The following is a 72,089-nucleotide window of genomic DNA, read 5'->3' as shown; positions in this document are numbered from 1 at the left end:
AACTTCCTGGTTAGGCTCGAGGGTTTCACGATGATAAACCCTTGACTAGGGTCTGCCCTGTCTCGCGGTCGTTGTTTCCTCTATTTACTTTGGCAATGTAACGCTGGACTCTTATATAATAACAATTATATATTTTCTTTGTCTCTGTTTCGTTTAGAAAGGAAAGAAATGGTGTATAACAGTTCGTAATGAATTACCTCTGTTTGGTTTGTTCAATTGATACTCGGACTCTGTTTTCTTCGTTTAATTGTTTCACTGTGTGGACATTCTCCTGGCCGCGAGCTTGTTTACTTGTTTGTTCGTTCTGGTCTTGGAACTTGCATGCGATTTACAATGCTCTGTTGCCTAAGAGAGGAAAAACATAAAAAATGCATGCCTGCACTTTGTTTGTCATTTTTAAATCGTTTAAACAATAGAGAAAATATAGTTGCACTGTATGTAGACAATAGTACAGATGGATGAATGTTAAATTTGTGCTCTGTCTCTTTTTATTGCTTGTATCCGAAAATGCTGAACCTTGTCAATGATTTTCAATGTTACATTTATATGCTCTATCTACAGTTAATTGAACTGTGTAGTTGCCTTTTCAGTTGTAGACCTTATAGTTACATAACTATTTAAGTATTTGGTTCTGCCTATATGGCAAGATTTTACATTAGACACATTTGTCTTTTTCTTTTAAAATGACAGGACAATTATTAATCTACTGGCTATTAAAGACAAACAAATAAATGACCCTAACCGACCAAACTACCCTTGACTAATACTGAGATTAAAATAAAAACGAAGTCCTACCTCCCACTTTGACAAACTGAACTTATTAAACAAATGTTAATTCAATTCTCCACCCTGAAAGAGACCAACACCCGGTCATTGTGCCTTAGTTGGATGCTCCTACATCATTTTCCCATGGACTTAGCCACTTTCAATTCATGAATTATGGGAGAAGGAACCCTTTAGATGAGGAGAAGCTAGACAAATTTTTGTTGAATGAAGGAAAATATTATAGCCTAAATAATCACTCAAGGATAAAATGAGGATAACAAAAATTGTGGAAACATTGAATTTCATTGCGTGTGAACATAAAATCAAGTATTATTCCAAATTCATGGATTACAAAGTATTTCAGATTTAAAACCATTGGGATTGATTGTAGGACCTAATTATTGTCTATTGACCTATTCTTCCAGGGCAAGGTAAGAAGCAGCAATTTGTCCTTTAAGCAAGATAGAAACCTCAAAGCTTAATGGACATTCATGACAAAAGTGATTAAAATGGGCATGATAGAAGCATATGGAAAATAGGGTAGCCATAACTAAGTGGTGAGAAACATTGTAGATGCCCAACATGTTGACATCGCTAACCACAGTTAGACAATGGTGACTACATAGAGCATCTGCAATAATGAATGCTCATTGCAATGCAAATCCTAATTCATTACAATATCGATGCATTCTGAGTGTCTTCCAAAATGCCTACCTATAAATTTGTTTTTTTTTTTTAATAATTCGTTTTTTTAACAATTTGTCAAAAACAAATTTCATATAATGTCAAATCACATGTTATTTAACCAATAGAAAAATAGATCTTTTACCTAAGTTCTCTTCAAAATAATTTGAAGTAAAAAAATATTGACAAAACATTTAGATGTATTTACCAATAAAAATAAATTAATAAGGTTTTGAAATTATAATTTGGGAAAAAATGTACAATTTTAATCATTGAATCCATTAAACTTGTAATTTATGGAAAGGAAACATAATTCTTTTACTATTAAACTTATTCAAATTAAAATATTACTTTTGGAATATGATGAGGATGATGATTAATGTCCACGAGATTAATTGAGACTCTTTAAAATTTTATTTCTATGATAAAAAATAAGGGAAAGAAACGTTCCTAGATCACTATAATTTTGGTGATTTAGCATGTCAAGAAGGTTGGTATTATGACAAGTGTTATGGAAATGAGATTGGATGTGAATAAGATCTAGGTAATCCAAGGGAGTATTTTTCATCTTCTATGTTCTTAGTATCACAAAGTTCACAAATTCTTTCATCCTAAGGTTTTTGGGAATAGACCAACAATTTTGGTGATTTAGCACGTCAAGAAGGTTGGTATTATGACAAGTGTTATGGAAATGAGATTGGATGTGAATAAGATATAGGTAATCCAAGAGAGTATTTTTCATCTTCTACAATCTTAGTATCACAAAGTTCACAAATTCTTTCATCCCAAGGTGTTTTGGGAATAGACCAAGACCGGGTTTCACTTGCAAAGCTATGAGAATTAATTTTTTTTTTTTTAGCATTAGTCAATACAAAAAGATAATTTTAATTAGCAAGAGTGAGGTTGATCTTACTTTGCATCTATCTCTGGTTTTATGCTTGATCACCTATTTATTGTCTACTTTGCATCTATCTCTGCTTTTGGATTTTTGAGTGCTCTTTTTCTTTATTTTCTTTGACGCTTGCATTGTTGAGACGAGAGAAGACGGTCGGACATGAGTTCTATGGAGGTTCGATGAGAAAGAATAGGTTAGCATGCTGAATTTTATCATGGAAGTTGTATGCTAATTTTTTTAATTCAGGTCTTACTCATTTGATTTGAATCCAAGTCTTACTCTGTCTATTTGATTTGAATGAGCCTTGCTCCGTCTTTATTTTTTCTAACAGTAAGAAAAATACCAAGAACGGAACAGAATGAAATAAAAATGCTTTGACTATAAATTTGTGTTTTGTTTTTCATTTCATTTAATCCGAGTCTTGCTTCGGTAAATTCCTTTTATTTATGAGTAAGAAAAATACCTAGAAGGAAACAGGACAAAATAAAAAAAGGAAAATACAAGATTGGGATTGAATGAAATAGCCGCAATTAGGGTTTAATGACTTTTATTTCAGGGCATATTTAGGGTTTAATGACTTTTGTTTCATGGCACCTAGTTTGCGGTTTTATTTTTCCCTTTAATTTAAGCTTTAATAGTTGAGTGCAGATAACAACACTGCTCTGTACAATTAAATTAGAGCTATTTTGATCTTTCCGCACAACATTTTGGATTTATCCTCTAGAAAATTGCATAGCTTAGCAGAGTTGAGAATAACTCCGTGGACATAGTTTAAAAATTTGTATTAAAGCGGCCATTCTTCAACACAATATGATAGATGTATCTCCACAATCCATGGGGCCCACATGGGATAACGGAAGAATTGGTGCATCCTATTTAGCTAAAAGATTGGACAGGTTTTTGATCTCCGACAATCTGTTGGTTCGTATGGGTAGGTCATTATCCCATATTATTAACAGCTTCATATCTGATCATAGACCAATATCCTTACAATGGGGTAAAAGAGGCTATAAGAAAGGTCTTCCATATAAATTCAACAGAGTTTGGCTGGAGGACAAGGAATTCAATGACCTTGTCAAAAAATTTTGGTCTGCTAACTGTTCGAAGGAGCTTATTTCTCCTTCCCAACACCTCCTGGACAATCTGCAGGAATTAAAGGTGAAGGTGCAGAGAAAAAAGCTAAAAACTAATAGAGTTGCTTTGAAAGAGCTTCAAGCGAATTTGGATGTATTAGCTGGAAAACTAAAAGGAGGAAATATCCCATTTTCGATCTGTAATAGCATACATGAATTGGAAAAGAAAAGGCCCAAATTACTTGCAATTGAGGAAGCCACTTGGAGGTTGAAGAGTAGGGTGTTATGGCTGAAAGAGGGTGATAGAAACACAAAGTTTTTCCATAGATTTGCAAATAATAGGAGGGAAATCAACTCTATTTGGGAAATCCAGTCTGATAGCGGAATCAAGCTTTACTCACAAGAGGAAATTTCAAAGGAAGCTGTGTCACATTTTGGAAATTTCTACAAAAGGGATGGTAATGTTAATAATGAGGACATCTTATGGGAAATTTCTCCTTACCCTACTATGTTTGAGGATGAACAAAACAATACCTTTTTCCAACCTGTATCTGAGAATGAACCTTTTGAAGTTATGAAATTCTTCAAAAGAGATAAAAGTCCTGGCCCTAATGGCTGGACTATTGAATTTTATATCCACTTCTTTGATATTCTCAAGAAAGACATCCTGGCAATGGTGGAAGAATCGCAGATGAGGGGGTCTTTCCATCCCCATATCACGTCTACTTATATTGCCCTTGTTCCCAAAAAGATGAAATCCATTTCTTTCTCAGATTTTAGACTGATTTCCCTTTGTAATGCAATCTATAAAATCTCCTCTAAAATAATTGCTAATAGAATCCGAGGCATACTGTCAAATTACATTACTTTAGAACAGCATGGCTTTCTCAAGAATAGGAATATTATTGAGGCAATAGCCAATACACAAGAGTGTTTACATTCCTTACATTCCAAAAAGTTGGATGTGGCCATCCTGCAACTGGATTTGAAGAAAGCATACGTAGCCTAGATTGGGGGTTTCTAGGATGCATTCTTTGTAAGATAGGTCTAAAAAATGCATTGGATGGATCATGGCCTATGTGGAGAATGTCAATTTTGCTGTCCTTATAAATGGTCTACCTACAAATTTTTTCGCAGCTGCTAGGGGTCTTCGATAGGGATGTTCCTTGTCTCCACTTCTTTTTATCCTTGCAATGGATTCACTAAGTCTACATACCAATGGTGCGGTCAAAGAAAATAAATTCAGACCAATTAGGATATGTCGTAGATCCTTTATTTCCCACAACTTATTTGTTGATGATATCATGATTTTTGGTATGATATGTAGACTTTCTTGGCAATGCATTCATGGCATTCTTAGAAATTTTCAAAAAGCTTCAGGTATCTTTATCAATGAAGGAAAATCTTCCTTTTTTTTTCTGATGTTGAAGATAGAGAATCATTGGACTATCCGTTTGCTTTGTTTAATATTGGAATTAAGCCTATAAAGGATGGCTTCAAATACTTGGGTTTTCATCTCAGACCTACAGGATACAAAAATGCTGACTGGATGTGGTTATCAGATCGTTTTTATAAAAGAATTGAAGGTTGGGAGTTCAAGTGCCTCTCCATAGCAGGCAAAGCGGTTCTGGCCCAATCTGTCCTGGCCCAGATTACTGTTTATTGGGCCCACTTATTCTATTTTCCCTTTCGTATCATTGCTATTCTAAATAGGCTTATGGCAAATTTTATATGGGGAGGAGGAAAGCACAAAAGCAAATTTCATCTGACCAGTCTTTCGAAAATTTCCCTTCCTAAGGTTTTGGGAGGATGGGGCATCATGAATATTAGGAACTTTGGTAAGGCCCTTTTATGTAAATCCATTTGGAGGAGCATTAACGGGGACAGTTTTTGGAGTGCCACCATCAGAAAGAAGTACATGAAGAATAAAGACCTAATATAGGCACTATCAGAAAACCACAGGGATCGGCAATTTGGAAAAGCTTTCGTAGAATACAATCCTTCTTCCTTAAGAATTTATTATGGAATGTCCAAACTGGAAAAGATGTGTTTATAGGTTATGATCATATCATTGGACTGGGAGAGGATTTTTTCATTCCACATTCTATCATTATGGTTCTGCATAGATCCGAGATTTTTTCCTGGAGTCAACTAATCGAAGATTGGCAGGGGGACATTCCTATATGGAAGAATTTTCAGTCTATAGGCCTTAGTTATGATTATGCACAACAATGGGCCAGTATTATGATAGCTATGAGGGGCTCTGGCTTATGCAAAATTGAAGGGAGGGATCTTACATGGAGAGGTATAAAGAGATGGGATGTATTAAAAGTCAAAGATATCTATTTAGTTCTGGCAAGGTCTATCCCGCTCCCTTTTCAACACATCTTTCCCATGACATTGTGGAACACTGGGGTGCCAAACAAAATCGTTCATTTCTCATGGCTCGTATTTCACAACAAGATCCTTACCTGGGATAATCTACAAAAAAGGAACTGGTCAGGTCCTAGTATATGCCTATTATGCAAAAATGGGGAAGGTAGCAACAATCATATTTTTCTTACTTGTAGAAACACTTATCAATTATGGAGGGATCTTGCAGATTTCTTTGGTATTTGTCTAGTGGATCACTTAGATGTCCAAGTGGCTTTAAGCTGGTGGAGCTCGCAGAAAGTTTCTCACAGATCAATTCCCCTTTTTCTTTTATGGACAGTTTGGAAGAGAAGGAACAATGCTATATTCCGAGATGGGAAAGATATAAAATTGCCTTTGTTTGTACAAATCACTACAATGTTCTATTCCATTCCCAAAAAGTTGTCTTCAGGAAAATCTAGCATTCCAAGGAACCATACAATGACGTTGATGGGTTTTCCAAGGGCTTTTTTTGACGGAGCTGCACAAAGAGGCACGTGTGCATGTGGTGTTTTTATATCGATGTCCGAAGATCTTCATTTCTCTATCTATTGGAATGGTGGTAGTGGTACAAACAATAAGGCCGAGGCAATGGCTTTGGTGAGCCTTCTTCAGTTAAGCTCTTTCCTGAATATACAAACACTGCAGAAATATGGGGATTCCAAAAACACTATAGCACTGGCCTCAAGGAAGCTAATAAACAAGAATCCCATACTTACTGGATGGATTAATAGGATAAAAATGTTATGGAACAGCAATCCGGTTTACACAATCAGCCATGTGGACAAGTCTATGAATTCTCATGTGGACATCTTGTCAAAGAGGGGCCTTGCAATAGAACCTGGTTCATGGAAAATGGAGGTTCAAATACAAGACTCAATGTATCTGGTAGAAGATTTCTCCCTTCCGGGTACCTAGTTTTCCAACTGGTTTTTGCTTTCCTTTGAATTATTGCCTTCTTTCTTTCACATAAAAGGTATGTTGTTTATCCCCTGACCCTTATGTGTAATGGGACTGGTATATATATATGTTTATGGCTCCTCGCTATCTGTCTATCTTTTCGTTTTTTATCTTGTTCCAGAGAATTTTGTTCCTATGCTTCCATGATGGCCCTTACCGGCTTTTATCTTCAGCAAAACATTCCAGTTGCATATATATGTTATTGCTCTTTACCGAACCTCTCTTATGTAAATATCTTTCATATGAATATAAATCAAACTTTCCGGCTTTTATCTTCAGCAAAACATTCCAATTGCATATATATGTTATTGCTCTTTACCGAACCTCTCTTATGTAAATATCTTTCATATGAATATAAATCAAGCTTTTTTTTCGTACTGGGAAAAAATCTGTGGACACTGGACATAGTTTATTTCGTCGTTGCCAACAAATATTTGGGATTGTTAAAGCCATGTTTTTTTCAATTGCATTCGGTGGGTTGCATGCTGGCTTTGTTTTGAGATCATAGCTTATTTGGTGTTTCTCATTATTTTGGGATTTATTTTTTGTAAATTGCAGGGATCAACATAGCAACGAAAAGCTGTGTACAGGTCACTGATTAATAATTATTTCATAACAATTACGGTAAGTTACACTTGCAATGCATCCATTGAATTTTTAATTGTACTAAGTGGCTTCCTTGTTGGCAGATTTGGATTTAATTTTTCAAAAAATGGCATGTCTAACACAGTTGAGAAAAGCTTCTTGGATATCATTCATTCCTCGAAACAATTAAGTTAAAACTATATTCTTTTTGGGCCTATTGATTTTTCTTTTAATTGCATTTCGTGGGTTTTTGGATCGAGAAGAGCACAGAGTCTAGCTTATTTCTCTTGCTGGAATTTATTTTTGAAAAGGGAATAGTTTAACTATTTCACAATTTTTTTGGACATTTGGTGATGAAAATATTCATGGGTTGAGTATTTTTATTTTTTAAAATAAATATATATATAGATTAGTATTTTAAAAAAATTATCAAGTATTTAAATTTCGTAAATTATAAAATTTAAACTTATTATTTTGAAAATTCTTTATCAAATTTCAAACGAAAATAATTAAAAAAAAATCATAAATTTCTTATAAACCATGCTTTTGGAAAGTTGTAGAGTTTTAACATAGCAGAGAAAAAATTACTGTATCCATTGAATTTTTAATTGCATTTGGTGGGTTGCATTCAGTTTTAAGTTTGTTTTTGGGTTCAAAAATAAAATAATTGCAATTAAGTAAAGCCTTGTTATACTCTCGTTGCAAGTATTAGAGTGCATATAAGTTGTTTAAAAAAGAAAATTATTTTAAGGTCGAAGAGGTTAAAGATAACCTATGGGATAGATTGCTTCTTCATCTGATTGATGTATTCGGGCCCTTTCCTATGAAGCCTCACAATAAACGCTCCCATCTTCTAGATAAACCCTTCGCCAAATAGATTATCCCAAAAGAACTAAATGCCAGAATATCTGCATAACTTTTCCTGTTGTTTTTGAAGGTATCGCATTCTAAAATGAAGTGATTTTCTGTTTACACTTTTCCAGAAGAAGAAAAAATACATACTCTTTCCTCCCGCACTTCTTTTGGCCTTTTCCAGCACCTTGTTTCACAAAAAAATTAATCCTTAATTAAACTTCAATTAATTAGTCTTTCCTTATGAGAAAGAAAATTAGTCTTTAACTAAACTTAAAGGAATTAGTCCTAAAGAAAGGTATCCGAATCCTGTCTCTCTGGCCTGGGAGATGTTGGTGTCTCTCTCTCATTTCGGAGATGTTGGTTTTTGTTGTATATTGATTGATTATTATCTCCATACAGATGTACATAGAGTTTATAGGTTAGAATTCAGTTGGTTTTTGGTTGGTTGTTAAAAGTTGATTATTATCTCCATACAGATGTACATAGAGTTTATAGGTTAGAATTCAGTTTGGTTTTTGGTTGATTGTTAAAAGCCTATAATTTTTAGTGTTTGGAAAATTATGAAAATTTGATTTTAATAAAAATGTGATAATTTTTTTTGGAAATCTAATTTATAGCTATGAAACCGGATTCGTCCTAACCCCTGGACGAATCCCGAATCGGACGAATCGGACACGATTCTGTCCTGACACGTGTCATATTTCCATGACTCGTCGTGTCATATCCGGGTACGTCGTGTCATGAGCGTGTCAGAAAAATTTGGAACGTGTCACGATTTTTGGAACGATTTTTGGTTTCGGATTCGTTTTTAGGGGTTTAAGTTCGCTGTTTTCATTCGCATTTACTGCTTCTGTATAGACCAACAAGACCACTGTTTCCAAATTGGAAGCTAATACTGATATACATCAATGACTCTGAGACTGGGAGTTGTGCAAAAGCTCTCTAGCAATGACTGTTTTGCTTTATCTTCTTCCTTTTCTTTCATATCAGTCACTGTCAGGCTTCAGCAAATGTTTGTTTCTTGAGCTGATCCCTGGTGGGTTTGCAGAAGCATTGAAGTTAGGTTCTCGTGCAAGTGGGTTCTAGACTTCTAGTGGTTGAGCCTCCAGGGTTTGATCTCCTAATGTTTCCTACTTCATCATTTTGCTACAGCTGTCCTATTAGTTTCATAACAGTGAGAAAATCAAACTTAAATCAACATAAAAACCCCTCACATCTGCAATGTGCATAAATCTAATATGACAGTGGCATAACCTTATTATAATTTTCACTGTTTGTTTCAAAGTGCTCCAGTACAGCTCAGAAAGTACTGAAAATTTTCTAATTATTTGGCACACTTGGCACAGGGAAATTTCATTAGTAACTCATTTATGTGACCAGTACCACTGACATTTATTTGAATTTTGTATGTACTATGCATGCTAATAGCTATAGATGAAGATCTATGTTTGAAATCAATAAATTTGTATCATTAATTAAAATTTGTGTAAGAAATATGCTAATAACTAATTTTTAAGATATATATATATATATATTTTAAATATATATATATATATATATATATATATATATATATATATATATATTTTTTTAATAAAATAATATATAACGTGTCCTAACCGTGTCTTGTTCCGGGGTCAGCGTTTCCCGAATCCGACACCACGAATCCCGAATCCTACGTGTCCCGAATCCTCGTGTCAGGTGACTTAGATTTATAGTTATCACATTTCAAGATTTTGAATGTTTCAAATCTTTAATAATATTAAATTTATTTCCACCTAAAAAATTCAAACAATTTTTTATTATAAAAATATTTGAATTCAACTCAATTTTTTTTCCCTGTACCCTCATAAACAACTCATTCTTTTTCCTATCCCCTAATAAACGACGCCATTCCTTTTTCATCATCTCACCATATTTGACTACTGAAATGAAACTATTCTGATGCAATATCCTCCCAGTCCCATAGAAAAAGCGTAGTTAAATAGTGTTGAAATAGTCTTGTTCACCTTTTGCTCCAACTCCAAATTGGCAACAATTAATTCGGGTTCCCCTGTTACTGAAACTTGACTTTGAAAATCCCAATTTTGACTTATCTAGATTTTGGGAGTAATTGATTCGGATTCGCCTGTCGCTGCAGCTTTATTTCGAAAATGCCAATCTTAACTTATCTAGATTGAGATTTGGCGATTCTAGCAGGAGAGTTCTCACAAATAAAAAGTAAAATTCACAGAAGAGTTACCGTAAATAGAAAAATAAAATTCAAGCAATACAGCGAAGCTACTTTGTTCAATGGTGAGTTTAAAAAAAGAAGGAAAAATAAGAATTGGGATATGATAAATATTCCTTTGTGCATATCTCTGCCTTGAAAGAGATTAAAACAGCAAAAAAAAAATTTGAACGTGGAGCGATTATAAGAGCTATTTTATTGATATTATTTTCGATGGTATTTAACAAAATGAAACCAAGAGTTCAGACATCACAGCTGCTGGCTGATTGAAGTTATTTCTTTAGAACTGACAGCATTTCAGATTTCTCAATTAAAATAAACAAAATGTTTTATATGTTGAGTCTTTGAAAACTGTTTTAAAAAGCTGTAATTTGAATCTTATATGATTGGGATAGATCGATCTTGATTCTAAATTATAAAATGACGATAGTTTTGAATAACAGAGTAATCATTTTTATTAAAATAGGACAAAAACTTTAAAACATCCTGTTACAGTAGATAACATTGAGTAAGATGTGATAGCAGTGATGACAACTATATTCCATTCCATATTCATATTCATATGTCTGCGAACAGTCCTGTGAAGGTAGACACATCTATCATCTGAGCCATGCTATTCCTCTCATGTGGGCACTTCTATTGGAGTGCTGGTGCCTTTGCCCACCGAAAATATTTTATCTTCAATGCTGTGTTTCCTCATGTTATGAGCAACATATGTCCAGTGCTCTGTAATGGGTATGTCCATTGCTCAGTAAAACCCATTAGCTTGAAGCTGAACCCAAGATCGAGGCTGAAGAAGAGGAAGCAGCCATCATGGAGTACTGTGAAGAGCCATTAGATCTGGAGATGGAGTACTGTGAAGAGCCATTAGAACTGGAGAAGGAATGTGATGAGAAAAAGGACTTGATGGAGTGGGCAAGGGAAGAGGCCATGGCTGCCTTCACTTGCCCTCTCTTGGGGATATCCCTGGACTCAGAAGGCATACTTATCTTTTGCCTGGAATTGGGTTGGGATGGCATGCTATGAATTCTCTCTCAATAAGTAAATCTACAGAAACCGAAAGAAAAGATTGGTGATTAATGCTGGAGAATGCTGTGAATATATAACAAGTCGATACGAGGTTTAAGATTGCTGTGATTCCGGCAGTCAATTGTCTACAGCGGACTGCTAAACATATTTTACATAATTAAGTGCGGCAGTCAATTGTCTACAGGTGACTTCTAAAGGAATTTACATAATTTTATTTGTTAGGTTGTCTGCCCAGGTTCCTCACGATTCAAAAGCAATTTGCTCACGATACTTTATACAATTCTTATTTAATGGGGCCACATATCGACTTGCTCCTCCATGTGATATAACATTTATATTGTTGCTTTGGGTCCAAGCTCTTTTTATTTGCAGTCAAACCATTGAATTTTCATCTTTATGTAACGAGATAATGACTTCTTGACTGATAGATCGAAAAGTTGTGAGAAAATTCCAGAACAGCAACAATTTTCTTGGAGACCAAGGCATGATAATCACTATGTCATGTGGATTGTTACGAAAATGATCGACATAAAGGTCCCACAGATTAAAAAAAAATTATGTTTGACTTTTAACATTGAGACTGTGCAAGTCAAATAAGATGTCTATAGTTTTTTTTGTCTAGTTAGTCTCTATTGATTTTAACTTTAGAGATCTTAGAAATATTGTAAACCTTGAGCTGATATTGTAAACCTTGAGCTGATATTTTGGATCTTAGACCAAATTAAGGTTTATTCTTTGTTTATATATTATAAATTTCTAACAGATGGAGATCAACATACTAATGTTAAATATGGTCAAGTAAGGGGAAGGGTCGATCATATTGAGTAAAGGATCTAAGTAGTTGAATAAAGATGAATGTATAGGCTATCTCATTTGGGTAAAAAGGAAAAGTGTGTGAGAGATGTAAGTACAAGGAGGAGCAACTAGGGCCAAGAAAATGCCTTGATAAAATGTGTAATTGGGCCAATAGAGTTAACCCTTAGTTACTGAAATCTTGTAAAAAGTTTGGATTAATGAAATTGATGTATTTTATTTCACTTGTTTTGTAAGTTCAATATCTTTGTGTTAATCTACCAATATATAGTGTTAAAACTATATGTATATGTTGGAAAGTTTTTGAACGCATTGAATCAATAGAATGGATATATGATCCATATTAATGAGGTCAATTGTAAAGATTGTTGGTTTAAACAATTTCAAGATTCTTTTTTTCCAATCATAAGGGGAATATCTTGCAAGTTTGTGGTGAGGAGAAGCTCTTGTGTAGAGTTTTGTAAATTAAAGAATAATTCTGTGTGTGATCTAATGACTTGAGATATTCTGAGTTTTGTGAGAATGAAGAATGAAATATTATAGATAAGCAGTTCCTAGTCTTGAGATTGGAGTCCTAGTCAACAGTTTAATTCAAGGTTTATAGTCATTTGGATCTACCATGTAGTTCCAAGACCAGTATCGATCTACTTTTAATCACTTCAATTTTTCTAACAAAAGTCTGATTTTCATTTTGCAAAGAAGATCTGTCCATAAATGGAATTGTGTTAAGTATGTCAAAGATTGTCATGCATCTGGGTTATGAGATATTCGAGTTTTGAAAGCAAGCACAAGTTACATTTGGAACAAATGTTTAATTCCCAGCTTAGAACATTAGCGCATTAATATATTTGGACTCAGGGAACATCTTTGGTCCACAGAGATATTCAAATTAATAAGTGGCAAAGTAATATCACATTTGGTGTGGACTCTACAAAGGATTGAAATACTCTCATATTAGTAAATCGATGAACTTAAGTTGTGCTTTATATTGTTGGATGAAGAAAGAAATGTCTCTGAGGAATTATGATAGTTCTAATGGCACATGAAAGTTTGTGAATTGAACCTTGATTGCATCAATTGTGGTATCAAAGTTGGTTAAACCTACTCATTTGAATGTTAATAGAGAATTGTTGGAGCAACCCTATAGCATAGATGGTGGCAACAATGGTTAAGGATTAGCATAGGAAATCAGAAGAGAGAATATGAGGCAAGGGGTTAGAACAAGAATGTTTTTTATTGGGAGAAATTGTTGGAGTTGAAAAAGATACCTTTAGATTACCAATGTAAGAGATGATTTGTATTTTTGAAGTTTAATAGGTTGAAGACAGAGTGGTCGAGTCACAACAAAGGGACTTTTAATATGAATAATGCTCTTAGAAATCGTAGAATAAATTGTTGATTGTAGATCGATTTTGGACAATAATAGATGATGTAGAGATAGGGAGAGATTAAAAGCCTTCAAAAATGGAGTTTTGAATGAAGAAGCTAAGCACAAAGGGTCTTTCATGGAAGGGGATCAAGGAATAATGAAGCCTTGTAGACTAAAGAAAATTCCAGCTAAGGAGTAGAGCTAGGTAGAATTGTCAATGATAGTTGAAGCATATTTGAGGAGTCTGGTAGCAGTAAGAACCTTGCAGCAGTGGAAGTAGGAAATTCAATTTTTTTTGGAATCATAGATCTAGCGAGATCTCACAAGTAACATGGTCTTTACATTTTCACTTTAACTTGGACAAAGAAATTGTTGATTCAGGGTAGCAACAAGAGGAAGAAAGAAATGTGGCAAAGAATATTGCAATAGTACAAGTTGTAACAACTTTCAACTAAGGTTGGGTAGAAGTTGTAGAGGCAATTCCATAAATTGGTGTTGTGGGTAGAATTGTCAAAAGAATGCAAAATCCATAAAGAGCAGAGGAAGCTAGAGAGGTTCTAGAAGACATAATCAAAAGTACCAAAAGGATATTTTTAGGGGAAAATCTTAGTGAGATATCTTGTAGCAAGGTGAAACAAACTTGTTACTATAAAGGCTTGTTTGCAGCTCAGGGTTGGGCATGGAAAATCTCACAAAAATGGAAGTGAAGATGACTATAAATAGTCATGTAAATGTTCTAGAAGAAGGAAGCCACAATGAGATGAGAAGAGATTCCAAGAATGTTGACGAAAACAAATAGAGTGATGAAGAAGTGGATAGAGAGATAGATGAGATGAATGAACAAATTAGTGTTATGAGAAAGATGCTACAAAATAATATTGTTGAGGATTTGAGGCATGGATGCAAAATGAAGAAGAAAGTCAAATGGCCTATTGCACATTTGTTTGCAAAGAAATTAATGCACCAAATGATTTTTTCATCCAAATAGAGGAAATAATGAAAAATAAGAGGATGAGGCACGAGATGAGTACTTGGTTCAAGGAAGGACTCAAAGCAATTGAGTATGAGGAGGAAGAAGTTCACTATTATGAACCGAAACAAGGATAATTTCTTAGACTGAATGATAATAAAGATGTTGATGAGAGACTTAATGAGAGTCTCATCGATTGTTTGAAAAAATCACTACAGGAGGCTAGAGAGCCTTATGTTTTTAAAACTGATAATTTGTGTGTGAGTGCAAGATTTACAGGTTTTTCAAATGAGGGACATCACTAAAAAATGTCACAAGGAAAGAGGAAGATAAAAGAATTTTTTCGAGATGTATTAAAAAAGGATAGCATAAGAAATTTGTCATATAAATGGAAGGGATAAAATTGCCTCACAAAGTAAGTCAAAAGGGAACCTCTACACACTGAAAGGATGAAAATGTTTTGGGACAATACAAGGAACTTTTGTTATAGTAAATAGGGTAAAATTGTCCAGTGAAGAAAATCAGGAGGAAAAAAAGAACAACATTTAGATATGATGTTGATAACTTTTTATGAATAAGTAAAGTTGTTGGAAGAGTTCCCAAGGAAGCTTGAATATAAAGAAGGAATTACAATAACTTTGAACAATATTCAGGGATACTTAGTGATCCAAAGGTATTTATAGCATCTACAGAGGAATAGGAGTATTGCCAAGTTAATTATATGTGTCTAGGTGCAAAGGCAGTTGAGACAAGGAAACAATGTCTCATGAGATTGAAATTTTATTTCATTCAAAGCACGAGGATGATGACATGAATAAACCCTTCCAACGTGTGGAATAAGGGGTGAAAAACAAAATGTAAACCTTGACAAAGAATTCAAGATTTTAGAAGAATGGCTCAATCATACAAGGATCAGAGAGGACTACATAGAGATTGTAGATAGGAAGCATGTAGATAAAGAGGTGCTCAAAGTATCTAATAGATTGAAAAGCTTTGAAATCAATTTATGTGAATATGCAGAGGAGGGAAAAAAGAACATGACATTCATTTGAATCCAATCAAGTAGTATATGAATTTAATGAATGAGATAATGGGATAGTCATTGGAGGAAGAACTTGAAAGGAGTCCAAGTAGAGAAAATCTCTTAGCACAAACTGCATAACAAAGAATTGTCATGGAAGATAGTAAGGAGGAAAGTATTAAGCATAACCAAGAAGCTGTGAAGATGGATAAAAAATTCAGAGGAAAACCAATACCCATAAAGGGACAACAAGCTACACATTTGGAGTAAATAGTAGTGAAATCAAACATGTTGAATTTGTTGATGATAGTTTCTAAGAGTTTAATGTTTTCTGTAATAAGTTTATGTTGTGTGCAGATGCATATAAAAGAAAAAGTTTTGAAAATGAAACTCAATATTTCATGAAGCATCTATGGAGAAGGAATTCAAATGACTTAAATATATTTGAAGAGATATCTGACAATAAAGAATGGAAGTTGAATAGTGAAATTTCAATTGAGACCATAAATTTTTTAAATTCTAAAGCATAGCTGCAAGTAAGTGATGTAAGGATTTTGTTGCAGCAAAGGGAAAGGTTGGACATTGAATTAGTAGAGTTTTGTATTTTGGTGAAGAAGATGCCTAAGTAAAGGTAAAATGAAGTAAAGAAGGGAGTCATCAAACAGGTAGGGTTGACTACTAAGGATTACATCAATAGAGCAAATAGAAGGAAACAAAACCAAGTTTGGAATCCTGGAAGATTGAGGACACTATCAAAACAATAATGTAGTGATGGCTGTGGATAACAACAACATAAAATTTGGGATCCAAGAGGAAAATGAAACAAATTAAAGGTTCATGATCAGGAGATCATGAAAAATTTTCAACTTTGGGAGTCTGATGCAAAAGCATATTCTACCAAATCAACCTTGTTGACTAGATTTTAGAGGGGTCTTGAGATTTCTGAAAGGAAATTATTTTCGTTGTAAATACTGTATTATTCAACAAGAGTCTAGATAATGTGTTGTTAAGTAATGTAATCAAGTCTATATCAGTTTGTAAGGTTCAAAGAGATCTCATAGAGATCTTAGGAATAGTGTAAACATTAAAGAGAGATTGTGGGGCCAGTTAAGCAAATATTTTGGATTTGAGACCAACTTTAGGTTTATTCTTTGTTTATATATTGTAAATTTTGAGTAGATGGGGATATTCCTACTAATGTTAAATCTAGCTGAGTAAGTAGAAGGGTTGATCATTGAAATATTTAATTGATTAAAGGATTTGAGAAGTTGAATAGAGATGAATATATAAGATGTCTCATTTGGATAAAAAAGAGAAAAGTGTGTGAGATATGTAAGTAGGAGTGGCTAGGGCCAAGAAAATGCCTAGATAAAATATGTAATTAGGCCAACAGAGCGTATGAGATAATCCTTAGTTACAAAAAACATGTAGAGAGTTTGGATTAATGAAACTAATGTATTATATTTCCCTATTTTGTAAGTTCAATATCTTTGAGTTAATGTACCAATATATAGCATTAAAATTGTATGCATATGCTGGAAAGTTCATGAACGGGCCGAATCAATAAAATGGATATGTGATCCATATTAGAGACATCCACCATAAATATTGCTAGTGTAAACAATTTCAAGATTTTTTTCTTCGAAACATAAGGGGAATACCATGCAAGTTTGTGGTGCATTAGAGAAATTTTGAGGTCTAAAATGGGCCTCCTAAGGAATATTATAAAATAATAGTGAAAATAATAAAATAATATTAGATCACATCATCAAATTTTAGAGGGAGAAAAGAAAAAGCTACTTTTTCAACTCGTATTTTCAACTTATCTCCCTATGTCTTTACTCAAATTCCAAGAGAGAGCACTCATTGGATGCATAATTTAATTCCTACCCATGTTGCATACTTTCGATAGACCCTACTACACAAAAAATGGGAAACAAATGAAAAAATGTGATTCCTTGTACCCATGTTGCATACTTTTGATGGACCCTGCTACATGAAAAATGAGAAACACATGAAAAAAACGTAATTGCAATCACACTTTTTCATGTATTTCTCTTTTTTCGTGTAGCAGGGCCCATTGAACGTTTGCAAGATGGGTACTCCTTGGATGAGAAATTAAAATTTTCATTCAATGATTGCTCCCGCTTGAAATTAGAGTAAAACCATAAGGAGTAAGTTGAAAATATGAGTTGAAAAGGTAGTTTTTTTTTGTTTGATGTTTTTACTCAAAAAATGGTGAATCGTCCCCCATGATTGAAATCATCTTCTTGAATACTATTGGTTCTTATAAAGTTGATTTCGGTTGTACATTTTTGTTTTCAGTCCCATTTTAGACCTCAAAATTTCTCTATTAAGGAGAAGATCTTGTGTAGAGTTGCAAAATAAAGAATAATTTTGTGTATGATCTAATGACTCGAGAGAACTTTTAGTTTTGTGAAAATGAATAATCTAATGTTATAGACAAGCACTTCCCGGGTTCAAGATTGTAGTTTGATTCAACAAGTTAATTCAATGTTTACAGTCATCCGCATCTATTGTGTAGTTCAAATAGCAAGTTGAATCTGCTCTTTATCACTTCAACATTTTTGAAAAATGCCCAATTTTCAATGCACAAAGAAGATATGTTAATAGATGCAAACATGTTAATTCTATTAAATATATTTATCAATGAACGTCACGATATATCTGGGTTTTGAAACTGAGTACAAGTTACATTTGGAGTAGATATTAGATTCCCAGATCCAAACATTAGCACATTAATATATCTAGACTGAACAAACATATCCGGTCCACGGAGGTATCCAAATCAATGAGAATATTCGAGTTGAGTCATGGTCTCACTATTAATCTGATGAATCATTGGTTCATCACCATAAGGGAAACAAGATCCGAGACCCCGTCTTTCAATTGATGGAAAAGAATGATGACCAAATCAGTGTTGAAATATATGCTGGCACAAAATTCATATATGGTAAGCCTCCAAGTGTAATTATGTGGTAGTAAAATGTTGCAAGGTATCAAAATTTTGTATCTCAGAAGAGGATGTGTATTGTAATTAAAACATATATTTCGAGATCCAAAAGGTAATATTCATAAGCATTGTCACGTGCAGCTAATGCCAAGGTTATAATGTACTTATTACGCCAATATGCATGGTTTATATTAGAATTGGGGTGCATGAATTTTGAATTTTTATTAAATGGTTGGAGGAGATTTGATCTTAAAGGAATATTCTTCATCTTATATACCATCTAACAAACGACATGAAAAGTTTTTGAATAGTTTTTCCATTTCAAAACCAAGAATTATTTCCATAATATTATTGAATGTGGATTGTGCATTTTTAATTACCAGTCCCTTTGTTTAAGCAATCGACCATTTGAATTCATTTACCAGTCCATCCATTTCAATCCATTACTAGTCCCTTTCAATCCATTTACCAAGGTATCTTTTAGGTTATGATAGATATGGTATAATTTTATCATTATTACTAGATTTACTGAAGTGCCAAGGATCACAACCAAATCAAGCACAACTGACGCCACATCTACCTTTGCAGGGGCTTCCTTATTAGAGCATGGATATAGGTATCATTGTTTGTATTTTTCATTTTGTACAATTTTTTTGTTTGTTATATTGCTCAAGATATCACTTACTATTTTTATTGATAGATATGTGCTATGCGTGGAAGATGAACAAGAGAAACCACATTGTTTCCACCAATATTCCATGTCTATAAATGGGAAGTGGGTCATATATCATACGTGGGAGGGAAGTCATTTAACATTCTTAGTCATTGAGATCATTGAAAGACTTGACAATTGTTAGGGCCAACCTTTTGTCGCAATCTCGGTTCCCCATAACAAGGTAATAAATCAAGGTAACATTTCTAAGATCCAAGAGGGTTTTGATTAAATATTAATGACTTCTAATTGCGCCACTAAATTTTGTTGGAATTATTAACACTTTTCTCTATCTTTTCAAGCTTGGACATTGATTCTAGACTTCGTCATCAATGTGCATACAATCAATGCTTGACGAAACCATTTAGATTTGATCCAAGAGTATCTAGACAAATCTTGATTGAATAAATTAGTGTAGGTGTGTAAGCAACCAATGGTCTTCTTGGTGGAATCCTATTCTGATTTTTTTTTTTTTAAGTATTTGTGAAAGCATGAACACATATTAGTTGATGAGAACAATAGATTACTCAAGTTTTCTTTTGAAAATGCATGCCAAGTGGTGTAATTGGCTTTATATGGTTCCACAGACTGAACGTCTTCAACATTACACATATAGATGATTCATTTTTAAATATTAAATTTAATGTAAAAACATGTTTCTTCGCAATTTAAATACGATATTGACATGTTTATCTTATCATCAATCATCTATCATTTGAAAGATTTATAATAATTTCATTATAAGGATAACGAACAACTATTGGCATTACAAGCATAATTTCATGTTTCCCTTTTAAAGGGAGTATGGTGTACTATGTTTTCATGGTTGCAAACAATAGTGAGCTAGTGTTCATACAATTGCTTTCATGTTTGTTACATTAATGAAACAATGTTCATATGATTTTTTTCATGGTAGTGTTGATGTAGAAGGGTGGTTTCAATCCATTTTCATGTTTTTAACCAATCAACAAAAATTTCATTAGCAAACCTAAGAGAAGAAACTGATTTGAAATTAAAAAGTACAAATCCATTATAAAATCCGAATCAAAAAATAAATACAAAAACCAATATTAAACTAAATATTTAAAAAACTGTAATAGTAAAAATCAAATATTAAATAAACACTAATATGCCCAGTAGAACAAAATACCGTGAATGAAACAAGGAGGAGAAGAGAGGATGGTTGATATGAGCATTAAGGTTTCCTACAAAGCCATCAGCCCACATACCGACACAAATATGGATTTTAGAAAAAATCTTGTGGGGGAATCGTGGTGGGGAAACACAAATTTCAATTCTCTCCTAGACACAAAAAAAAGGATGCACAATAAGTTGCTCACATTGGAAGGGTCATAGAGTCATAATATATCACTCTCTATCGTTGTGCCCAAGAGATGACTAAGAAGAGGCAATTCCACATATGCCTAACCTCGTTCAGTGCCCAAGACCGAGCCATGGAGATCGATATTGTGCCTTGTGAGTTGTGTAATGGACCGTTAGAAATGGAAGAGGGAAACAAGCTCATTAGAGCCAAACCTTCTTTTTTCTCTTTTCCTCAATTTGTCTTTCTCGTGTAGGGGAGTCTCAACTACTAAATTATTTTGCCCCTCTTATCGTCTCACACCATGGTCTTTAGTTCATATTCAATCCTCTTTAGGGTTGGTGGGGGGCGAAGAGGATCCAACCCAACCCCAAAAAGCCTTCGTATGCAGATCCATTTTTGCATGCCTAGATATACATATTCTTCCACCTTTTGGACCCTAGATCTGAGCATATCTAATTGACTAGAAGTTGGGCTTCTGCATAAAAGAGGAGAGATCTTTCCATATTTTCATAAAATCCCTGAAGGGAAGGTCCATTATGATATGGGTAGATGACAAGGATTTAATGGAGAATGTCAAGCACAAGATTTAGAGTTAGGAGGGACTCCCAATAATTGAGAAAATGATCATATCAAAGGGGAAACTCCTTCAAAACAAGAAGACCCTCAAATAATACAATATCAATAATGGTTCCACTCTATCCCTGGTTTCAGGACTTTGTGAAGGAACAGGTCTTGGGCATTTAGTCTCGACTCTCGTACAAAGAAGCTGTCAGAGCCAATACAAAACACACTAAGGCCACAAATCATAATGGGTGATTGGCCATGCCTTACATAGTGGAAAATATGGAGAAACATTAGAAGATTGAGATCCAAAACTCACAGGTAAATAACATGTTCCCTTATTTCCATGAAGAGGAAGTTATATGTCAATTTACCAATTTTTGGCCTAATCTAGAAGACCTATACCTATGGATCTACACAAAATCGACTACAAAATGTGACATTTATTTATGCTTGGAGGGATTCTTCATTGTCCACCCTTCCTCAAAAACATATTAGCAGAATATTTTAAATGAAGGAATGTGGTTCTGGGGTAGAACTAGGTTACTCACCACCCCTTGGTTTCCATATTTCGACCCGTCAACAGTGGAAGTAACAAAAGTGCCTATTTGGGTCTAGATGCCTAATATTCCACTCCCCTTATGGAACCATCATGTTCTTGAACACATTAGTAATGCTCTATGATCTTTCATCAAAATAGACAGTGAGGGAATAACAAAGGATTTTTTTTTTTTTTTTTACATATGCTCATGTTTGTATAGAGATCGACCTAAGAAATGGGTTTCCAGATCATATATAGTTAATTAGTGGACAGTTGTAGTGGAAATAGAGCTTAGATTATGAAAACACAACCTTTATATGTTATGCATGTAATTAGACCAAACACCTACAAGATAATTGTCCTCTGGCCAAAAAACTAGCAAATAGGATGAAAGGGAAACAATGAAAAAAAAAAAAATTAGCAATCCCAGAAGCCACCTCTTTTTGATGATGAAGAATAAGTGGATCAAAGGGACCCCCCAAGAAAGGACAATGAGGGAACGAATAAAACAACAATGTAGGAGGACCCCCCTCCACAACCAACGAATCTCAGCCAGAACTCAAAGATGACAGCCACATCAAACCCTGTAGTAAAATAAAGAACAGCAATGCAAAACGAGGTCATCCTAGGAACCAAAAGATCTTATGTATTCAAGAGTTCAGAATCAAATAAGGAGCTCACCCCTGCAACAAACTAAGGCGATTCATCTCTAGCTATCATCCAACCTCCAACAAGGGCATGGAAGGAAGTAAAAAAGAGAAAAGGGAAGAAAGGAAACATGGATGCTTTTTATAATTATTCTAGCCATTAGGCATTCTTGTTTGTTTTTTTCTTTTTTGCACATTCATGAGGGCGTTGAGCCATTGGCATGCCATATCCAAGTGATCCTTTATATCTGAATACATGCTAGACATGTATCTACAAAATATAGTTTTATTTTCTTTTGATAATAAAATTACACTTTTTCTCGGTAAAGAAAATGCTAAAGCATAATATTAAACCTAATAATAAATAGTAATTCAAAATATTAAAATAAAGCATTATAACATTGCAATTCAATTATACAATTTAAAGAAACTTATTATCAAGTGTTTCGTTGATGGTGTTGGAAATCCGTCAATCAAGGGGATCTACCCGGTATGAAGTCCCAATTAGACCTAAAACCATTTGGAGTAGGATCCTTAACCGGAAAATAAGGCATGTTGCCATTATTCTTAGGAATTTTCCCTGGTCAAAATTATTAACATAAGAGATTACACAAACAAACTTTGAATCAAGCAAGTAAGTTAACATTGTGAGGAATACGATCACAGTATATATAAGGTACTTTGATTGCAGGAAAAGAGAGAGTGATACTCTAGAAGAAAAGTAATAGTATTATCCTAGAAGAGACACACAAGAGCATGGAAGGAATCATTAGTTAACCAGCAAAGTAGTTCACAAGATAACAATGATCATAAAATTAAATAACAATGCATGTTCAACAAGATCCATGCCAAATCCAACGAAATATTCCATTTCCATTAGTATGTGCTAACATAAACTTACATTGCAAACAATGAAAGAATAGTCTCACAATCATTCAAAAAATATGCATGAAATTTCTCTGCGAGCTTCATATATTAAGTGAAAGTCTCAAGATATATAATTACAATGTTGTCACACTAGCCTCAATAGTGGAAGACTAAGTCACCACTTGCTCCTCCAAAGAAATATCTTCTCTCCTATTTTAAACTAGAGAAGCCAAGGTGGAAAGACGAAAGTCCATTTGCTTGAGCTGTGATGGTATATTTATAACAAATGAGGTGACTCTCCACCTCCCATGTGACTCTTGACCTCCCTCATGGCTCTTGAGTTCCTACTATGACTTTACAAATTCCTATGTGACCTATGAGATTCTACATGACTTTAGAGCTTCTTAGGGACTTTTCACATTCCATGTGGGACCCTTGGGCTTCCACATATGTTACATTTTCTCATTTTTTGGAAATTACATAATTACATTCCATAAATGATTTGGCAAAACACATTGACACATGAACTTGTAATGACACTTTGAGAAGCCATGACATAGTGACGATGACATAAGACTTTATTTCATCAATTCTAAGATATTCTCCTTGTTGCTATGAATTTGAATTCTTTATAATGGATCTTTGTTTTCTTTGCATATACACCCTCCAAAGGGTCTAGACGAGTGTTAGAATCTTCCAAGTCAGCATGGCATTAGAGAAATTTTGAGGTAAAAAATCAGCCTAAAAAACAAAATGTACAACAAAAATCAAATTTATAAGAACCAAAAGTATTCAATATGATGATGTCAACCATGGGGGATGATTCACCATTTTTGGAGTTAAAAAAAAAAAAAAAAACCTACTTTTTTAACTCATATTTTCAACTCATCTCCTTACGATTTTACTCAAATTTTGAGCAGGAGCACTTGTTAGATGCAAAATTTAATTTTGCATCCAATGAGTACCCATGTTGCATACTTTCAATAGACCCTACTACACGAAAAATGTGAAATACAACCAAAAAAAAAAAAAAAAACATGATTGCAATAATGTTTTTCATGTATTCACTTTTTTCATATAGTAGGGTCCATCGAAAGTATGCAACATGGGTACTCCTTCAATGAAAAATTAAATTCCACATCCAATGAGTGCTCCCGCTTGAAATTTGAGTAAAATTGTAGGGAGAAAAGTTGAAAATATGAGTTGAAAAAGTAAATTTTTCTTTTTTCCCTCCAAAACTTGATGAGGTAATCTAATCTTATTTTATTATTTCCGCTATTATTTTATAATATTCCTTAGGAGGCCCATTTTGGACCTCAAAATTTATCTAATGGTTGTCATGTCTTTGCCTTGATCTAAGATTCCTTCATGTCCTTCATGATGGTTCTTTCTTCTACTCCTTTGCAACTCCTCTCTTGTAGTCTTTCCTTGATGACATCCCTTTAGGATCACCTTTCCAAGTTGGAATGGTAACACCTGTAGATGAAGTCCAATCATGACAAGCCAACGTCAGCCTGGAAACCCCCAATTCTACCTTTTCTTACTCGTGCAAGATGTCGATTATGATGAGGCAACAAGCAAGTGCTTTGAGATCAGGGGCTGATAATTGCGCAGTTGAGGGCTATAGGGACCTAAGGATGGCCACATTAGCCTTTGGAGCTGCTTAATGCACAATTAGGGAAAAATTTTCAAGGTCCCGTGTAGCGGGGAAGTACATGAGACAAGGTGATGGGCTTGATGAAAAAAAATATGTAGTTCACAGTGCTTGGGAAAGAGGAGGAAAATATTGCACATTTGAGCATCATAGGGATTTATGGATAAGCCCACTATGCATTGGAACTACACAATTCACAATAGGAGGCAGGATAAGACAACGTATTGCGTAGTGGGGTTTTCAGTCAGCAAGAGGGACATGAATAACCACTGTAACTACGCAATGCGTAGTGATTGAGGGACATGCCCAATGAATTACACAGTTGAGGCTCTAAGTGACCTAGAGTTGACCTATTGCTCACTAGAACCATGCAATGCGTAGTAGGAGGCCCACTAGATGAAGGGATTTGTGTATTTGGGAAAGTTATGGAGACAAGGTTACACATTGTAACTGCACAATTCTCAGTGGTTGAAGAGAAAGCTTTGAGAACTACACAATTAGGCATGGCAGTGACACAGAGATGACCCCACTTTCCATTTCAACTGCGCAATGCGCAATCTAGGGAAAGGGAAGCATGAACTGCACAGTTGAAATGGCTAAGCAGTCAGAGTGATGGTCTAGACTCCAAGGTTGCTCAATGTATTGTTGATGGACACTGTCCTCTAGGACTACACTATTTTCAGTTCTAAGAGGTAGAGGATGCTTTACTATGACTTAGGACTATTTTTCGAGGAGGTAGAAAGGTTAGAAACTTGCAAAGATAGTGAAAATTACCAAAATGACTAAGTGTGGGATCAATGATACAAGACAAAAAAAGACATGCAAACAAGTCCTTAGATAGTGATATCACACTCAGATAACCTCAACACAAGCCAAAGAATGCATAGTACCCAAAAACAACATGCATACCTTGAAGCAATGACAAAGGGACACTTATTTCTAAGTCCGACAGTTGAAATGTAGCTTTGCGACACTTAGAATACAAGTTACTACAAAAGTTTCGACTGTGACCAAAAATTTCGCTAAGGTGTGGGAAAGTGTCTAGCGCATATTCTTGTGATATATATGATCATAGAATGAAGAAGAGTGTGCTAGAGATGCCTCTAGTAGTATGCCAAAGTGCAACACACGCAGGGGTACAAACAGTTAAAAGTGATACTTACAATAGTAAGAAATGTGAAAATGACACTTGCAAAAGCTAAAGAAAGTTAATGCAATACATGCTAAAGAAAAGAGAAAGAAAAATTGACACTTTTGAAAGGAAAATCAAGCAAGAAAGATAGTCGAGAAAGTGAAAATGACACTTGTGAAAGCAAAAGGTGCACAAAAGCAACAATTGAGAAGACTCACAGGAATGATGACACAATTGCGACTAAGAGTGAGAGAGACCGTCAAATAATGTTGCACACTAACTATCAACATGATTGCATAGTGCAACTGATTAGGATTTAAACAGGAATGCAACAAAATACAAAAATACCCATATACACAGAGATGCAACGGAAATAATACTTCATTTCATTAATGTAAAATACTGAAATATGCTTACAAACAGAAATGGAAATAAACCAGCTCAAGTGATGGTATCTTATCTCTGAGAAGAGATGTGGCAGCTACATGCCTTTGAATTGTGTTACAATGAGGCTTGAAGGCCTATTTATTGTTGAGAAACAATGGAAAACCCTAAACATACAAAAACATAACCCTAGGAGATGAAACACCAAACTGTGGGCCACGTTTCGGGTAAATTGGTACATCAACTTCCCGGGGTAGTAACTTTGGCATACGATCTCCGTTTGACATGCACAATATCTCACTAGAAAGATCTATCCCAGATTTCCCAAAAACGTCGTTTAGGGCCTCAAAACAACTTCGGAAGTTAAGAACCCGAAAAACTGCTAAAAATAGTAAATTGTGCTACAATTAAGGAAACTGAAAAACTGAAAGAGACAGTTGTGGGGGTCCAAGTGGGATAGGTGGGTGGCCACCAACATCCACCTCGAGCATTCCTCCCCCCTTAGGAAGTAATGGTCCCATTGCATTGAGTTCCAACATTTGCTAAACTTGGTCCCTGGTAAGTTGTTCTGCAATCTCCGATGTGTCCAGTAGTGGTGGGAAGCATGGTAGAGGGCGGTCCTAGACACCCGGTGCAAGCGAAGGAATGGGGGAATGTTGTGCTCCAAAGCATTGTTTCCCACGGCCTTGGTAATGGTGTAAGGACCATGTCAGAGTGGTCTGAGCTTTTGATGGGTTCTTGTAAGGCGTTCTTTCTGCAGATGCAACCATACTTTGTCACCCATTTGAAACTTGTGTGGTACCCCTATGGGTGAGGAGAAGTTGTTCCTGTTTGCTTTCATGACCGTATCCATCTTCTACTGCTGCTATGTGGAGGAACCCTTCGCGGGGGTCATGGATGTGGTGACGATATTCCCCTTACTTTGGGAGCGAACCAGACAGAAAATGAATTTCCTAGTTTGGGGGATGAGCTTGCTACCTTTCTTAGCAGTGATCAAAGAGGCGACGTTAGGTGGGGTTACCTCTGGTATCCTGTATAATGAATTACCCAAAGAAATAATAACAGTGTGAGGCCTTGACTCATACACAACATGTTGCCTCCACAAGTATGGTTGACCTAATAATACATCACAAACATCTAGAAGTGCAACATCACACAATACCTCATCTGTGAAGGGTTTGATGCTATAGGGAAGGTGGCACTACTAGCAAACTCGGAGATCTCGTCCTTGGTGAAGCCACCCGATATTGTATGGCTTATGGGTGTGGTGTAGTCGATAGGCCCAACTTCTTCATGACCTCTGCTGAAATGAGGTTCTTTTAGCTCCCACTGTCAACAATGAATTGCAGCGACGAACCCTTCACCCACATCTGTGAGTGGAAGAGACGCTCCACCTCCTCTAAATATTTGGGCTCATGCTTCTGGATCTTGGAAATGGGAACAATGGCGTTGGGCTCCGCATCAATGATCTGCTTCCCTTTGCCATTCCCCTTGTTGATTTCTGACTCAGGGTCGGAACATGCATCTGATTCTGAAGCCTTGAACTCGGCCACCACCAATTGCTTGGTCCGACACTCACTTGTGTTATGAGTGGGGCTCTTATGGAACTCACACCATTTTCCTGTGTCCTTCTTTTACTTCGTGGGGTTGTTCTTTTCCTGCGGCTTCGATGGCTTATCTTGGGTCACCTCACCTTGGATTTTCCCTTTGTTCTTTGGATTCGTAGATCTAAAATCTCGCTTCTTTTGTTTAAAATTTTGCTCGATCTTGACGGCATATTGATATGCCATGCCGAGTGAGGATATGTTTAGGAACTCCATCTCGTCTTGGATTTACCGGTGTAGGCAGCTGCGGTATTTGAGTACCAAATGTAGCTTAGTATCCTTGATACCCAACTATGTGCGAAGGGTATGAAAAATGTTTGCGAACTCCGGCACATATTGGTCCCTTCCTTGTCATAGCGTGGTCTACTTTATGTATTTGTCCTCATAGCTTTTGACAGGGTAGTACTACTCCTTGATGGCATCCCGGAAGGAATTCCAAGTGGGTGCGACTGAAAATAGTGAGCTCGTACTTTCATATTTCTACTCGCAGTAGGTTTCCCACCAGTTCTTGATGTGCGGAGATGCTTTGATAAGAGCGAAAATAATATTTTCCCAACTGGAAAAATCATGAATAGAAAAATACTCATCTAGCAGATTTAACCATTTATCTAGGTCATCTTTCTATCTAACCCTCGAATATGGGGATTTCAAAATTAACTTGTACATTATAGGGTATGGTGTTTCTAGAGTAGCTGTTGGAAGCCGATGCATCGCCTCTAGGTAGCCACTAAAGGATCTAGGCGAAGTTTTCCATCATCGCATTCCTTTGTCGCTCGAGGGCTTCTTTGAGTGAGATTTTGCTAGGATCTCCTACCCCCTCGTCTTTCTTTTCATCTTCCATGGGAGGCCGTAGGGATTTGCGGGGCTAGTCTTACAAGGGTTCGACCAGTTCAAGCCCTAACTCCTTATATCCCAACCTTGTTGGGGACATGCAAAGAAAAACAAAGAAAAAGTAGACCACTCTGATACCACTGATCAGGATTTAAACAGGAACACAAAAAAATACAAAAATACCCATATACACAGAGATGCAATGGAAATAATACTTCATTTCCTTAATGTAAAATACTTAAATATGCTTACAAACAGAAATGGAAATAAACTAGATAGGGTGATGGCAGCTTATCTCTGAGAAGAGATGTGGCGGCTACATGCCTCTAAACTGTGTTACAATGAGGCTCGAAGGCCTATTTATTGTTGACAAACAATGGAAAACCCTAAACATCCAAAAAACTAATCCTAGGAGATGGAACACCAAACTGTGGGCCCCATTTCAGGTAAATTGGTACATCAACTTCCTGGGGTTGTAACTTTGGCATCCGATCTCCATTTGAAATGCACAATATCTCGTTAGAAAGATCTGTCCAAGGACTATAACTTTGGGAAGAGAAACATTGGTCCATGGTCCCATGTTGCTCCTAGATTTCCCAAAAAACGTCATTTAGGGACCCAAAATGGCTTTGGAAGTTCAAGACTCGAAAAACTGCTAAAAATAGTAAATTGTGCTACAAATAAAGAAACTGAAAAACTGAAAGAGATAGTTGTGGGGGTCCAAGTGAGATAGGTGGGTGGCCACCAACATCCACCTAGATCAACAATTGTCTCAAGCACTATCGGTAGGGGTTGTGAATTGTTTATGAGTAGCATAATGTCTATTAATAAGGATTGCACAATCACTATTACTAGTGACTATGCATGCTCTATTTCTAGAGGCTGCACAATGCTTTTTTATTGAGGTAAAAATTGACTACTGAGCTTGCAAGAAATAGGTGCTTTTGTTAATGCATCGAGTGCTAAGCATGTGTAATCATGTGACTTCAACACTTAGAAAATCACCAATCGACCATGAAGCAATTAAAAACCATCAAGGAATGACAGATCATAGGATCATAAAGAGGCTCCAAAATTCAAGTGTAAGAAAAGTTTTGGAGGTTGTTATGATTGCAGCGACACATTAGCAGAACTCCAACTTCTTTACTTAGGTCTACCTTTGAGCACAAGGTCTAGTCTTTCAAAAAGTATTGATTCAATGTGATCCAAATCTTTGGAGGAATGAGACCAAGGAAAGTGACAAAATAGTAAGGACAAAAAATTTCCCAACAATTCGTCCATCCCAATATTACTCTAGCCTTGAGCATGCTTAAGTGAAAAGTTATCATCCAATTTGATACATTAATGTTGGCATGATCCAAGTTGTTTAAGAAATGAAATTTCATGAGTGAAAAAGGAATATGTCATAATGCATGAGATAAATATTGCATAAAAGCATTATAAAAATAATTGAGAATAGGGCACAATGCATAAAAGAAATATTGACATTATAAAGATAACTTAGAATATGGCACATTGTAGAGAGGTATTTCATAAAAGTAATAAAAACGAACTCAAATATTTATTGAATTGATAATATCCCATGAGACTACATTATGAGAAAATCATGCTTTGCTCCCAGTGAATTCCCGTATTTATAATTTTTATGGGTGTCTTTCCACCGAGAGTTATCCCCTTTTACATTTCAAAATACCATGGGTAAATACCATGGTTTACAAAATCCATGGGTGAATACCATGGGAAAATATAATAAATTCACGAGTAAATATAATAACTTATGAAACCATGGATAAATACCATGGTTTACAAAATCCATGGGTGAATACCATGGGTGAGTATCATAATTACGATGGTAAAATTGAAATCATCATGTGAGTATATTCTTACTTTAATATTACGATTTATTTTATTTATTATCATGCATTATCCATGGTTTTAACAAACATTTATAGAAAATAAATATTAACTGCAGTAATTATTTGCCACCTATATCAATCCTGCCCTTAAGAAGAAATGGTCCCCATTACATAAATTTCCCTCCGGGAAGCCTTTATTGAATAGGTGAGCATAATTGTGGGTTTGTGGATGACCCAAAATCAGGGGTTGTTGAAGACAAGGGTTTTTCATGGTTGATCCATAACTATGGGTTTGTGGATGACCCTTAACCATAATGAATGAAGATCTCAGGATAGAGATACCATGTAATGCTTGTGGGCCAATTGTAATGCTGACAGTGTGCAACCTAGCAAATGGACTTCAACAATAAGGGTTTTGTGTGATTGACCCATAACCGTGATGAACGGAGATCTGAGGATAGAGATACCATGTAATTTGTATGAGACAATTGTGATGTTGACAATGTACGACCTAGAAAATGGACTTCGGTGGCAAAGGTTTTCTGTGATTGACCCATAACCATGCTAAGATAATTTGCTTGTCGATGCCCCTGGTAGAGATCTGGTGGCTTATCTTTGTAAATTCTCACCATCCAATGAGCTGTTGTAAAGGATTCCATCATATCACTCCTTTATCATGTAAGTGTTTCCTCGAGCAATAGTTTGATAGTCAATTTTCTTTTTATTTGCCATGTGACGTTGTTTGGGTTGACTCCTTTATCATGTAAGTGCTTCCTCGAGCAAAAGTTTGACAATCAATTTTCTTCTTGTCCATGTGAGGTTGTTTGGGTCGATGAGTATTGTCTTGCAAAGGTTGCAATAGTCAAAGTTTGAGCTCCTTATAACCTAACCTTGTTGGGGACATGCGTAAAACAATAGACAAGCGCAACCCCACTGAACAAGGAAAGTGAAAGAATAGTAAGAACTAAAAAATTCCTACCAAGTCACCCATCCCAGTACTACTTTGGCATGAGCATGCTTAACTGCAAAGTCTTCTCATCCAATCTGATAATTCATGTTGGCATGATCCAATTTGTTGAATTGAGGTTTCTGTGATCCATAACAATTATTAAGAAGATTTTCAGTGTAAATCACATGTAGAAAACCTTTGTCGACGCGTTTCGAACCAACTAGTGTGGTTCGTCGTTAGGACAAGTTGAGGTGTCAGATCATCCAAACGGCTAGGTTGACTGGGTTGACCATCAACGACTATCTAAAACGGCTAGATTAAAAATAATATTAAAATATTAATGAGTCAAAGGTAATAGAATAAATAACTAACTGTAATATATTAGTTATTCAATTTTATCATATTAATATAGTTTTCTTAGGTTAATAAATTATTTAATTTAACTCATTTATAATCTATTTAATCGTATACGTAAAATGGGGGGGTTTTATATAATAGAATGTTATATTATTTTATTTTAATTATTATACTAAGTTACCTAATTCTAATTTATTTAATCAATTGAATTGCTAGGGATGAGAAAAGGGGTTTACATATTAGAAATATTTATTTATTTAATTATTTATTAATATATTCATTCATTTATTTATTTTAATTATGATTTAATGGAATAAATTATGAGTATTGGTTAAAATTAATATATATTTCTATTTTTATTTTTATTTTATTTATATGGTAAAGGTAGAAACTTAGTAACAAATAGGAATAATAATATTCATAAAATTTTTGATAAGGAAATAGTAATAAAAATTAAAACGAGCGTCAAAATTTTATTTTATTTTATTATTATTATATTTATTTATTATTATTTTTTTGTTATTATTATTTTTTTAATTTTTAATTTTATTTTTTAAAACAAGGAGGACAAGAACAGGACAATAGTAAAAATATAACTAAAAGGAGAACCCTAGGAGGAAGGAAAAGACAACTTTAAGGAGAAGGAACCAGGGAATAAGGGGACAACTCGACAAGACTAAGAAGAAAGGGCAGGGATCCAACAATGACTGATCTTCCAGCCATCATCTCTATTGAGATTGTTAGGCCTTTTTTCAATTTCAATCACTTCCCTGAATTTACGGTGATGGAATTGGGAAACCTTGGTAATAACCTTGGCCTCCTCAATACAAACATGATGCTTGGTCTTTTCTGCATGCTCTCCTAACGCTAAAGACTTGGTTCTCCCATGTCTTAGGTCAGCTGCATGTTCATTTATCCTTTGATGGACGGAGCGCCCAGTTTCCCCAATATAGGGGGTCCCACAAGAACAGGGGGTCAAGTAGACACCCTTCATGTCCTTACGGTCAATGGGATCTTTCACCGATCGGAGGGATTTATGAATGGTGTTGAGGGGCCTAAAGGTTGAGGGAATATTATACTTCTTAAGGATCCGAGCAATCTTGTCCGTGGTTTCTTGGTCATAGGGAAGATGGACACCTAGCAGACGTTCTTTAGGTTCTTTTCTAATAACCGAATTTTTAGAGGCTTTAAGGAAAGCCTTTTGACCTTTATCATATAAATAAAATAAAAATAGAAATAGAAATATATATTAATTTTAACCAATAATCATAATTTATTCCATTAAATCATAATTAAAATAAATAAATAAATGAATATATTAATAAATAATTAAATAAATAAATATTTCTAATATATAAACCCCTTTTCTTATCCCTAGCAATTCAATTGATTAAATAAATTAGAATTAGGTAACTTAGTATAATAATTAAAATAAAATAATATAACATTCTATTATAGAACCCCCCCCCCCCTTTTTACGTATATGATTAAATAGATTATAAATGAGTTAAATTAAATAATTTATTAACCTAAGAAAAATATATTAATATGATAAAATTGAATAACTGATATATTACAATTAGTTATTTATTCTATTACCTTTGACTTATTAATATTTTAATATTATTTGTAATCTAGCCATTTTAGATAGCCGTTGATGGTCAACCCAGTCAACCTAGCTGTTTGGATTATCTGCTCTCCCTATATAATTGGTAGCCATGATCTGACTCCTCAACTTCTCCTGACGATGAACCACACTAGTTAGTTCGAAACGCGTCGACAAAGGTTTTCTACATGTGATTTACGCCGAAAATCTTCTTAATAATGATCCTATTTGTTTAAGAAATGCAACTTCATGAGTGAAAAAGGAATATTTCATAATGTGTGAGATAAACATTGCAAAAAAACATTATAATAATACTTGAGAATAGGGCACAATGCGTAAAAGAAATATTCGCAAGAGAGGTATTTCACAAAAGTAATAAAAAAAAACTCAAATATTTATTGAATTGATAATATCCCATGAGACTACATTATGAGAAAAAGCATCTTTGCTTCAATGAATTCTCGTATTTATAATTTTTATGGGTGTCTTTCCACCTAGAGTTATAACCTTTTACATTTCAAAATACCACGGTTTACAAAATCCATTGGTGAATACCATAGGAAATATAATAAATCACGACGACATGAGTAAATATAATAAATTAAGATACCATGGCTAAATACCATGGTTTACAAAATCAATGGGTGAATACAATGTGTGAGTATCATAATTACGATGGTAAAATTGAAATCATCCCGCAATTATATTCTCACTTTAATATTATGATTTTTCTTGTTATCATGCATTATTCATGGTTTTAACAACCAATTATATAAATTAATTATTAAATGCAGTAATTATTTTCCACCTAGATCATATCGTGTGGATTACTTCAGTTTCACCATTTAATCTGATTATAAATATAGTATCTTCTATCCCCTTTCTCAAGTAGACACATTTACAAGGCTTAACATATCACAATTGTTTTGATCTAGGAGAAGGGTAATACATAGTTGCAAGTTTAAAAGATTAGAGTCTTAGTTTCATCTCTGGTGTTTCTACACTACCAACAGGCCTGTTCAGTACCCCAACAGAGTCGCTACAAGAACAAAAGCATTGCTTCATTGCCAGCAACCCTGTTCTGTACCCTGACAAAGTAACTTGCTTCACCTCCCTGCACAGGAAGCTTTTCTCTTCTTTCACCCTTATTTTATTTTCAGTATGCTCATTGGCATTTTATCAATGTTTATATCTCCATGGTGGAAGATGGATCCCATCTTATTGTGAGCAAGAGAGGTTCTTCCTTCATAGACCATTGTATATACCTCTAAAATTGATGCAATTGTCAAAATTCTTCCCCTTTCCCTTCTCTACTTGATTGGATCAACAAGTGAAACACCATTCAATTACCATATTGAGTCAAGGAATTAAGATCCTAAAATAGATGCGGGAATCATGATTATTATTAAAACTTTCCATTCGAATGGATCATATTTTCCATTTAGACATAATTGACCTCGAAATATTAGACTCAAGCAAAGAAGAGGGACCAAAAGTTAACCTAGTGTTGATGTGTGTCACAAATCCCTTTCAAGCTTTGCCACATTGCCTTTTGAACCAACCAAGAGTAGTTTTCATGCACAATATTATTAAAAAAGACACGAAAGAAAAGACATGACACAGAAAGGAAAGGGAAATCAATAGAATAAAACAAATGTAAGACTTAAAAGAAAATCAACATGCAAGATGGGAAGTATGAGAACCAAACAAATGCAAAAACTAGATGCATGGAAAAATGGAAGGTCAATGCAATGCAAAAGAAAACTAAAATGCAACTAGACCTACTCCTAATCTAATCGACTAGAAGGTCAGGGTTAAGTGTAGTGAAATTTCCAATGTAGCCACTGAAGCTGCTCCTAACCCGCAAATAGAAAGATACAAGAAATTAAAAAGAATATAAATCATTGTGCAAAAGTGACAATATGATGGTATCATTTTTCACAAGAGATAGAAGGTCCTTACTAAAGGTAGAAATATGTGTCATGAGAACTAACTTTAACCAATCTGTATCCTTACCCTTTCGATCAGAACAACAATTTTACAAAGCTCTAAAGCTTCTTATGAATTTACCTTCATTTGTATTCTCATCCTTAGCAAACATCATGAAAGATTGAAACTTATTATTAGTGAAAGAGCTTGCTAAATAAGATGTTTTCAACAACCATAGATTCAATCATGGAATTCAAAAAAACCTTTTGAGAGATTTTAAATTCTTGTGAGAATGAACTTTGAAGAAGCATGTTCAAATCATGGGGAGAATGTTGCAAAGAAAAGATAACCTAGTCTCATTCAAAAACTTTGTCAATACAGTGGGGACCTGACATAACCATGAATAAAGGCTAAAGTGCCTCAGCTGCTTGACAAGTATCTGAATAGTAAAATGATAAATCATAAAGATCGATGGGTTCAACAAGATCAATCGATGTAAAATAAATATCATCGTATATACTAGTGGGAAATTGATTACTGGAATGATAGTTGTTAGACCCAATGTTATGATCAGATTGGTGGCTTGACATACAAGATTCTTGATTCTCAATCAACTCCCTTTATATCTAATTCCATAACAGACCAGTTATACAAAAGCTTGGGAAATTAAGAACAATTTTTGGCCTCATAAATTTGGGAAACCAATTAAATAACATGCTGACAAAAGGTTAAAAGGATATGTTAAATCAAGTCTAGTATCCATACCAACATGGGCGTTTTTCTCCACTAAATGATTCTAGATTTGAATGATACTCAAAAGGATCGATTGGGCCAAAACAAAAATTATCAGCTTCATAACATTCAAAATAAAGATTAGGAGATGATTGTTCAGAAAAGCACTTAACATATATGAATTCTTTGTCCAATGATTATCTTTATCTTGATAGTTACAATGACAGGCTTCATAGCTCTATACATTCGAGAAAGATATGCATTCCAATCCTGGGTTAGATGCAAGGGATTTGCATAAAGAAGAATTAGCTAAACAAGAACTTTTAGCTCTATCTTGAGGATAATAAGATTAACTTAAAAATGTTGGAAATATTTCAGGAATGATCTGTTATGAAACTAGCTCAAGAAAAATATAGATCAATGCCTTAGAATTCAGCCTCTTCGAGGGGGAAACCTCCTTTACATTACATAAATGAACAATTCTTCGATGATACAAATGAAAATACCTCCTTTCTATATATAGGAGTCTAAGGGGTCATAACATAATCACAACTGACATAACAATAATAATGTAAGGGCACAATAATAACAATAGTGGGCTTCTATGGGGCACAATAGTAACAATATGGGAACTACATGGGTACATCAATATAACAAGTGGGTTGTACTAATAACAATAAGGGGTTACACTAGTAGTATAGGGGCCTAACATGCCCCTCTCCTTCAAAAAACATTGTCCTCAACGCTTGAGTAGTTCTTGATGCTTTTGTATAAAATTCTTGTCCTCCCATGTGGAATCTTCAACGAGTAAGTTCTTCCACTTGATCAGATACTCTGAAATTGATTGATTTCGTAGCTGTCGAGTTCTTGTTTCTGTGACTGCTCCAGGTTCCAATATGATTTTTCCTTCCTCTTCAATTTCTGGCAATATTGTTTGAATTGGGATCTTTTGCAGCTTTTGAATAAGTGGCCATACTTCTTCGTTCTTCTTCCATTCATCCCTTGCTTTGTTTATCCAGTCTGGTTGGATAATAGAAATAGCACAAAACAATGCTTCCACATCCTCATCCTTGAAGAGTCTTCCCATTTGGTAAGGTCGCCATTTTTTAAGTGCATGTAGTATTGCCAACATTTCCTTCTCATAAATAGCTTGCTTGAGATGTAGCATTAAAAATACCCAATCACCTACATGAAAACATTTTTCACTACGATGTTGATCTACCTGTTGTTTCGTTTGATTTTGCACCAAAGTGTCGTTATCTTTTAAAATTTGGAGAACTTGTTGTTGATGCTCGATGTGATCTTTCACTGCTTGAACCTTTTTCTTCTTGATATGTCCTTCTATCTCTAGAGTTTGAGGAGTGGTAATTTCTTCTAATCCGTTACAAGATATGGTCGGATTCATTTCTTGATTCTCGATGTGATCTTTCACTTCTTGAACATTTTTCTTCTTGATATGTCCTTCTATCTTGATAGTTTGAGGAGTGGTAATTTCGACCAATGAATTACAAGAAATGGTTGGATTCATTTCTTCTTTCTCAATTTGATCTTTCACTTCTTGCATCTTTTTATTCTTGATATGTCCTTCTAGCTTGAGAGTTTGAGGAGTGGTAATTCTTGCTAATACTTTACATGATATGGTCTAATTCATTTCTTCTTTCTCTGGGGTGGGGTCCTGGCATATATCTTCTTCTTTTGATGTTTCTTGATCATTTTCTTCCTCCTCTTCATATTCTATGTAAAATAATTTCTTCTCAGCACACTTATGACATTTAGTGCATTTGCTATCACAATTGTAACAAAGCCTTTTTTCTCTTTTTTCTTCCAATTGTTGTGGTGTAACCCTTGTAGGTTGTGGAAGGCTAGGAGAAACAACACTTCCATCTTTATAGTTGTGAGGGGTATGCTTCCTGGTTTCCATAACTTTGCTTTCCACTATGTCACAAAGCCCTTTTACTCTTTCCAATTGTTGTGGTGTTGCTCTTTGTATCCTCATAATGTGCTATCATTTCCTCTGTGAAAATTAACCACGTAATAAGTTGTTTACGAGAACAAAGCCCTTCATACCATAAAAATTGATCCAGTTCTAAATATGAAGATGCAATACATACCTTTTGTAACAGTGGTACACCATGTAGATCAAAATATTTCTCCATCTGAAGTATCCAATTTACCGGATCCTTGCAATCAGACTTCCTCATCTTGCTTTTTCTTTATTTTAGGAGCTCGATCTTGAAACGACTATAACTCTATACTTTCGGATCATTAAGTTCTAAAATTACAATTTGTAGTAGCCCTCTGTGTCCTCTTTCCAATGCCACTAGTCTGATCCAAATTAGATTCTCCAAGAAAGCGTTATGCACAATCTCCCAAGATGACTTGATTATATACCTTTCCAGAAGAGCGAACTTGTATGAAGCGCCACGTGTCACCATTTCGACCTTTGGCTCTAAAAAATATCATCCTCTTTATGTACCTTCTTACGAAATTTCAATCTGATGCTTAGAGAGAAAGTTATGATGATTTTCCCCAGGTCACCTATTTGAAATGTAATTTAGGAGTCTGCAAAAAGACCAACTTCCTCAGAGCATATCTCCGGAAATATAGCGCGAAAAGCTCTAAAATTTGGACCCGAGATTCAGCACGATTTATTCTAAAATGAGTTTGCTTTTTAGCATTTGAAACGTCGCAGAAAAAAATTTATAGCGAAAATGCCACGATGACCTGTTTAGAGCAGCGAAACCCTAGAATCCAAAGCTTTAATACCAAATGTTATGAAACCAGCTCAAGAAAAAGATAGAAAAGATAGATCAACGCCTTAGAATTCAGCCTCTTCGAGGGGGCAACCTCCTTTACATTACATAAATGAAAAATTCTTCGATGATACAAATGAAAAGACCTCCTTTCTATATATAGGAGTCTAAGGGGTCATAACATAATCAGAGTTGACATAACAATAATAATGTAAGGGCACAATAATAACAATAGTGGGCTTCTATGGGGCACAATAGTAACAATATGGGCACTACATGGGTACATAAATATAACAAGTGGGTTGTACTAATAACAATAAGGGGTTACACTAGTAGTATAGGGGTCTAACATGATCTTAGATCCAATGAAATAGTAATGAGAAAAGAATTATGTGAGATAATTCTAATCTGACCTAGTTCATAGACCTCATTACTGTTGCGAGATCCTGACATAACCATCAACTGAAGTTGAAGTGACTCGACTTCCTGAAAAGTCCCTGAACTTTCAAATGTTGAATTATTTAATTATGAAATTATGCATTAAGGGAATTTTGAGTTCTAAAATGGGCCTCCTCAGAAAGATTTGTAATATTGAAGGTCCAAGCTCATGCCTTTAAACCAGTACTCTCCATGATCAGGTATCCTTGTGGCAAGAGAAATGGCAACTACTAAAAATATAAACTCAACCCCTGCTATGATGGCCCTTTCCCCTTTCAGATGGGTGGAAATCCAATCAGTTAACTGTTCATGGAAACCCACTTCACATACCCTTTTACAAAACCTTAGACATTTGACATCTTCAAAACATTGCTTGATGAATGGTAATGAGTTGATTTTATTACAGTTGGTAGGCTCATATCTGAGGATTTTGCCTCCCTTATGGTGTTTTCTTCTTTTTTATGGTGAAGAATCTCCCTCCATTATGATAGAAACCCTAGATAATAGGAAAATGGAAAAACAATGAGGAATGAATAAAATGATGAAAAGAGGGGCTTGGGGATAGGAAATGATGGTAGGGGAATTTTGGGAGATGAATAGGGGCTACAAGAAACTTATGAATTTTAAATGGAGTGAAATGAGGGAAATAAATGACTAGGAGAAATTGAAAAACAATGTTGCTAGGAAATTTGCCCAAATTGATAGGTATGAGCTAGGGTTTATGTAAGGGTGAGATAATTTGAGGGTTTATAAGTTATTTAGTGAATCAAAGGGTGTTTTAAACATGTATAGAGTTATGAGGTGAAAAATTTACATGTTTTCAATGTCATAACTAACCAAATCCATCAATTACACTAGTGCTTGCAGCATGAAACACCTAAACCCTAGATGAAGAAAACTTGCATTAGCATTTATCTCGCCAAAGAAAAAGATGAGCAAAAGGATGATACTTACTTGTGAATAGGCTTAGAATAGCAAGAAGTATGAATGCAAGATCAAATTCAATATTTGGGTGAGTTTGGTTGATTTTTTGGCTACTATGTCACAAGCGCAACACAGTTCATGAAAGCGCAACGCAGTGTCCAGAAGCACAGCGCCGCCTTCAGAATCGCAACGTATTCTCTAGAAGCACAACACCAAGAGATTTTGTCCAAATTTACCTAGGAAACCTGTATTTTTTCACCAATGGAGAGGAGAGCTTGATGAACAAAGGAGGTTAGGAGGTAAATGAAACAATTTTGGGACTTTTTGAGCTTTTATAGGCAAAATATGATTCTTTTTTGAATAAAAATGGGTCCCACATACCTTTTAAAAACATGATTTTCACCTTTTAAACTTGGCCACTTTGGAGAGTTGAAACCTGAGCTTCTCTTTATCTTTTTGAACAGTGAGACTTCCTATTTTGGAACCTTGAGATTGCAACCATGAAGAACTCATGAAAATTCATAAAAACTTATGCAAAGAGTTGCTTATCACAACTCATCTAATGCTGGATTTATGCATGGAATGAGGATGGACCTTGAAACCCTAATGACCTAATGAAGATATCAGACTGAGTGAAATGGTAATGATGATGACTGATATGATGAAAAAATTCTTTTTATTATGATTCCCTCATCTGAGTGAAGTAGGCGATTATCATGTGAGATCTTTCAAAAGAATGGAGACATTCCTAGACAAACTAGCGAGTGACCAAATTTTACTCTGAAAACCTAGTGACATGATAAAATTTAACCTTGAGACCCCTAACAGACTTGATAAAAGCATATTTGATCACTGGTGATAGGCAGACAAGACTGACACTAACAGGAGGCAATGAGGCCATCTTGTTGACTAAGACTGCACATTGGGAAGTGGAAGGCTGGCTGGGAGAGAGAATTACATGATTTCCAGGGATAGGAGGTAGAGACTGAGCACTATGACTATGCAGTGCATAGTTACAAGAGGTAAGGGTGGCTATTTAGGGCCTCAAATTGCACAATGCACAGTTTACGGGGCAAGTTGAGGAATGGTTGGTCGGACAAGGGTCATTTCAGAAATTGACTAAGTGTGGGAAAAATGAGGTGAGAGATGAAACCAGAACATGACTTGAACATGATCACATACTCATAAACGAACAACCACACAAAAATGAAACACTTAACACCCAAAATAAACATGTACCCATTGAAACGACAACAAAATGACACTTACCTCTAAGTGCGACACTTAGGATACACTTTGCAACACAAGTGACGATGAAAACAAGACAATGCACACAACTTTGGGAATGAGTCTAATACATGTATATATGATAGATAAGACCCATTAATACCAAATTTTTCTCTTAAATATGTGCTATAACTCTCCTTCACAAAGTGTGACACTTCCCTTACCAAAATACGATACTTTGGTTTTCTTCACAAAGGAACTTGGAAACTTAGAGGAACATGCAAGGAATGGCTTGTATTACTAGAAATGAAAACTCAATGCTTAAAGGATCTTCCAAAGTTTGAATATAGGCCCAAATTTGGAGGGTTTCGTACCAACGACGACACTTGGCGACACATTGGTATAACTCTAGCTTCTCTGTTCTTGCGGATCTTTATGCACATGGTCTAGTCTTTCAAAAAGAATTGATTCATCATGTGGATTACTTTGGCTCCCTTACTTAACCATTTTACGGATGTAGTCCCCTCTATTCCTTTTCTTGGTTAAACACCTTTACAAATCTTGTCATATCACAATTATCTTGATCTAGGAGAAGGGTGATATGCAGTAGCGAATTTGAAATGATCAGAGTTTCAATTTCATCTTCCATGTCACTCCATTGCTAGTAGGCCCTTTCAGTACCCTGACGAAGTTACTTCCTTCACCTCTCTACGTAGTAATCCTTTCTCCTCCTTCACCCTTTATTTTATTTCAATATGCTCATTGACCTTTTATCAATGTTTTTATCGCCAAGGAGAAATAGGGATCTCGACTTATTAAGAGCAAGAGTGGTTGTTTGTTTAGAGACTGTTGCGTACCTCTGCAATTGATACACTCTCTATTAGTTTTCCACTTTTCTTTATGTACTTGTTTGGATCAACATGACAAAAACCATTTAATTATGACACTAATTCAAGAAAGAAGGTTGTAGAGAAGATGCGGGTATCATTGTTTTTCCCAAATATTTCCATCCGAATGGATTGTATTTCCATCAAGACATCATTGAACTTAAGATATTAGGCTAAGACAAATAAGAAGGAATAAAAGTTAACCAAGTTTTGTTGTATGTGACAATTTCCTTTTAAACGTTTTCCACACCTGTTCGAACCGGGAAAAACATTTTCACACAAGGTTTTATTCATAGGACAACAAAACAAAAGACGATGAAAAGGACATAACAAACACATAACATGACAGGAACAAATAAACAAAATGAAAAGGAAGGAAATATGAAGATAAGGTAGGGACACATCCTTAGGTTTCTATTGAAAATATCGTTTGAGATCTCGACCATTGACAGGAAGAGAGTCCATAATCACATGATACTGACCTCATATATTGTCATGACTACTCTTCCCAATTGATCCCTCGTAAGACCAAGAAGCTCATCATGCCATTATAATGTATAAGAATTCATTCCTCCACAAGAATTATCCTTGACGACCTTGTCAAATAGTGACATAGATACATGCATACATGCATATATAATCATTAGCATAAAACAATCATCATCTTGTCAGACAATGACATACATACACACATACATGTATAGATATATAAACATAAGCATAATTATGATCATAAGATAATTACCAGATAACATAAGGTCAAGGTTAAGATAACTTCCTTTATTCGCGCACAACATGCACAACATTAAGAACAATCATTCCCAACATAGCCAAGGCATTTGACAGTTCAGATCCTTTTACTTTACCTTTTCTAGTTACCTTTCATATGTCTGTATTGCCACTGTCCATTTACCACAGTGGACCCAACCTGTCTAATCAATTGTCATAGTCTTACCTTCCGATGTGTCTACTCATGCACAAAGCTTCATCTAAGTCTTACATTATTTGTTTGGTACCACACAACTCTCCCCGAGCTCCATTAATTTTCCTCTTTTCTAACCAATTCCCACGGCTCAAAACACAAAAGGAAAGTCAAGGAACAAACATGAAGAAGATCATGAAACTAAAAGTAATAAGACACCGTAACAAAGTGGCATAATGTAATTCTCCATTTATTATATAAAGAGGTGTGCGACAATGTAATTCTCCAAAATGAAACATCTTTATATAATAAATGGATGCAAGAGTATATTATGCCATTATAAATGTGGGATATAATGTATTACTTTTTTACATAAGATTGTGGACAACTTCCGACATAATACAAAAACATTATGACCTTCCAAGGAATATAATATATTCCAACACTCCCCATTAATAATGGCTGGAAGAAAGGCCCATCCTAAGAATAAGGAAGGAAGGAGTCATTACTGCTCCCCCTTGATGACAACTTCCCTCATCCCAAGTAAAGAATGAAGATACACATACTTCGCTTATGTCAAGGATTTGGTGAAGATATCGGCTGCCTTCTAGTTAGTAGGACAATACTCTAGAGAAAGAATACCATTAATGACAATACCTCGAATATAATGAGCATCAAGGTTGAGATGCTTTGTCTTGGAGTGATATACATGATTATAAGCAAGCTGAATTGCACCCTGATTGTCACATTTTAACATAGTGGATGATTTCGGAATCAAACCAAGCTCGGTAAGAACATGACGTAACCAAACGACTTCTTTAGTTTCTTCTTTGGCTGCTCTATACTCTTATTCACATGAAGATAAAGAAAGAGTCTTCACCTTCTTGTTGGACCAAGAGATCGGACCTTAACCAAGTTGAAATATGTAACCATCAGTTGACCGTCGATCGTAACTGTCACTTGCCCAATCAAAATTTTTATAATCAGAGAGTAAAACTGTAGCACTGCTTGATTAAAATTAACCATAATGTAATGTCCCCTGTAAATATCACAAATTTCTCTTGGTTGCCTTCTAATGACTTTCACGACATTGCTGCATGAATCGAGAAACCAAACTGACCACAAAAGAGAGATCTGATCTACTGTGAGTTAAATATATAAAACTTCTAACGTCATGATGATAAAGAGTAACATCAACCAGTGGAGTGGTACACTCAATAGTTAACTTTACACCGGATTGAAATGGCGTAGGAGCAGGTTTACAATCACTCATATGGAAACAAGCCAATAAATCTGTCGCATACTTAGGCTGAGAGAGAAAAATACCATCGACCATATGCCAGATCTGAAGACCCAAGAAATAGTACAATGTACCGAGATCTGTCATCTCAAACTGCTTCTAAAGAGTAATTTTCATATCTTGAATTAATACAAGCCGGTTGCCAGTGATAATTAGATCATCCACATATAAAACAATAATGAGGGCATTATCACCAAAGTAATTAACATACAGATTTGGATCATATATACAACGCTTAAAACCATTATTCAAGAAATATGCATCAATTTTATCATACCAAGACCTAGATGCTTGTTTGAGACCATATAAAGATTTGTGTAATTTGCATAGTAAACTTGAGCATTCAACATAAATAAAACCAGGAGGTTGTTTCATGTAAATTTCTTTAGTAGAATCACCATTTAAAAAGGAACTTTTAACATCCATTTGATGAATTTCCCACTTATAAGATGCAACAAGTGATAAAATGGTTCTTATTGTGTTCATTTTAGCAACAGGAGCAAAAGTTTCATTATAATCAATACCTTCAAGTTTATTAAAACCTTTTGTAACTAATCTAGCTTTATGTTTTTCTATTTGTCCTTCTATAGTGAACTTAGTTTTATAAACCCATTTACAACCAACTAACTTCTTTCTTAAAGGAAGAGGAACAAGAGACCGAGTCTTATTTCTCAATAGAGATTCATATTCAAGAGACATAGCTTGTACCCAATGAGGCTTACCCTTAGCTTGAGCATAAGTAGTAGGATCATTTGTCGCCAAAACTTTGGTCATAAGAGAAAAGTTAGATCTAGTTTGACGAGTGTCTGAAGGATTTCCGAACTCACTCCCTGTAGATTCAAGAGTTTTTTGAACCCAAATAGGAAGAGTAGAAGGAACATATGTCACTTCAGGAGCTTCATGAGTTTCAGGTGGAATACTTGAGGGCGAGGACGAATCAAGATCAAAAAGAGGCACAAAACTAGAAGAAGGAGTAACATGTATATGAGTAACAGGTGGTATTGGTAAATTCAGGGTAACATGAGATTCTACACTCAGGTGGGAAAGAGACTTCATGAAATTGAACACACCTTCTGATTATGACACTTTGATTAGAAGGATCAAACAACTTGTAAGTCCTGGAATTCTCATCATAACCAATGAAGATAAACTTGTGAGATTTGGGTTTTAATTTTTTTCATTTTTCATAAAGAATATGAGCCCAACATTCACAACTAAACACCTTAAAATTACTAATATCTGGTTTACGTCCATTCCATTTTTCCTCAGGGGTAACATACTTAACAGCTTTAGTAGGTACTCTACTTAAAATAAAATTAGTACAACAGATGGCTTCAACCCAAAATTTATTATGCTTTCATTTAGAATAAAGCATACATCTAACCATTTCAACTGCAGTTATGATTTTCCTTTCAACAACACCATTTTGTTGAGGTGTGTAAGGAACCGTCGTTTGATGTTGAATACCATTTTTAGATAAATATGCATCAAATTCTTTCTTAACAAAGACCCCCAATTATCAGATCTCAACGTCTTAATACTCTTACCAAATGCATTTTCAACCATGGATTTAAATTCTTGAAATTTTACTAATATTTCACTTTTATTTTTCAAAAAATAAACCCAATATTTTCTACTAAAGTCATCAATAAAGGTAAAAAAATGAACTGCGTGAAATATTGAAGAAACTTCAAGAGGACCACGGATATTACTATGAATTAATTGCAAAGGTGCTTTAGCATGATAGGCTTTACCTTTGTCAAACATTTCCCAAATCTATAGGATGTTTAACAAGAACATATCCTTCACAAACACTAGTAGTAGAAGAAATATTAGGCAAACCATGAACGATTTTAGTTAGCATTTGTAGTTTGCCATAATTCAAGTGAGCCAATCTGTTATGCCATAATTAACTTAGTTCATTAGCATGAGAAACGTAGGAATAAAAGGGTTATCTCTTAGTTGAATTAAAACTAGAAAATTTATATAAACCAGTTGTATGATCAACAGGACCAGAAGAGACTACTTTGTAATTTCAGTTGATATCTTTAAGAACATATTTATTAGGCCAAGCTTCAAATTTAAACCTTTCTGACATGCACGATAAATAGAATGTAAGTTGATGGGCATGTTTTGAACATGAAAAACATCTTCCAATTGACCATTAGCAATATTAACATTACTAGAACCAATTATGAAAAGTTGTTTACCATCACCAATAGAAACTTTCTAAGATGAGTGCTTATTAGTGTCATAAGATGTAAATAAAGAAACATTACCAGTCATATGTTTAGAAGCACCATAATCCATTATCCACTCCACATTAAAAGAATAATACTAGATGAAACAACAGATGCACATAAAGCTACTTGAGATTCATTAGAATTTTTCTTGTTAGCTTTAGCCATTAAGCGTTTCGCTTTAAAGCAATTCTTTTTAGGATGGTTATTTTTGCCACAATGCTTACAAGGATCATACACTTTCTTCCTCTTACTAGTTTCATGATGTTCATGAGAAGCATGACCATTATTATTAGTATGATTAGAATTGTGTGAATAAGAACCTTTAGCATTATTAAAACTTTTCTTAGGATTCTTATTATGTGCCATAAGAGCTTTATTAGGTGAGACTTGTTTTGAAACAATAAACCTTTCTTGCTCATTTATCAACCCTTCACAAAAATAATCAAAATTAGGTTTCGTGTTACTTTGAGACAATTCAAGATCCCTATTCCTAGTTTGGATGAAAATGTCAAAACAAGATGGCAATTTTTGTTCTACAAGAATGATAAGAGTAGTGTATCATCAACATGTAATCTATAGGTGTAAGCAACATAGTTAAGTGTAGGGATCTCATACTTATCTAAGAATTGCCATGAACCATTGTTTCCTCATGTCATTCATCGCCTTATCATTTATTAGGACATAGATACATTATCCATTCATAAACAAGTAGAAACATGTTGAGAGCCATACATAGCTGTTGCCACAACAAATACATATAAACAACATAATAGGAACAAAATTACCATAAACATATCAGCCATCAAAATCCATACATACATTAGTACATTTCCACATGAAAATCAAGGGAATGAATTTCTCATTATTAAATGCAATGAACCAACTAGAGATGGGATTACTACATCCCACTCGACCATAGATTAGTTGAGCCAAGTCTCTCTTCAACCAATCACCCTCGTGCCATATTCCAAGCATGCATGTGGGACTCATAGAACACATCAGAAAAACACCAAGCAATATGGATGCCACCAAAGTTCTCTGCCTACACCGTGAGGAATTTGACTGCCTCCTAGTCCTCAGGCTTTACCATGCATCCACAGTCTGATTTAGGGATCATTAGGCCCTACATCGAGACATACTCTCCAGGCTTTACCGTGCATTCCATCGTGGAACCATTAGGCCCAACGAAGAGAAGATCCATCTCTTGGCTTTTCCGCATATCCCGCCATTCACTTGCAAGGATTCCTAGCCCACCGAGGCACACAATTTGGCTTTACCACAACCCATAGCCCTGTTCAGGGGTTACTGGGCCAGTGGCTTCATGATCCTCAGTCCAATTGAGGGACCACTACACCATGTGCTTGTCAATTTGGAGATCTGCCCCACTCAGCTTCGGATCCAATCTAGCCATCCCACATAAACCGAATAAGAGAATCCATCTCATCAAAGCTAACAACAAATGGCAAGGCTAGGATGAAAATATTATCTCCCTTGGCAAAACCCATGCCATGGTAGAAAATAAACTCTGAGTGTCCAAGAGTGAGAGAGAGAGAATAATGAGAGAGCTCCAAAACTCAACTGACAAAAGGTTACACTAACTAAGCTTGCCAACTGATCCTCATAAGCCTTTTTATTAATGAGGTCTCCATTTTCTTCATTTTCCATCAATTTCCTCTTCACATGCAACATGTGACCTTTCACCTCCATTTTCTCCTAATTTCCATTATTTTCATAAATAAATGTGCCAAAATGCCATTTTGCCTTTCCAAAGCCTTAACCATTTCCTTTGCCAATTTCCGTAGCCATAAACAATCAAATGAACACCCCCTAGGATGTCTTGCCCAACATTCAGCTTGGAATAAGTGTCCCATAAACAACGATCTTATATATTTGACATGGAATTTTTACCAGGGCTGTCACGAAAGGCCACAAGAGTAAGTACTATCAACAAAGGAACATGAGAAAAACATTCCCATAAAACACACATAATATGACCAATAGGAAAATAGAATGGACTGGATTTGAACCTGATGCCTTGGATGTTGGCAAGAAAGAATATTGTTTCATAGAAGCTCAACAATTGAGGCACAAACTTGTGAGGTTGTTGTGTAATGAGGTAGGAATTTAAGGCGGGGCTTGAAGGTTAAGAGAGATGATGGACATTTCGGGTTCAAGTGCTTATCAAGTTGTTTTGTTGTGAGACAGAACTTCTAGATAAGATTTAGAGCATTAGAAAGCACCATAGAAGACAAAAGAGAAAGTGATAATCTCTCACGCATAAATATGGACAAGCACATCTCCCGTCAAACAATACAGGGAAACCCCCCATCTCCTTCAAGTCGCTCTTAGAATAATTGTTATTTGCTAAATTGTGTGGATTATTTCCTCCTTGGATCATGCATTTATGTTCTCTTTTGACATTGACTTGGATGGAATTGTCGATGCATATGTTCTATCTTGTCATCTTGACTTTCTTGGTGATCTTTGCAATAAAGAAAACAAGTTTTATATTCATTAAACCACACACTTATAATATATAGTGATGAAAAAAGAGTGATAGGCCAAAAAATTAGGTCCTTTTGTCACCTTACTATCATAGTTTTAACCATTTTTACCTTTCAGATGCTTCCATAATCATCTCGTTTTACATATCTTTGTCACCATCCATATGTATATATGCTATTAGAATACAAGATTATAAGAAATAAATTCAAAGTTAATGTTTACCACATTTTAAAGTTTTATATGTGATATTTGTAGCAAGTATCAAAATATGTAGCTTTTCTGTGGCCCTGTAGCAAATTAAATTAATAGATTGATGCAACTCTAGGGACAACTTAATGGAACCAATATTTGGGACATGTGGCAACACGTACTAGGATGATTACTCACCTATTAGGCGCATCAGAAAAACAAGCATGTCAATGCTATACCAAAATCAAAGTCCTAGTCAAAGCGGTGAACATTTACCGCACAAAGGCATATCATTAAAGAATTGTGACATGGCACCATGACATATCGATGATGAATCACCATTGCATCTTCACAAGATCTAACACTGAAGAATAATATTTTGATGGCTACGTGTGATCAACCAGAGTCATACAACTTCAAGCATGAGCCGGGGTATATGCTCTTGGTTTACACGATAGTGATTAAACACTCAGTCATCATATTTTGTTCTGATTAGTAACTTGTAAAATTTGAATATTGTTACTTTACAATATTCATAGATTGATAGATTGATATCCCTCAACAGAGCGATAGACACAAATAAGTTAAGTTTAGTTCCCTATATGAATTATTTCTCTATAATATCATTTGCAGGAAGTTGAGTTCTATTTCGTTGTGTGTATGTATTTATTGGTTCATTTAAAGTCAGGGTTCTGAGGTTTCTCAAGCTCGCACAAACACCGGGAGGGCCCATGTGTAGGACGTGTTATGCTCTTTTACACGTTTTCCTAATGTGGTATTATTTGTTTTTCACTTATGCTCTATTTCTTAGAGCATTGGAATACTCTACTTACTTAGCATTTAACCAGTGCTATGTTTCATTATAGTTTTTCAATCAAGTGTTTAGAAATATACTTCAAAAACAATTCAAATTTAAAACTCGTCTAATGATCATTTAGGTTTATTTTTGCTGTGTGAATTTCAATTTCACCCAAATGTGGGTTTAATTACTTTTCATGTGTCAATATGATGTAGGCTGATCATACAAAAAATTCGGATTGAATAGGTGTCAAACCATTATAAACTTCAATATATTGTATTAAAAAATATTTAAGAAAGTTTGTTGTAAAAAATTAGTTGAATTAGTTGAATTTTTACATAGCAAAAAGGGTCTACAAATGTTTCAAAATCATGATCATATTGAGTTAGATTAGATTTAATTGCTTTCATAGAATATAATTTCCTTTAAATATCAATTTACCTTTGATAGAATTAGAAGCTATGTCCCTACATATATTTTTCTTTACGCTTCATAAGTTTACAAAATTAGATTTAATTGCTTTCATAGAAGATAATTTCCTTTAAATATCAATTTACCTTTGATAGAATTAAAAGCTATGTCCCTATATATGTTTTGCTTTATGCTTCACAGGTTTACAAATTCAAATTGATAAGATAAAATGTTTCAGAATTAACCGACAAAGAGAATCAACTTAGTAAATTATTTCATTTCAATGAGTTTTTAAGATTTCATTGGGTGGTATTTTGGTTGTTTGGAGACTCTTGGTCATTGCTACATGATCTCTATCTTGATACAATTAAATATTCAATATTTGGTTTAGAATTTGGAGAGTTTGTTGTAATGAATTTTGTCTTTTATAAGTTAGTGGTGGGTACCATTATTGATTTTAGTGCTATGTATTTACCTCATGAGCATATGAGAAACACTTATAGGTTGATTATCATAGTCTATATGATTAAACTCAAGAGTTGGTTGCCCAAATTATGCAATGTATGGGAAAATAAAGATGATAATTGGGAGAAAGAATATGTAAATAACCAACAAGATACAAATAAACACTTGACAAAAATAAGGGATTCAGTTGGAAAAACAAAGAAGTCAAATTATCTTTTAGGAGATTGGAGAGGAGAGTAAAAAGGAGGAAATTGTAGAAGAGGAGGATATGATAAAAACATCTATAGGAGTAAGTCAAGCAATTAAATTAAAGCAAAGACTTGGCTTTGAAGAAATCATAAGTGTGCAATATCCAGTAACATTGATTGGTTCATCCTAGCTCAATAATATAGTAGTCAAGGATGAGGAAATTGTAGTTTTAGACATTAGACAAATTGGAAGAATAGGCCCTTGCCTCTTGTCATTAATAACTGGAAGTAGGCATGCCCATCCTAGACATGGTAACACGAATTCCTAAACTCTCTTAATTTTTTACAATTTTTTTTTTTTTTCATTTGGTTAGTTTAGTTTGCAAGGTTGTACACAATCCATGTTTATACTACTAGAACTTCATGAACAAAAATACACGATATGTTCTAGGAATTTCTCTAAGTCATTTGAAATCTTTTAAAAGGAACTTCACATAAATTTTTCACTTATGGACTTACTATTGAATGTTGATCTTGTCAATCGAGATAATTATCCTCTTGATTAGGTAAGAAATTTTTACTTTGGGTGACTAAATGAAATATTTTTGCACTTTTTTCTCGAGAAATTAGTTACTTAAAATAACACCAAATTAGTAACAAAGAGGGGTGAAAATGGATCTAAGGTTTAAAAGAGACTTAAACTTAATTAACAAATTCCATATATATGCATTTGAAAGGACATGTGAAATGCAATGATATAACTTTGAATTAGCTCATGTTTGATGGTTAATTCTCGAATTATCCATTGAATTGTTGCTTACTTGTTCACTGACTGGTACATACCACAACTACACACCTATTTCCTTTTCCCATGGACTTAGCCACTTTCAATTCATGAATTATGGGAGAAGGAACCCTTTAGATGAGGAGAAGCTAGACAAATTTTTGTTGAGTGAAGGAAAATATTATAGCCTAAATAATCACTCAAGGATAAAATGAGGATAAATGTGGAAACATTGAAGTTCATTCCGTGTGAACATAAAATCAAGTATTATTCCAAATTCATGGATTATAAAGTATTTCAGATTTAAGACCATTGGGATTGATTGTAGGACCTAATTATTGTCTATTGACCTATTCTTCCAGTGCAAGGTAAGAAGAAGCAATTTGTCCTTTAAGCAAGATATAAACCTCAAAGCTTAATGGACACTCGTGACAAAAGTGATTAAAATGGGCATGATAGAAGCATATGGAAAATAGGGTAGCCATAACTAAGTGGTGAGAAACATTGTAGATGCCCAACATGCTGACATCCCTAACCATAGTTAGACAATGGTGACTAATAGAGCATCTGCAATATTGAATGCTCATTGCAATGCAGATCCTAATTCATTACAATATCGATGCATTCTGAGTGTCTTCCAAAATGCTTACCTATAAATTTGTTTTTTTTTTTAATAATTCGTTTTTCTAACAATTTGTTTTTGATCACATGTTATTTAACCAATAGAAAAATAGATCTTTTACCTAAGTTCTCTTCAAAATAATTTGAAGTAAAAAGATATTGACAAAACCTTTAAATGTATTTACCAATAAAAATAAATTAATAAGGTTTTGAAATTATAATTTGGGAAAAAGAATATACAATTTTAATCATTGAATCCATTAAACTTGTAATTTATGGAAAGGAAACATAAATTTTTTACTATTAAACTTATTCAAATTAAAATAGTACTTTTGGAATATGATGATGATGATGATTAATGTCCACGAAATTAATTGAGACTCTTTAAAATTTTATTTCTATGATAAAAAAGAAGGGAAAGAAATGTTCCTAGATCACTATAATTTTGGTGATTTAGCATGTCAAGAAGGTTGGTATTATGACAAGTGTTATGGAAATGAGATTGGATGTGAATAAGATCTAGGTAATCCAAGGGAGTATTTTTCATCTTCTATGTTCTTAGTATCACAAAGTTCACAAATTCTTTCATCCTAAGGTGTTTTGGGAATAGACCAACAATTTTGGTGATTTAGCACGTCAAGAAGGTTGGTATTATTACAAGTGTTATGAAAATGAGATTGGATGTGAATAAGATATAGGTAATCCAAGAGAGTATTTTTCATCTTCTACAATCTTAGTATCACAAAGTTCACAAATTCTTTCGTCCCAAGGTGTTTTGGGAATAGATCAAGACTGGGTTTCACTTGCAAAGCTATGAGAATTAATTTTTTTTTTTTAGCAAGAGTGAGGTTGATCACCTCTTTATTGTTTAATTTGCATCTATCTCTGCTTTTGGATTTTTGAGTGCTCTTTTTCTTTATTTTCTTTGACACTGGCATTGTTGAGACGAGAGAAGACGGTCAGACATGAGTTCTATGGAGGTTCGATGAGAAAGAATAGGTTAGCATGCTGAATTTTATCGTGGAAGTTGTATGCTAATTTTTTTAACCCGGGTCTTACTTATTTGATTTGAATCCAAGTCTTACTTTGTCTATTTGATTTGAATCAGTCTTGCTCCGTCTTTATTTTTTCTAACAGTAAGAAAAACACCAAGAACGGAACATAATGAAATAAAAATGCTTTGACTATAAATTTGTGTTTTGTTTTTCATTTCATTTAATCCGAGTCTTGCTCCGTTAAATTCCTTTTATTTATGAGTAAGAAAAATACCTAGAACGAAATAGGACAAAATAAAAAAAAGAAAATACAAGATTGGGATTGAATGAAATAGCTGCAATTAGGGTTTAATGACTTTTATTTCAGGGCATATTTAGGGTTAAATGACTTTTGTTTCATGGCACCCAGTTTGCGGTTTTATTTTTTCCTTTAATTTAAGGTTTAACAGTTGAGTGCAAATAATAGCACTGCTCTGTACAATTAAATTAGAGCTATTTTGATCTTTCCGCACAACATTTTGGATTTATCCTCTCGAAAATTGCATAGCTTAGCAGAGTTTAGAATAACTCTGTGGACATAGTTTAAAAATTTGTATTAAAGAGGCCATTCTTCAACACAATATGGTAGATGTATCTCCCCAATTCATGGTGCCCACATGGGATAACGGAAGAATTGGTGTGTCCTATCTGGCTAAAAGATTGGACAGGTTTTTGATCTCTGACAATCTGTTGGTTCGTATGGGTAGGCCATTATCCCATATTATTAACAGCTTCATATCTGATCATAGACCAATATCCTTACAATGGGGTAAAAGAGGCTATAAGAAAGGTCTTCCATATAAATTCAACAGAGTTTGGCTGGAGGACGAGGAATTCAATGACCGTGTCAAAACATTTTGGTCTACTAACTGTTCGAAGAAGATTATTTCTCCTTCCCAACACCTCCTGGACAATCTGCGGGAATTAAAGGTGAAGGTCAAGGCATGGCAGAGAAAAAAGCTAAAAACTAATAGAGTTGCTTTGAAAGAGCTTCAAGGGAATTTGGATGTATTAGCTGGAAAACTAAAAGTAGGAAATATCCCATTTTCGGTCCGTAATAGCATACATGAATTGGAAAAGAAAAGGCACAAATTACTTGCAATTGAGGAAGCCACTTGGAGGTTGAAGAGTAGGGTGTTATGGATGAAAGAGGGTGACAGGGACACAAAGTTTTTCCATAGATTTGTGAATAATAGGAGGGAAATCAAGTCTATTTGGGAAATCCAGTCTGATAGCGGAATCAAGCTTTAATCACAAGAGGAAATTTCAAAGGAAGCTGTGTCACATTTTGGAAATTTCTACAAAAGGGATGATAATGTTAATAACGAGGACATCTTATGGGGAATTGCTCCTTACCCTACTATGTTTGAGGATGAACAAAACAATACCTTTTTCCAACCTGTATCTGAGAATGAACTTTTTGAAGTTATGAAATCCTTCAAAAGAGATAAAAGTCCTAGCCCTGATGGCTAGACTATTGAATTTTCTATCCACTTCTTTGATATTCTCAAGAAAGACATCTTGGCAATGGTGGAAGAATCGCGGATGAGGCGGTCTTTCCATCCCCATATCACATCTACTTATATTGCCCTTATTCCCAAAAAGATGAAAGCCACTGCTTTCTCAGATTTTAGAGTGATTTCCCTTTGTAATGCAATCTATAAAATCTCCTCGAAAATAATTGCTAATAGAATCCGAGGCATACTGTCAAATTACATTACTTTAGAACAGCACGGCTTTCTCAAGAATAGGAATATTATTGAGGCAGTAGCCAATACACAAGAGTGTTTACATTCCTTACATTCCAAAAAGTTGGATGTGGCCATCTTGCAACTGGATTTGAAGAAAGCATATGATAGCCTAGATTGGGGGTTTCTATGATGCATTCTTTGTAAGATAGGTCCAAAAAATGAATGCATTGGATGTATCATGGCCTGTGTGGAGAATGTCAATTTTGTTGTTCTTATAAATGGTCTACCTACAAATTTTTTCGCAGCTGCTAGGGATCTTTGACAGGGATGTTCCTTGTCTCCACTTCTTTTTATCCTTGCAATGGATTCACTAAGTCTACATATCAATGGTGCGGTCAAAGAAAATAAATTCAGACCAATTAGGATATGTCGTAGATCCTTTATTTCCCACGACGTGTTTGTTGATGATATCATGATTTTTGGTATGATATGTACACTTTCTTGGCAATGCATTCATGGCATTCTTAGAAATTTTCAAAAAGCTTCAGGTATCTTTATCAATGAAGGAAAATCTTCCTTTTTTTTGATGTTGAAGATAGAGAATCATTGGACTATCTGTCTGCTCTGTTTAATATTGGAATTAAGCCTATAAAGGATGGCTTCAAATACCTGGGTTTTCATCTCAAACCGACAGGATACAAAAATGCTAACTGGATGTGGTTATCGGATTGTTTTTATAAAAGAATTGAAGGTTGGGAGTTCAAGTGCCTCTCCATAGCAGGCAGAGCGGTTCTGGCCCAATCTGTCCTGGCCCAGATTACTTTTTATTGGGCCCACTTATTCTATTTTCCCTCTGGTGTCATTTCTATTCTGAATAGGCTTATGGCAAATTTTATATGGGGAGGCGGAAAGCACAAAAGCAAATTTCATCTGACCAGTCTTTCGAAAATTCCCCTTCCTAAGGTTTTGGGAGGATGGGGCATCATGAATATTAGGAACTTTGGTAAGGCCCTTTTATGTAAATCCATTTGGAGGAGCATTAACGGGGACAGTTTTTGGAGTGCCACCATCAGAAAGAAGTACATGAAGAATAAAGACCTAATATTCTGGTATAGAGAAGGCACTGTCGGAAAACCATAGGGATCGGCAATCTGGAAAAGCTTTCGTAGAATAGAATCCTTCTTCCTTAAGAATTTATTCTGGAATGTCCAAAATGGAAAAGATGTGTTTATAGGTTATGATCATATCAATGGACTAGGGGAGGATTTTTTCATTCCACATTCTATCATTATGGATCTGCATAGATCCGAGATTTTTTCCTGGAGTCAACTAATCGAAGAATGGCAGGGGGGCATTCCTATATGGAAGAATTTTCAGTCTCTGGGCCTTAGTGAAGATTATGCAGAGCAATGGGCCAGTATTATGATAGCTATGAGGGGCTCTGGCTTATGCAAAACTGAAGGGAGGGATCATCTTACATGGAGAGGTATAAAGAGACGGGATGTATTAAAAGTCAAAGATATCTATTTAGTTCTGGCAAGGTCTATCCCGCTCCCTTTTCAGCACATCTTTCCCATAACATTGTGGAATACTAGGGTGCCAACCAAAATCATTCATTTTTCATGGCTCATATTTCACAACAAGATCCTTACCTGGGATAATCTACAAAAAAGGAACTGGTCAGGTCCTAGTATATGCCTATTATGCAAAAATGGGGAAGATAGCAACAATCATATTTTTCTTACTTGTAGATACACTTATCAGTTATGGAGGGATCTTATGGATTTCTTTGGTATTTGTTTGCTGGATCACTCAGATGTCCAAGTGGCTTTAAGCTGTTGGAGCTCGCAGAAAGTTTCTCATAGATCAATTACCCTTTTGCTTTTATGGACAGTTTGGAAGAGAAGGAACAATGCTATATTCCGAGATGGGAAAGATATAAATTTGCCTTTGTTTTTACAGATCACTACGATGTTCTATTCCATTCCCAAAAAGTTGTCTTCAGGAAAATCTAGCATTCCAAGGAACCATACAATGACGTTGATGGGTTTTTCAAGGGCTTTTTTTGACGGAGCTGCACAAAGAGGCATGTGTGCATGTGGTGTTTTTATATCTATGTTCGAAGATCTTCATTTCTCTATCTATTGGAATGGTGGTAGTGGTACAAACAATAAGGCCATGGAAATGGCTTTGGTGGGCCTTCTTCAATTCAGCTCTTTCCTGAATATACAAATGCTGCAGATATATGGGGATTCCAAAAACACAATAGGATTGGCCTCAGGGAAGCTAATAAACAAGAATCCCATACTTACTGGATGGATTAATAGGATAAAAATGTTATGGAACAACAATCCAGTTTACACAATCAGCCATGTGGACAGGTCTATGAATTATCATGTGGACATCTTGTCAAAGAGGGGCCTTGCAATAGAACTTGGTTCATGGAAAGTGGAGGTTCAAATACAAGACTCATTGTATATGATAGAAGATTTCTCCCATCTGGGTACACGTAGTTTTCCAACTGGTTTTTGCTTTCCTTTGAATTATCGCCTTCTTTCTTTCACATAAAAGGTACGTTGTTTATCCCTTGACCCTTATGTGTGATTGGACTGTTATATATATATGTTTATGGCTCCTCACTATCTGTCTATCTTTCTGTTTTTATCTTGTTCCAGAGAATTTTGTTCCTATGCTTCCATGATGACTCTGACCGACTTTTATCTTCAGCAAAACATTTCAGTTGCATATATATGTTATTTCTCTTTACAGAACCTCTCTTATGTAAATATCTTTCATATGAATATAAATCAAGCTTCTTTTTTTTTTCGTACTGAAAAAAAAAGAAACTCTGTAGACATAGTTTATTTCAATGTTCCACCAAGGTTCCGGGACGAGGGGCGAGGGAGCGACGGGGCGCGGGAGCGGCCTATGAAAAAGCTCCCCACCATTTTTTAGGAAATGTGGGGGAGCGTCAGGGTCTTAAAAACTTATAAATATAAAATATAATTTATTAATTGAGTCCACTATGACAATTTGGTTTGAATTGAAAAGCTGCAAAGCATGATCATTGATATGAATATCATTATCTAAATTTCTAATATCATATAAAATAATAAATTTAAAATTCTAATTTATAATCATAAATCAATTATCATACATTATAACAAAATACAAAGACAACAATACCACCATCTTCAGCATTCTGATAATACACAACAAACCTCAACAATGTCGTTGCAGAAGATCACTGTAGATCTATTCTTTCTGCATCTCTGTTATCAATTAAAGATCTTAATCTCATAATCTTAACACTTCTGTCGTCTGCAACTTCAACAATATGTTATCAAGGCAACTCTATTCAGTTCTAGGCCAAAGTGCTATAATCATTGGTGAGTTTTGCCCATCTGTACATAGTATCAATTACAAGGATATACAAAACAATAGTGTTGTGTTATGCTCGTGTGAATTCTATTGTTAATTGTATCCTTGTTGAGAGTGACTGTTGTGCAGACTCCTGATGGCATAACAAGATGCTAATGCCTCTGTCCATTGATGCACATTTGTGTCTAGAACATTACTCATACTTCTATCATAACTCCAAAAATCTGCAATCTAAACATATAGCTTACATATCTGACAATTTGGCTATATGTATTACAACTTCTGCTCCTTCACTTTCAAACTCTTGAACTCTTGTTTAAATTCAAATTACAATGACCTCAAGGATTACTGTAACTTGATTATACAGATACTTGTAAGACACCAGTTAGGGTTACTTAGAGAAATAAAAAATACTTCAACGTGATCGGTGTGTCTTTTAGAAAGCAAGCACTGCCACACAAAAGTTAAGTTAATTTGATGCTGAACTTCTTTGCCTTCTAATATTTCTTATCGTCACAAACTGAATTCTTCACAAGAGGGAGCCTCTGATGTTGATCATCCATAGTGAATCTTGAAGAGCCGAGCTTTGAGAGAAGCAGAGAAGCATTGATGAGTAACCACTTCAGGGATGATCTCCTCACAGAATGTGTAGGGTAATATTGAGCAGCAACCACAGATAAATGAATTTGTTTGGATCAAACTCAGAATTTGTCTAATCAGAGGGCTGACGGTTCATAGTGATAGAAATCCTCAAGATCTGTCTTCAATTCTGTCTAATATGTGCACTCCAGAATTCCTGCAAATAACCAAATCACATTACCAATGTGATAGCCATATCAAGGGTCCATTCTGCAATCTGCAATATTCCAACAGATGCCATCGAGGTTCCATGCATGGGAGTGATCAGATCTAGTAATAACAACACACATAGCGCGTGAACGTTGTGTGTGTTGTTATGTGTTCACCCTGCCATTTTTATAACATGAAACAACTAAATTCCAAAACCCTACGCTTAGTTTAACTGTTAATTAAAGATTAGTTTTAGGGTTAAGTTAATTAAAATCATTTTTTTTTTGTATAAACGTGTGCCACGTCCACCCACACCCCATACTCACCCCCTCTCGTCCCCGCTCGCCCCCCCACGTCGCCTTTTTCAGAAACACCCCCTCAGGAAAGGGAAACGACTCCCTGGCACATCCCCCTGAATTTCCTCATTTTTGGGGCCGTGGGCAAAAGTCCCCTACTCGTCCCCAAGTCCCCGGAGCACGGGGGAGCGAGGAAACTAGACCCTAGGGGGGCGAGTCCCCGTGGAACACTGGTTTATTTGATCGTTGCCAACAAATATTTGGGATTGGTAAAGCCATGTTTTTTTAAATTGCATTCGGTGGGTTGCATGCTGATTTTGGATTTATCCTCTAGAAAAAATCATAGCTTAGCAGAGTTGAGAATAACTCTGCGGACATAGTTTATTTGGTCGTTGCCAACAAATATTTGGGATTGGTAAAGCCATGTTTTTTTAAATTGCATTCGGTGGGTTGCATGCTGGCTTTGTTTTGAGATCATAGCTTATTTGGTGTTTTTGGGATTTATTTTTTGTAAATTGCAGGGATCAACATAGCAACGAAAAGCTGTGTACAGGTCACTGATTAATAATTATTTCATAACAATTACGGTAAGTTACGCTTGCAATGCATCCACTAAATTTTTAATTGTACGAAGTGGCTTCCTTGTTGGTAGATTTGGATTTAATTTTTCGAAAAAATGGCATGTATAACACAGTTGAGAAAAGCTTCTTGGATATCATTCATTCCTCGAAACAATTAAGTTAAAACTATATTCTTTTTGGGCCCATTGATTTTTCTCTTAATTGTATTTCGTGGGTTTTTGGATCAGTGCTCGATGTATTATAAAGAGAACAGAGTCTAGCTTATTGCTCTGGCTGGAATTTATTTTTGAAAAGGGAATAGCTTAACTATTTCACAATTTTTTTTTTGGAAATTTGGTGATGAAAATATTCCTGGGGAGTATTTTTATTTTTTAAAATATATATTTTTTTAAATAAATAGTTTAGTATTTTAAAAAAATTATGAAGTATTTAAATTATAAAATTTAAATTTATTATTTTAAATTTTTTTTATTAAATTTCAAACGAAAATAATTAAAAAAAATATCATAAATTTCCTATAGACCATGTTTTTGGAAAGTTGCAGAGTTTTAAAATAGCAGAGAAAAAATCACTGTATCCATTGAATTTTTAATTGCATTTGGTGGGTTGCATTCAGTTTTAAGTTTGTTTTTGGGTTCAAAAATAAAATAATTGCAATTAAGTAAAGCCTTGTTATACTCTCGTTGCAAGTACTAGAGTGCATATAAGTTGTTTAAAAAAAAGAAAATTATTCTAAGGTCGAAGAGGTTAAAGATAATTTATGGGATAGATTGCTTCCTCATCTGATTGATGTATTCAGGCTTTTTCCTATGAAGCCTCACAATAAACGCTCCCATCTTCTAGATAAACCCTTCGCCAAATAGATTATCCCAAGAGAACTAGATGCCAGAATATCTGCATAACTTTTCCTGTTGTTTTTGAAGGTATCACATTATAAAATGAAACGATTTTCTGTTTACACTTTTCAGGAAGAACAAAAAATACATACTCTTTCCTCTCGCACTTCTTTTGGTCTTTTCCAACACCTTATTTCAAAAAAAAATTAATAAAAAATAATCCTTAATTAAACTTAACTGAATTAGTCCTTTCCTTACCGGAAAAAAATTAGTCTTCAAACAAACTTAAAGGAATTAGTCCTAAAGAAAGGTATCCGAATCCTGTCTCTCTAGCCTGGGAGATGTTGGTGTCTCTCTCTCATTTCGGAGATGTTGGTTTCTGTTGTACATTGGTTGATTATTATCTCCATACAGATGTAGCCTGGGAGATGTTGTTGTCTCTCTCATTTCGGAGATGTTGGTTTCTGTTGTATATTGGTTGATTATTATCTCCATACAGATGTAAATAGAGTTTATAGGTTAGAATTCAGTTGGTTTTTGGTTGATGGTTAAAAGCTGATTATTATCTGCATACATATGTACATAGAGTTTATAGGTTAGAATTCAGTTTGGTTTCTGGTTGATTGTTAAAAGCTTATAATTTTTAGTGTTAATTCTTTTTGGTTCACTTAAATTATGATTAAATTTAGTTTGGAAAATCATGAAAATTTGATTTTAATAAAAATGTGGTAATTTTTTTAGAAATCTAATTTATAGTTGTCAAATTTCAAGATTTTAAAAGTTTTGAATCTTTAATAATATTAAATTTATTTCCACCTAAAAAATTCAAACGACTTTTTATTATAAAAATATTTGAATTCAACTCAAATTTTTTTCCTGTACCCTCATAAACAACTCATTTTTTTCCTATCTCCTAATAAACAACGCCATTCCTTTTTCATCATCTCTACCATATTTGACTACTGCTCCTCGCTTTTTGTTTTTACTGAAATGAAACTATTCTGATGCAATATCCTCCCAGTCCCGTAGAAAAAGCGTAGTTAAATAGTGTTGAAATAGTCTTGTTCACCTTTTGCTCCAACTCCAAATTGGCAACAATTAATTCGAGTTCCCCTGCTACCGAAAACTTCACTTTGAAAATCCCAATGTTGACTTATCTAGATTTTGGGAGTAATTCGGGTTCGACTGTCGCTGCAGCTTTATTTCGAAAATGCCAATCTTAACTTATCTAGATTGAGATTTGGCGATTCTAGCAGGAGAGTTCTCACAAATAAAAAAATAAAATTCACAGTAGAGTTACCGTAAATAGAAAAATTAAATTCAAACAATACAGCGAAGCTACTTTGTTCAATGGTGAGTTTAAAAGAAAGGAAAAATAAGAATTGGGATATGATAAACATCCCTTTGTACATATCTCTGCCTTGAAAGAGATTAAAACAGCAAAAAAAAATTTGAACGTGGAGCGATTATAAAAGCTATTTTATTGATATTATTTGCGATGGTATTTAACAAAATGAAACCAAGAGTTCAGACATCACAGCTGCTGGCTGATTGAAGTTATTTCTTTAGAACTGACAGCATTTCAGATTTCTCAATTAAAATAAACAAAAGGTTTTATATGTTGAGTGTTTGAAAACTGTTTTAAAAAGCTGTAATCTGAATCTTATATGATTGGCATAGATCGATCTCGATTCTAAATTTTAAAATGACGATAGTTTTGAATAACAGAGTAATCATTTTAAGCTCCAAGGGATAGCTCAAATGGTTGCTAAGTACTTTTTCAGTTGGGAGGTCACGGGGTCAAATCTCCTCGACGCTCTCGAGGTTAGGTCTGTAAAGGCCGGCAGGCAGATCCCTTCGGGTGGAACTACCCGGCTTCTCCGGCTTCTCTACTGTGGATGTAACGGCCACTCAATGCCTGTGAACCACAATATAAAAAAAAAAACAGAATAATCCTTTTTATTAAAATAAGACAAAAACTTTAAAATAATCCTTTTTATTAAAATAGGACAAAAACTTTAAAACATCCTGTTACAGTAGATAACATTGAGTAAGATGTGATAGCAGTGATGACAACTGCATGCTATAAACATATTCCATTCCATATTGATATGTCTGCGAACAGTCCTGTGAAGGTAGACACATCTATCATCTGAGCCATGCTGTTCCTCTCATGTGGGCACTTCTATTGGGGTGCTGGTGCCCTTGCCCACCGAAAATATTTTATCTTCAATGCTGTGTTTCCTCATGTTATGAGCAACATATGACCCTTGCTCTGTAATGGGTATGTCCATTGTTCAGTAAAACCCATTAGCTTGAAGCTGAACCCAAGATCGAGGCTGAAGAAGAGGAAGCAGTCATCATGGAGTACTGTGAAGAGCCATTAGATCTGGAGATGGAGTACTGTGGAGAGCCATTAGAACTGGAGAAGGAATGTGATGAGAAAAAGGACTTGATGGAGTGGGCAAGGGAAGAGGCAATGGCTGCCTTCACTTGCCCTCTCTTGGGGATATGCCTGGACTCAGAAGGCATACTTATGTTTTGCCTGGAATTGGGTTGGGATGGCATGCTATGAATTCTCTCTCAATAAGTAAATCTACACAAACCGAAAGAAAAGATTGGTGATCAATGCTGGAGAATGCTGTGAATATATAACAAGTCGATTCGAGGTTTAAGATTGCTGTGATTCCGGCAGTCAATTGTCTACAGTTGACTACTAAACATATTTTACATAATTAAGTGCGGACTACTAAACATATTTTTCATATTGTTGCTTTGGGTCCAAGCTCTCTTTATTTGCAGTCAAACCATTGAATTTTCATCTTTATGTAACGAGATAATGACTCCTTGACTGATAGATTGAAAAGTTGTGAGAAAAGTCCAGAACAGCAACAATTTTCTTGGATTGATAATCACTATGTCAGGTGGATTGTTACGAAAATGATCGACATAAAGGCCCCACAAATAAAAAAATTATGTTTGACTTTTAAGATGGAGACTGTGCAAGTCAAATAAGATGTTTATAATTTTTTTTTTTATAGTTAGTGTCTATTGATTTTAACGTTTTATTTAATTTATTAACACTATATTAAATCTGGGAGACCAAGGCATGATAATCACTATATGAGATGGATTGTTACCAAAATGATCGACATAAAGGTCCCACAAATAAAAATTATGTTTGACCTTAATTAACATTATATTATAAAAATTATGTTTGACTTTTAAGATTGAGACTGTTCAAGTCAAATAAGATGTCTATAGTTTTTAGTTAGTCTCTATTGATTTCAACCTTTCATTTAATTTATTAACACTATTAAATCTGGGAAACCAAGCCATGATAATCACTATATGAGGTGGATTGTTGCGAAAATGATCGACATAAAGGTCCCACAGATAAAAATTATGTTTGACCTTTAAAATTGAGACTGCAAGTCGAATGAGATGTCTATAGTTTTTTTAGTTACTATTGATTTTAACCTTTCATTTAATTTATTAACACTAAATTGAATTTTAAAAAGTTAAATGAATATATATATATAATTTTGAAAAGTTATATAAATTTTTAATTATATGTTTTATCATTATATCAATTAATTTAAATTTTAAGTAGAGTAATTTGAATGTGGTTTAATATTAAGCTTTTTTAAATGTAGATTTTTTTTGTATTCTTAAAAAGTTAGAGGTTGGTGATTTATTATGGTGCAGGATCATATAATCTCAAATTAATTTTTGATTAGATTTTAGAGGGGTCTTGACTCTCAAATAAAAATGATTTTTGTGGTAAACATTTTAATTTTTTAGAAGAGTTTAGATAATGATTTCTTAAGCAATGTATTTAGATTTGTGTTCGTTTGTAAGATTCAGAGAGATCTCATAGAGATCTTAGAAATATTGTAAACCTCAAGCTGATATTTTGGATCTTAGACCAAATTAAGGTTTATTCTTTGTTTATATATTATAAAATTCTAATAGATGGGGATCAACCTACTAATGTTAAATCTGGTCGAGTAAGGGGAAGGGTCGATCAAATCGAGTAAAGGACCTAAGTAGTTGAATAGAGATGAATGTATATGCTATCTCATTCGGATAAAAAGGAAACATGTGTGAGAGATGTAAGTACAAGGAGGAGCAACTAGGGCCAAGAAAATGCCTAGATAAAATGTGTAATCGGGCCAACAGAGTTAACCCTTAGTTACTGAAATCTTGTACAAAGTTTGGATTAATGAAATTGATGTATTTTATTTCTCTTGTTTTGTAAGTTCAGTATCTCTATGGTAATGTACCAATATATAGTGTTAAAACTATATGTATATGTTGGAAAGTTCGTGAACACGTTGAATCAATAGAATGGATATATGATCCATACTAATGAGGTCAATTGTAAAGATTGTTGGTTTAAACAATTTCAAGATTCTTTTTTTCAAATCATAAAGGGAATATCGTGCAAGTTTGTGGTGAGGAGAAGCTCTTGCGTAGAGTTTTGTAAATTAAAGAATAATTATGTGTGTGATCTAATGACTTGAGATATTCTTAGTTTTGTGAGAATGAAGAATGAAATATTATAGATAAGGAGTTCCTAGTGTTGAGATTGGAGTCCTAGTCAACAATTTAATTCAAGGTTTATAGTCATTTGGATCTACCATGTAGTTCCAAGACTAGTCTCGATCTACTTTTAATCACTTCAACTTTTCTAACAATAGGCTGATTTTCATTTTGCAAGGAAGATCTGGCAATAAATGGAATTGTGTTAAGTATGTCAAAGATTGTCATGCATCTGGGTTACGAGATATTCGAGTTTCGAAAGCAAGTACAAGTTACATTTGGAGCGGATGTTTAATTCCCAGATTAGAACATTAGCGCATTAATATATTTGGGCTCAAGAAACATATTTGGTCCACAGAGGTATTCAAATTAATATGTGGCAAAGTAATATCACATTTGGTGTGGACTCTACAAAGGATTGAAATACTCTCATATTAGTAAATAGATGAACTTAAGTTGTGTTTTATATTGTTGAATGAAGAAAGAAATGTCTCTGAGGAATTATGATAGTTCTAATGGCACACGAAAGTTTGTGAATTGAACCTTGATTGCATCAATTGTGGTATCAAAGTTGGTTAAACCTACTCGTTTGAATGTTAATAGAGAAATTGTTGGAGCAACCCTATAGCATAGATGGTGGCAACAATGGTGAAGGATTAGCATAGGAAATCAGAAGAGAGAATATGAGACAAGGGGTTAGAACAAGAATGTTTTTGATTGGGAGAAATTGCTAGAGTTGAAAAAGATACCATTAGATTATCAATGTAAGAGATGATTGGTATTTTTGAAGTTTAATAGGTTGAAGACAGAGTGGTCAAGTCACGAAAACAAAGGGACTTTTAATAGGAGTAATTCTCTTAGAAATTGTAGAATAAATTGTTGATCGTAGATTGATTTTGGACAATTATAGATGATGTAGAGATAGGGAGAGATTAAAAGCCTTCAAAGCTGGAGTTTTGAATGAAGAAGCTAAGCATAAAGGGTCTTTCATGGAAGGGAATCAAGGCATAATGAAGCCTTATAGATTGAAGAAAATTCTAGCTAAGGAGTAGAGCTAGGTAGAATTGTCAATGATAGTTGAAGCATATTTGAGGAGTCTGGTAGTGGTAAGAACCTTGCAGCAGTGGAAGCAGGAAATTCAAATTTTTTTTGAATCATAGATCTAGCGAGATCTCACAAGTAACATGGTCTTTACATTTTCACTTTAACTTGGACAAAGAAATTGTTGATTCAGGGTAGCAGCAAGAGGAAGAAAGAAATGTGGCAAAGAATATTGCAATAGTAGTTGTAACAACTTTCAGCTAAGGTTGGGTAGAAGTTGTAGAGGCAATTCCATAAATTGGTGTTGTGGGTAGAATTGTCAAAAGAATGCAAAAGCCATAAAGAGCAAAGGAAGCTAGAGAGGTTCTAGAAGAGAGAATCAAAGGTACCAAAAGGCTATGTTTAGGCGAAAAGTTTAGTGAGGTATCTTGTAGCATGGTGAAACAAACTTGTTACTACAAAGGCTTGTTTGCAGCTCACGGTTGGGCATGGAAAAGCTCACAAAAATGGAAGTGAAGATGACTATAAATAGTCATGTAAATGTTCTAAAAGAGGGAAGCAACAATGAGATGAGAAGAGATGCCAAGAATGTTGATGAAAACAAGAAGAGTGATGAATAAGTGGATAGAGAGATAGATGAGATGAAGGAACAAATTAGTGTTATGAGAAAGATGCTACAGAATAATATTGTTGAGGATCTGAGGCATGGAGGTAAAATGAAGAAGAAAGTCAGATGGCCTATTGCGCATTTGTTTGCAAAGAAATTAATGGACAAAATGTTTTTTTCATCAAAATAGAGGAAAGAATGAAAAATAATAGGATCAGGCACAAGATGAGTACTTGGTTCAAGGAAGGACTCAAAGCAATTGAGTACGAGGAGGAAGAAGTTAACTATTATGAACGGAAAAAAGGATAATTTCTTCGATAGGATGATAATAAAGATGTTGATGAGAGACTTAATGAGAGTCTCATCGATTGGTTGAAAAAATCGCTACAGGAGGCTAGAGAGCCTTATGGTTTTAAAACTGATAATTTGTGTGTGAGTGCAAGATTTACAAGTTTTGCAAGTGAAGGGCATCACAAAAAAATGTCATTAGGAAAGAGGAAGATAAAAGAATGTTTTCTAGATGTATTAAAGAAGGATAGCGTAAGAAATTTGTCAGATAAATGGAAGGGATAAAATTGCCTCACAAAGTAAGTCAAATGGGAGCCTATACATAGTGAAAGGATGCAGATGTTTTGGGACAATACAAGGAACTTTTGTTATAGTATATAGGGTAAAATTGTCTAGTGAAAAAAATCAATTGGAAAAAAAGAACAACATTTAGATATGATGTTGATAATTTTTTATGAAGAAGTAAAGTTGTTGGAAGAGTTCCTAAGGAAGCTTGAATATAAAGAAGGAATTACAATAAATTTTGAACAATATTCAGGGATACTTAGTGAAGTAGAGGTATTTATAGTGTCTAGAGAGGAAGAGGAGTATTTCCAAGTTACTTATATGTGTCTAGGTGCAAAGGGAGTTGAGACAAGGAAAAAATATCTCATGAGATTGAAATTTTATTTCATTCAAAGCACGAGGATGATGACATGAATAAACCCTTCTCACGTGTGGAGTAAGGGGTGAAAAACAAAATGTAAACCTTGACAGAGAATTGAAGATTCATACAAGGATCAGAGAGGACTACGTAGAGATTGTAGATAGGAAGCATGAAGATAAAGAGGTTCTCAAAGTACCTAATAGATTGAAAATCTTTGAAATTAATTCTTTATGTGAATATGCAGAGGAGGGAAAAAAAGAACATGACATTCGTTTGAATCCAATCAAGTAGTATATGAATTTAATGAATGAGATAATGGGATAGTCATATGAGGAAGAACATGAAAGGAGTCCAAGTAGAGAAAATCTCTTAGCGCAAAGTGCATAACAAAGAATTGTCCTGGAAGATAGTAAGGAGGAGGAAAGTATTAAGCATAACCAACAAGTTGCGAAGAAGGATAAAAAATTCAGAGGAAAACCAATACCCATAAAGGGACAACAAGCTACACATTTGGAGTAAATAGTAGTGAAAGCAAACATGTTGAATTTGTTGATGATAGTTTCTAAGAGTTTAATGTTTTCTGTAATAAGTTTATCTTGTGTGAAGATGTATATAAAAGAAAAGTTTTGAAAATGAAATTCAATATTTCATGAAGCATCTATGGAGAAGGAATTGAATTGACTTAAATATGTTTGAAGAGATATATGACAATAAAGAATGGAAGTTGAACTGTGAAATGTCAATTGAGGCCATAAATTTTTTAAATTCTAAACCATAGCTACAAGTAAGTGATGTAAGGATTTTGTTGCAGCAAAGGGAAAGGTTGGACATTTAATTAGTAGAGTTTTGTATGTTGGTGAAGAATATGCCTAAGTAAAGGTAAAATGAAGTAAAGAAGGGAGTCATTAAACAAGTATGGTTGACTACTATGGATTACACCAATAGAGCAAATGGAAGGAAACAAAACCAAGTTTGGAATCCTGGAAGATTGAGGACAATATCAAAACAACAATGCAGTGATACCTATGGATAACAACGACATAAAATTTGGGATCCAGGAGGAAATTAAACAAATTAAAGGCTCATGATCAAGAGATCATTAAAAATTTTCAACTTTGGGAGTCTGATGCAAAAGCATATTCTACCAAATCAACCTTGTTGATTAGATTTTAGAGGGGTCTTGAGATTTCTGCAAGGAAATTATTTTCATTGTAAATATTGTATTATTCAACAAGAGTCTAGATAATGTGTTGTTAAGTAATGTAATCAAGTCTATATCAGTTTGTAAGGTTTAAAGAGATCTCATAGAGATCTTAGGAATAGTGTAAACATTAAAGAGAGATTGTAGGGTTAGTTAAGCAAATATTTTGGATATGGGACCAACTTTAGGTTTATTCTTTGTTTATATATTGCAAATTTTGAGTAGATGGGGATATTCCTACTAATGTTAAATCTAGATGAGTAAGCAGAAGGGTTGATCATTGAAATATTTAATTGTGATTAAAGGATTTGAGTAGTCGAATAGAGATGAATGTATGGGATGTCTCATTTGGATAAAAAAGAGAAAAGTGTGTGAGAGATGTAAGTAGGAGGAGTGGCTATGGCCAAGAAAATGCCCATATAAAATGTCTAATTAGGCCAACAGAGGGTATGAGGTAATCCTTAGTTACAAAAAACATGTAGAGAGTTTGAATTAATGAAACTAATGTATTATATTTCCCTATTTTGTAAGTTCAATATCTTTGAGTTAATGTACCAATATATAGCGTTAAAATTGTATGTATATGTTGGAAAGTTCATGAACAGGTTGAATCAATATAATGGATATGTGATCCATATTAGAGACATCCACCATAAATATTGCTAGTGTAAACAATTTCAGGATTTTTTTCTTCGAAACATAAGGGGAATACCATGCAAGTTTGTGGTGCATTAGAGAAATTTTAAGGTCTAAAATGGGCCTCCTAACGAATATTATAAAATAATAGTGAAGATAATAAAATAAGATTACATCACATCATCAAATTTTAGAGGGAGAAAAGGAAAAACTATTTTTTCAACTCGTATTTTCAACTTATCTCCCTATGTTTTTACTCAAATTCCAAGCAAGAGCACTTGTTGGATGCATATTTTAATTCCTCGTCTAAGGAGTACCCATGTTGCATACTTTCGATGGATCCTACTACACAAAAAATGAGAAACACATGAAAAAATATGATTCCTTGTATCCATGTTGCATACTTTTGATGGACCCTGCTACACGAAAAATGAGAAACGCATGCAAAAACGTGATTGCAATCACACCTTTTCATGTATTTCTCTTTTTTCATTGTAGCAGGGTCCATTGAAAGTTTGCAACATGGGTACTCCTGGGATGAGGAATTAAATTTTTCATCCAACGAGTGCTCCCGCTTGAAATTAAAGTAAAACCATAAAGAGTAAGTTGAAAATATGTGTTGAAAAAGTAGGTTTTTTTTTACGTCATCTTCTTGAATACTATTGGTTCTTATAAAGTTGATTTTGGTTGTACACTTTCGTTTTCAGTGCCATTTTAGACCTCAAAATTTCTTTATTAAAGAGAAGATCTTGCGCAGAGTAGCAAAATAAAGAATCATTTTAGGTATGATCTAATGACTCTAGAGAACTTTTAGTTTTGTGAAAATGAATAATCTAATGTTATAAACAAGCACTTCCCCAGTTCGATATTGGAGTCCGATTCAACAAGTTAATTCAGTGTTTACAGTCATCTGCATCTATTGGGTAGTTCAAATATCAAGTTGAATCCGCGCTTTATCACTTCAACGTTTATGAAAAATTCCCAATTTTCAATGCACAAAGAAGATATGTTAAGATATGTTAATGGACGCAAACATGTTAATTCTGTTGAAGATTTTTATCAATGAACGTCACAAGATATCTGGGTTTTGAAACTGAGTACAAGTTACATTTGGAGTAGATATTAGATTCCCAGATCCAAACATTAGCACACTAATATATCTAGACTGAAGAAACATATCCGGTCCATGGAGGTATCCAAATCAATAAGCATATTCGAGTTGAGTCATGGTCTCACTATTAATCTGATGAATCATTGGTTCATCACCATAAGGGAATGAAGATCTGAGACCCCGTCTTTCAATTGATGGAAAAGAATGATGACCAAATCAGTGTTGAAATATATGTTGGCACAGAATCATATATGGTAAGCCTCCAAGTGTAATTATGTGGTAGTAAAATGTTGCAAGGTACCAAAAAAAAATTTCACAGAAGTTGATGTGTATTGTAATTAAAAAATATATTTCGAGATCTAAAACGTAATATTCAAAAGCATTGTCACGTGAAGCTAATGCCAAGGTTATAATGTACTTATTACGCCA

This window comes from Pinus tabuliformis, chromosome 4_1, assembly GCF_031772625.1.
Source record: "Pinus tabuliformis cultivar Carrire ecotype Pingquan chromosome 4_1, CPIR1, whole genome shotgun sequence".
NCBI lineage: Eukaryota > Viridiplantae > Streptophyta > Pinopsida > Pinales > Pinaceae > Pinus > Pinus tabuliformis.
Note: the sequence above shows the minus strand (reverse complement) of the source record.